Here is a 72,089-nt window from a genome sequence, read left to right as displayed (position 1 = left end):
GGGGGAGTTTACCAGGTAGATGGGTGCTCGTCTCTACCTGGTGGTGCCCTTTCCCGGATGCAATGAGCTTTTGATGATTGGTCGTACGTAAGTTGCTTCACCACTGATGCTCGTACTCTTGCAGCATTAAGGGAGCTCTCCCTAGTTACATAGGTTCTGGAGGCATTGGTGATGAGGGTCTTGTAGTCTGTAATGGTTCTGGGAACAGAACTGGGTTTCTGGAGCGTTGTTCTATAAGATGCTTGTCAATTCGGAGGGACAGCATGATGAGGCTTTAGAAGTCAGTGGGCATCTCCCAGGTAGATAGCTTATCTTTCAAGCAGCAACACTTCTGCATTTCAAATGCACTCTGCTGCAAGGGAATTCTACAGTGAAATCCAGCGCTGGCAAAGTACCCAATCTACTGCCCCACATTTACTTCCCGAATGGTCAAAAACCTGGTACGTCTCAGCACTGAGTTCCTCATATTTATTGCAAATGGTGGATTTGTTGTCCTAGTTCATGTCGGTCCAGTTCAGAGCTGACCCAGTCAATAGGGAGATGACAAAGGCAATCTTGGCTCAATCTGTAGAATACAGAGATAGCTTGAGCACTAAGTGTGCGATGCAGAGGGATAGGAAGTTGCAGCATCGTTTTGGGGATTTAGTATCCAGGACTCAGGGAGGAGTTTGACTGGCACATTGCAGCTGTATTGAGACGAGAGTTGGAAGAGAGTGGTGAGCAGACGGTCAGTGATTTCTTGCTGCTTCTGAATCGTTGCTCATGTCGGCAGACAACTTCCTTTAGGCAAGAATACTTTGCTGAGTCAATCAGTAGTTCACTTATCCTGTCAGAAAATGTAGAGGAGCCTCAAGACCCAAAAGCAGAGCACTGGAGACAATTCAACAATGAACAATTACTTTAATAATCAACTGCAAAATAAAAAAAGCCACCAGGGTCACAAAACAAGAGAGAACAGACATTAAACTCACAGGCAAAAGTTAACAGAAAGCTACAAGTGACTGAATGAGGCTGGCTGGTTTGGTGAGTGAACCAAGGGCTGCGAATGAGAGCTGGGTTTAAATAGGCTGCAGGTGATGAGTTAGAAATGAGTGGCAGGTGACTCCTATTAGCTGAATGGACTCTGGAAGGAGTCTGCTTGTGTTGGCATGAAACCTACTGTACTTAACTGATCTGCTATATTTTCTACATTGCAATATGAATTATACTTAGTGTAAATTGTTAGGAGAGGTTCTGAAGTGGGCGTGAATGTAGTTATAAATTACTGAGATATTAGTGATATTAGTATTTGACACTTGAGAGGCATTAGTTATGAGGTAAGTCTAAATGAAAATGCAATATCTTTTCAATGAAATGAAGGGGCAAAAAGAATTAGAGAAATCTTGATTCTAATTGAGATTATCTATAATGTTTTGCTAGGACGGTGGACATGGTAGCGTCGCTATGTGGTTAATGTAACGCTATTATAGCACCAGCTTTTACCAATTGGGGTTCAATTCCCACTGCTGCCTGTAAGGAGTTTCTATGGTCTCCTCATGACTGCAGGGGTTTCCTCCAGGTTCTCCAGTTTCCTGCTGGGGACATTCAGAAGACCAACAGTTAGGGTTAGTGAGTACTGGTCTGTGGGCATACTATGTTGGTGACAGATCATGGTGACACTTGTAGTCTGCTCAGCAAAATTGTGACTGATTTGATTTGATGCAGAAAATGAAACATTTTACAGTGTGTTTGATGTTGCAATATACATGTGACAAATAATCTGGTTTGCCAGTGACTTCCAGGAAAGACTAGATGGCAACCGAGAAAGGTTGGTGATGTTGGATAGACAACCGATCTCCAGGAAAGACTGGTATGGGCTCAAAAAGCTTGCAAACTTATGTGCAGCACCCGCAAGAGGGCACCATACAAGCTACGGATGAACTAAATGTGCAATACCCCCAGAGTCTCTGGAGAGGGGGGTAGGATGAGAGACTCAATAGGACAGACATAATGACAATGGCCAGAACTGGAAATACGATAAGAAGAAGACTCAAATAAACAACACTGATTGGGGAGGCATTCATTGCAAAGTGCCATTTTGGCAAATTCTGCAAAAACATTACAGGCCTCAAAATACACTAAATCACATCCAGCTGCGGAACGAAGGCAACTCAAGAGCAACACATGGACTCAACATCTGGTGAGATGATGGAGATCTGCAGCCAGGAAGCACCCCACAGAGCTGAAGACCTCTCTGCACCTGAACCACCCCAGTGCCAAAGGCGAGACCAAGTGAGTGCGCTCTCTGACACCCTAATGTATTTAAAGATGGGGCCAGTAACTGGTGACTTTGCGCGGGCTCTCCCGAGCAAACTGCCCTCTCCACTATCCTATACCCGAGAAACCCTTCTAAACCTCCAATCTAGCAAGATCAAGATCAACCTCGATAAGTATGCGTCAGCTGTCACGGACTTTATTTGGAAATGCACGGAGGACTGCGTGTCTCGCAAGACAATCCGGGTATTCCCCAACCGGAAACCTTGGATGAATTATGAGGTCAAGTCCCTTTTAAAGGCTAGAGCTATGGCCTTTAGGTCCGGGGATACCAGTCGCTACACGGAATCCAGGCGTGAACTCCAGAAAGCCATTAAGGGCGCCGAGGCAATATCGAGCCAAGTTGGAAGCCCAGCTTAACCAAAGGGATGCCAGTAGACTATGGCAGGGTCTAAATGAGATCACTGGCCGCAAAGAAAAGGCTGGGAATAACAATAACTGTGGCACTTCTCTTCCTGATGAACAACGTATTCTACGCAAGATTCGAACAGAAGAGGAGCATCCCGCTCCCTTCGGATGAACCGGACCTGGTGGCATCGAGATTCATCATCACTGAGGAGGATGTTAGAAGGGTCTTCCTGAAGCTAAGTCCAAGGAAGGTGACGGGCCCAGATGGCGTCCCAGGATGGGTTCTCCGGGCCGGTGCAAGCGAGCTAGCTGGAGTGTTTGCTGACATCTTCAGCTGCTCCTTGCTTCAGTGTAAGATCCCCTCGTGTTTTAAGAAGGCAACAGATAATCCCAGTGCTGAAGAAGAGTAAGGTGGCATGCCTGAATGACTGTCGACCTGTGGCTGTGACATCAATTGCTATAAAGTGCTTCGAGCGATTAGTTATGGCACACATCAACCACAGCCTACCAGTCAACCTCGACGCTTTGCAATTTGCCTACCGGAGCAACAGAACAACGGCAGATGTCATCTCTCTGGCCCTACGATCCTCCTTAGAACATCTGGAGAATAAAGACGCATACGTAACACTCCTTTTCATTGACTACAGCTCTGCCTTTAATACCATCATTCCAAACAAACTGATTCCTAAGCTCCGGAACCTGGGCCTTAGCACTCAGATCTGCAGCTGGATCTTCAACTTCCTCACAGACAGGATCCAGGCTGTAAAAATAAGGGACAAGCTCTTCTCTACAATCACTCTGAGCACCGGTGCCCCACAAGGCTGTGTACTCAGCCCCCTGCTGTACTCACTGTTCACCCATGATTGTGTAGCCAATTTTCCATCAAACTCAATATATAAGTTTGCTGATGACACAACAATTGTAGGCCATATCTCAGGTAATGACGAGTTTGAGTACAGAGAGGAAATTAAGAACCTAGTGGCATGGTGTGAAGACAATAACCTATCCCTCAACGTCAGCAAGATGAAGGAATTGGTTGTTGACTTCAGAAGGAGTAGCGGACCTCACGACCCAATTTACATTGGTGGTGCGCAAGTGGAACAGGTCAAAAGCTTTAAGTTCCTTGGGGTCAATATCACAAATGACCTGACTTGATCCAACCAAGCAGAGTTCACTGCCAAGAAGGCCCACCAGCGCCTTTACTTCCTGAGAAAACTAAAGAAATTTGGCCTGTCCCCTAAAACCCTCACTATTTTTTATAGATGCACCGTAGAAAGCATTCTTCTAGGGTACATCACAACCTGGTATGGAAGTTGTCCTGTCCAAGACCGAAAGAAGCTGCAGAAGATCGTGAACACGGCGCAGCACATCACAGAAACCAATCTTCCGTCTGTGGACTCACTTTACACCGCACACTGTCAGAGCAGTGCTGCCAGGATAATCAAGGACACAACCCACCCAGCTAACACACTTTTCGTCCCTCTTCCCTCCGGGAGAAGGCTCAGGAGCTTGAAGATTCATATGGCCAGATTTGGGAACAGCTTCTTTCCAACTGTGATAAGACTGCTGAACGGATCCTGACCTGGATCTGGGCCGTACCCTCCAAATATCCGGACCTGCCTCTCGGTTTTTTTGCACTACCTTATTTTCCATTTTTCTATTTTCTATTTATGATTTATAAATTAAATTTTTAATGTTTACTAATCTTTAATATTTTTAATATTTAATATTTGTAATCCAGGGAGTGGGAAGCGCAGAATCAAATATCGCTGTGATGATTGTACATTCTAGTATCAATTGTTTGGTGACAATAAAGTATAAAGTGAAGTAATCCAGTCATCAAGGGAAGCGTGGATCTGATGGCCTAGATCATCAGGCAATGTATCTCGGTAGCAGTTTGATGACAACCTGGATTGCATCTTGGAAGCTACACTGTCAGGACCTGTCTGCAGATAAATTGACTCCCTCACAACTTTGCTAAAGAGCGATTCGGCGCAATGGAGAAGAAGGTGGATCTTAAACCATCACAGCAACCAAACAGAAAGGAAAGGAAGATTCACCACCTGAGAAGCGAGATAAGGACCCTGAACAAACAACTCAAAAATAGTTCACCTGACGAAACAGAAGGTCTTAACGATCTAACCAGCAAACTGCGGGAACAGTTACATGAAGCTCAGGAAGGTGGAGCTGCTGCAAAAGTGAAGAGGGGAGAGAGGGAGAAGGAGAGTACAGTTTGTTAATAGTAATAGTAATAGACAATAGGTGCAGAAGTAGACCATTCGGCCCTTCGAGCCTGCACTGCCATTCTGAGATCATGGCTGATCATCTACTATCAATACCCGGTTCCTGCCTTGTCCCCATAACCCTTGATTCCCCTATCCATAAGATACCTATCTAGCTCCTTCTTGAAAGCATCCAGAGAATTGGCCTCCACTGCCTTCTGAGGCAGCGCGTTCCACACCTCCACAACTCTCTGGGAGAAGAAGTTCTTCCTCAACTCTGTCCTAACTGACCTACCCCTTATTCTTAAACCATGCCCTCTGGTACTGGACTCTCCCCGCATCTGCAACATATTTCCTGCCTCTATCTTGTCCAATCCCTTAATAATCTTATATGTCTCAATCAGATCCCCCCTCGATCTCCTTAATTCCAGCGTGTACAAGCCCAGTCTCTCTAACCTCTCTGCATAAGACAGTCCGGACATCCCAGGAATTAACCTAGTCAACCTACGCGGCACCTCCTCCACAGCCAGGATGTCCTTCCTTAACCCTGGAGACCAAAACTGCACACAATACTCCAGGTGTGGTCTCACCAGGGCCCTGTACAAATACAAAAGGATTTCCTTGCTTTTATACTCAATACCCTTTGTAATAAAGGCCAACATTCCATTAGCCTTCTTCACTGCCTGCTGCACTTGCTCATTCACCTTCAGAGACTGATGAACAAGTACTCCTAGATCTCTTTGTATTTCTCCCTTACCTAACTCCACACCGTTCAGATAATAATCTGCCTTCCTGTTCTTGCTCCCAAAGTGAATAACCTCACACTTATTCACATTAAATGCCATCTGCCAAGTTTCTGCCCACTCAGCCAGCCTATCCAAGTCACCTTGAACACACCTAACATCCTCATCACATGTCACACTGCCACCCAGCTTAGTATCATCAGCAAACTTGCGGATGTTATTCACAATGCCTTCCTCTAAATCATTGATGTAAATCGTAAACAGCTGTGGTCCCAATACCAAGCCCTGTGGCACCCCACTAGTCACCACCTGCCATTCCGAGAAACACCCATTCACTGCTACCGTTTGCTTTCTATCTGCCAATCAGTTTTCTATCCATGTCAATATCCTCCCCCCAATGCCGTGAGCTCTGATTTTACCCACCAATCTCCTATGTGGTACCTTATCAAATGCCTTCTGAAAGTCAAGGTACACCACATCCACTGGATCTCCCGCCTCTATCTTCCTGGTTACATCCTCGAAAAACTCCAATAGATTAGTCAAGCATGATTTGCCCTTGGTAAATCCATGCTGGCTCGGCCCAATCCTATCACTGCTATCAAGATATGTCGCTATTTCATCTTTAATAATGGACTCTAGTATCTTCCCGACTACTGATGTTAGGCTAACAGGGCGATAGTTCTCTGTTTTCTCCCTCCCTCCTTTCTTAAAAAGTGGGATAATATTAGCCATTCACCAATCCTCAGGAACTGATCCTGAATCTAAGGAACATTGGAAAATGATCACCAATGCATCCACAATTTCCAGAGCCACCTCCTTTAGTACCCCAGGATGCAGACCATCTGGACCTGGGGATTTGTTAGCCTTCAGTCCCATCAGTCTACTCATCACCGTTTCCTTCCTAATGTCAATCTGTTTCAGTTACTCTGTTACCCTATGTCCTTGGCTCATCCATACATCTGGGAGATTGCTTGTGTCTTCCGTAGTGAAGACAGATCCAAAGTACTTATTAAATTCGTCTGCCATTTCTCTGTTTCCCATAATAATTTCTCCCAATTCATTCTTCAAGGGCCCAACATTGTTCTTAACTATCTTCCTTCTCTTCACATACCTAAAAAAACTTTTACTATCCTCCTTTATATTCCTAGCTAGCTTGCGTTCATACCTCATTTTTTCTCCCAATATTGCCTTTTTAGTTAAGTTCTGTTGCTCCTTAAAAATTTCCCAATCATCCGTCTTCCCACTCACCTTAGCTCTGTTATACTTCTTTTTTAATGCTATGCTATCTCTGACTTCCTTTGTCAACCACTGTGGCCACTTTCCCCCCTTTGAATCCTTCCTTCTCTGGGGGATGAACTGATTTTGCACCTTGTGCATTATTCCCAAGAATACCTGCCATTGCTGTTCCACTGTCTTTTCTGCTAGGATATCCGACCAGTGAACTTTGGCCAGCTCCTCCTTCATGGCTCCATTGTCTCCTTTGTTCAACTGCAATACTGTCCCTTCTGATCTGCCCTTATCTCTCTCAACTTGCAGATAAAAACTTATTATATTATGGTCACTACCTCCTAATGGCTCCTTTACTTCAAGATCACTTATCAAGTCCTGTTCATTGCACAACACTAAATCCAGAATAGCCTTATCCCTGGTTGGCTCTCGTACAAGCTGCTCCAAAAATGCATCCCGTAGGCACTCTACAAACTACCTATCCTGGGGTCCAGTACCAACCTGATTTTCCCAGTTCACCTGTATGTTGAAATCCCCCATAACTACTGTGACGTTTCCTTTGCCACATGCCATTGTTAACTCCCTATTCAACTTGCACCCAATATCCATGCTACTGTTTGGGGGCCTGTAGATAACACCGATTAGGGTCTTTTTGCCCTTACTCTTCCTCAGTTCTATCCACACTGACTCTACTTCTCCTGATTCTATGTCCCCCCTTGCAAGGGACTGAATCTCATTCCTCACCAACAGGGCCACCCCACCCCCACTGCCCACCTTTCTGTCCCTTCAATAGCACGTATACCCTCGTACATTCAATTCCCAGGTCTGATCCCCCTGCAGCCATGTCTCCGTTATCCCAACAACATCATAGTTACCCATTCGCACCTGAGCTTCAAGCTCATCCGCCTTATTTCTGACACTTCGCGGATTCAGATATAGAATTTTTAACCCATTTCTCCTCTCTTTGTTTAAATCGCTGCCTGTTGTGCATAACCCAGCTCCCTAAACTCTCAACCGGGCTATACGCCCCTTGAATTTTGTTGTCCTTCTTAAATTTACTTACTCTTTCTGCACATTTAACTCCATGCTCCATCAGACCATCCCTCTGCACATGTATCCTCCTTATCACTCGTTCCGCCTCACCTTTCTCTACTTCACACTTAATATTCCAGAACCGTGTAGTCCCCACCTGTCCTTTATACTTCATCTCGCTAACCTCTCTCACATTCTGGATCCCTGCCCCCTGCAAATTTAGTTTAAAACCCCCCCCAAGCAGCACCAGCAAACTTTCCTGCAAGAATGTTAGTACCCCTCCAGTTCAGGTGTAAACCGTCCCCTTGGAACAGATCCCACCTTCCCTGGAACAAAGCCCAATTATCTAAAAACCTGAAGTCCTCCCTCCTGCACCATCCTCTCAGCCATGTATTGATCTGTATAATCCTTCTGTTCCTCGCCTCACTCGCACGTGGCACAGGTAGCAATCCTGAGATTGTTACCCTGGAGGTCCTGCCCTTCAGCTTCGCACCTAATTCCCTGAACTCACTACGCAGGACCCCCTCACTCTTCCTACCCACGTCGTTGGTCCCTACATGGACCACAACATCTGGATTCTTGCCCTCCCTCTCGAAAATAACCTGCACCCAATCTGAGATGTCCCGGACCCCGGCACTAGGGAGGCAACATACCATCCGAGACTCCCGATCTCCCCCACAAAATCTCCTATCTGCCCCCCTGACTATAGAATCCCGTATCACTACCGCTGTCCTCTCTTCCCTCCTCCCCTTCTGAGTCGAGGGTCCAACCTCAGTGCTAGAGACAGGACCACTGCAACTTGTTCCTGGTAGGTCATCCCCACCAACAGTATCCAAAACGGTATACTTATTGTTGATAGGAATGGCCACAGGGGTGCTCTGCTCTCTCTGCCTGCTCCCACTCGATCTCCTGACAGTCACCCAGTTGCCTACCTCCCGTCTTTTCGGTGTGACTACCTCCCGATAACTCTTATCTTTCTCTGTCTCTGCCTCCCTAATGATCCGTAGTTCATCCAGCTCCAGCTCCAATTCCCTAACTCGCTCTGATAGGAGCTGCAGCTGGATGCACCTTCTGCAGGTGTGGTCATCAGGGACAACTGCATTGACCCTGACCTCCCACATACTGCATACGGAGCACACCACTGCTCTAACTGTCTCCCCCATTACCTGATCCCAGATTAATCAGAATAAATGAAAAAGTACCTACCGACCTTACCTTTTTTCCTCAGCAAGCACGTACTCAGGCTCACTGATTACCTCTCACCGTAGATCCCCTTACGCCGAAGCCCACTGAGCCAAAGCCCAGCACTCTGCTCCCGCACACTCCGCTGCCGGCACCTGAAAGTGGGCCTCTTTTTAAACTCCGCGCTCGCCGCTGACATCACCCGTGCCCGCGCAGTTTTACCTTCCTCCTCAGGTAATGCCTAGGTAGTCCCGATCTTCCTCGGCCTACCTACAACGGCTGATCCTCCGATCCTCAGATAGAAGCATAGAAACTACAGCACAGAAACAGCCCTTTGGCCCTTCTTGGCTGTGCCGAACCATTTTCTGCCTAGTCCCACTGACCTGCACACGGACCATATCCCTCCATACACCTCCCATCCATGTATCTGTCCAATTTATTCTTAAATGTTAAAAAAGAACCCGCATTTACCACCTCATCTGGCAGCTCATTCCATACTCCCACCACTCTCTGTGTGAAGAAGCCCCCGCTAATGTTCCCTTTAAACGTTTCCCCCCTCACCCCTTAACCCATGTCCTCTGGTTTTTTTCTCCCCTTGCCTCAGTGGAAAAAGCCTGCTTGCATTCACTCTATCTATACCCATCATAATTTTATATACCTCTATCAAATCTCCCCTCATTCTTCTACGCTCCAGGGAATAAAGTCACAACCTATTCAACCTTTCTCTGTAACTGAGTTTCTCAAGTCCCGGCAACATCCTTGTAAACCTTCTCTGCACTCTTTCAACCTTACTTATATCCTTCCTGTCATTTGGTGACCAAAACTGAACATAATACTCCAGATTCGGCCTCACCAATGCCTTAAACAACCTCATTATAACATTCCAGCTCTTATACTCAATACTTTGATTAATAAAGGCCAATGTACCAAAAGCTCTCTTTACGACCCTATCTACCTGTGACGACACTTTTAGGGAACTTTGTATCTGTATTCCCAGATCCCTCTGTTCCACTGCACTCCTCAGTGCCTTACCATTAACCCTGTATGTTCTACCTTGGTTTGTCCTTCCAACGTGCAATACCTCACACTTGTCAGTATTAAACTCCATCTGCCATTTTTCATCCCATTTTTCCAGCTGGTCCAAGTCCCTGTGCAGGCTCTGAAAACCTTCCTCACTGTCTACTATACCTCCAACCTTTGTATCATCAGCAAATTTGCTGATCCAATTTACCACATTATCATCCAGATCATTGATATAGATGACAAATAACAATGGACCCAGCACTGATCCCTGTGGCACACCACTAGTCACAGGCCTCCACTCGGAGAAGCAATTCTCTACCACCACTCTCTGGCTTCTTCCATCGAGCCAATGCCTAATTCAATTTACCACCTCTGCATGTATACCTAGCAACTGAATTTTCCTAACTAACCCCCCCATGCGGGACCTTGTCAAAGGCCTTACTGAAGTCCATGTAGACAATATCCACTGCCTTCCCTTCATCCACTTTCTTGGTAACCTCCTCGGAAAATCTCCAACAGATTGGTCAAACATGACCTACCACGCACAAAGCCATGTTGACTCTCCCTAATAAGCCCCTGTCTATCCAAATGCTTGTAGATTCTGTCTCTTAGTACTCCCTCCAATAACTTACCTACTACTGACGTTAAACTCACCGGCCTATAATTTCCCGGATTACTTTTCGATCCTTTTTTAAACAACGGAACAACATGAGCCACTCTCCAATCCTCCAGCACTTCACCCGTAGACAGCGACATTTTAAATATTTCTGCCAGGGCCCCCGCAATTTCAACACTAGTCTCCTTCAAGGTCCGAGGGAACACTCTGTCAGGTCCCGGGGATTTATCCACTTTAATTTTCCTCAAGACAGCAAGCACCTCCTCCTTTTCAATCTGTACAGTTTCTTTGGTCTCACTACTTGATTCCCTCAATTCCATAGATTTCATGCCAGCTTCCTTAGTAAATACAGACACAAAAAACCTATTTAAGATCTCCCCCATTTCCTTTGGTTCGGCACAAAGCCGACCACTCTGATCTTCAAGAGGACCAATTTTATCCCTTACAATCCTTTTGCTCTTAATATACTTGTAAAAGCTCTTTGGATTATCCTTCACTTTGACTGCCAAGGCAACCTCATGTCTTCTTTTTGCCCTCCTGATTTCTTTCTTAAGTATTTTCTTGCACTTCTTATACTCCTCAAGCACCTGATTTACCCCCTGTTTCCTATACATTTCATACAACTCCCTCTTCTTCTTTATCAGAGTTGCAATATCCCTTGAGAACCAAGGTTCCTTATTCCTATTCAATTTGCCTTTAATCCTGACAGGAACATACAAACTCTGCACTCTCAAAATTTCCCCTTTGAAGGCTTCCCACCTACCAATCACATCTTTGCCAGAGAACAATCTGTCCCAATCCACGCTTTTTAGATCCTTTCTCATTTCTTCAAATTTGGCCTTCTTCCAGTTCAGAACCTCAACCCTAGGACCAGATCTATCCTTGTCCATGATCAAATTGAAACTAATGGTGTTATGATCACTGGAACCAAAGTGCTCCCCTACACAGACTTCTGTCACTTGCCCTAATTCGTTTCCTAACAGGAGATCCAATATTGCATCCCCTCTAGTTGGTCCCTCCATATACTGATTTAGAAAACTTTCCTGAACACATTTTACAAACTCTAAACCATCTAGACCCCTAACAGTATGGGAGTCCCAATCAATGTATGGAAAATTAAAATCCCCTACCACCAAAACTTTATGTTTCCTGCAGTTGCCTGCTATCTCACTGCAAATTTGCTCTTCCAAGTCTCGTTGACTATTGGGTGGCCTGTAATACAATCCCACTAATGTGGCCATACCTTTCCTGTTTCTCAATTAAAGAGGCTAGGCATGAGGAGGTTAGTTCACAACAGAGGGATGGGAACCAGTGCAGAGAGACTGAGGGGTGTAAAGTGAGCGTAGAAGCAAAAAGTACAAAGGAGAAAAGTAAAAGTGGCAGGCCGACAAATCCAGGGCAAGCATTAAAAAGGGCCACTTTTCAACATAATTGTACAAGGGCTAAGAGAGTTGTAAAAGAGCGCCTGAAGGCTTTATGTGTCAATGCAAGGAGCATTCGTAATAAGGTGGATGAATTGAAAGTGCAGATTGTTATTAATGATTATGATATAGTTGGGATCACAGAGACATGGCTCCAGGGTGACCAGGGATGGGAACTCAACGTTCAGGGATATTCAATATTCAGGAGGGATAGACATGAAGGAAGGGGAGGTGGGGTGGCGTTGCTGGTTAAAGAAGAGATTAACGCAATAGAAAGGAAGGACATAAGCCGGGAAGATGTGGAATCGATATGGGTAGAGCTGCGTAACACTAAGGGGCAGAAGACGCTGGTGGGAGTTGTGTACAGGCCACCTAACAGTAGTAGTGAGGTCGGAGATGGTATTAAACAGGAAATTAGAAATGTGTGCAATAAAGGAACAGCAGTTATAATGGGTGACTTCAATCTACATGTAGACTGGGTGAACCAAATTGGTAAAGGTGCTGAGGAAGAGGATTTCTTGGAATGTATGCGGGATGGTTTTTTGAACCAACATGTCAAGGAACCAACAAGAGAGAGCAGGCTATTCTGGACTGGGTTTTGAGCAATGAGGAAGGGTTAATTAGCGATCTTGACGTGAGAGGCCCCTTGGGTAAGAGTGACCATAATATGGTGGAATTCTTCATTAATATGGAGAGTGACATAGTTAATTCAGAAACAAAGGTTCTGAACTTAAAGAGGGGTAACATTGAAGGTATGAGACGTGAATTAGCTAAGATATACTGGCAAATGACACTGAAAGGATTGACAGTGGATATGCAATGGCAAGCATTTAAAGGTTGCATGGATGAACTACAACAATTGTTCATCCCAGTTTGGCAAAAGAATAAATCAAGGAAGGTCATGCACCCGTGGCTGACAAGAGAAATTAGGGATAGTATCAATTCCAAAGAAGTAGCATACAAATTAGCCAGAGAAAGTGGCTCACCTGAGGACTGGGAGAAATTCAGAGTTCAGCAGAGGAGGACAAAGGGCTTAATTAGGAAGGGGAAAAAAGATTATGAGAGAAAACTGGCGGGGAACATAAAAACGGACTGTAAAAGTTTTTATAGATATGTAAAAAGGAAAAGACTGGTAAAGACAAATGTAGGTCCCCTGCAGACAGAAACAGGTGAATTGATTATGGGGAGCAAGGACATGGCAGACCAATTGAATAATTACTTTGGTTCTGTCTTCACTAAGGAGGACATAAATAATCTTCCAGAAATAGTAAGGGACAGAGGGTCCAGTGAGATGGAGGAACTGAGTGAAATACATGTTAGTAGGGAAGTGGTGTTAGGTAAATTGAAGGGATTGAAGGCCGATAAATCCCCAGGGCCAGATGGTCTGCATCCTAGAGTGCTTAAGGAAGTAGCCCAAGAAATAGTGGATGCATTAGTGATAATTTTTCAAAACTCGTTAGATTCTGGACTAGTTCCTGAGGATTGGAGGGTGGCTAATGTAACCCCACTTTTTAAAAAAGGAGGGAGAGAGAAACCGGGGAATTATAGACCGGTTAGCCTAACGTCGGTGGTGGGGAAACTGCTGGAGTCAGTTATCAAGGATGTGATAACAGCACATTTGGAAAGCAGTGAAATGATCGGACAAAGTCAGCATGGATTTGTGAAAGGAAAATCATGTCTGACGAATCTCATAGAATTTTTTGAGGATGTAACTAGTAGAGTGGATAGGGGAGAAGCAGTGGATGTGGTATATTTGGATTTTCAAAAGGCTTTTGACAAGGTCCCACACAGGAGATTAGTGTGCAAACTTAAAGCACACGGTATTGGGGGTAAGATATTGGTGTGGGTGGAGAATTGGTTAGCAGACAGGAAGCAAAGAGTGGGAATAAACGGGACCTTTTCAGAATGGCAGGCGGTGACTAGTGGGGTACCGCAAGGCTCAGTGCTGGGACCCCAGTTGTTTACAATATATATTAATGACTTGCATGAGGGAATTAAATGCAGCATCTCCAAGTTTGCAGATGACACGAAGCTGGGTGGCAGTGTTAGCAGTGAGGTGGATGCTAAGAGGATGCAGGGTGACTTGGATAGGTTGGGTGAGTGGGCAAACTCATGGCAGATGCAATTTAATGTGGATAAATTTGAAGTTATCCACTTTGGTGGCAAAAATAGGAAAACAGATTATTATCTGAATGGTGGCCGATTAGGAAAAGGGGAGGTGCAACGAGACCTGGGTGTCATTATACACCAGTCATTGAAAGTGGGCATGCAGGTACAGCAGAAGGTGAAAAAGGCGAATGGTATGCTGGCATTTATAGCAAGAGGATTCGAGTACAGGAGCAGGGAGGTACTACTGCAGTTGTACAAGGCCTCGGTGAGACCACACCTGGAGTATTGTGTGCAGTTTTGGTCCCCTTATCTGAGGAAAGACATCTTTGCCATAGAGGGAGTACAAAGAAGGTTCACCAGATTGATTCCTGGGATGGCAGGACTTTCATATGAAGAAAGACTGGATGAACTAGGCTTGTACTCATTGGAATTTAGAAGATTGAGGGGGGATCTGATTGAAATGTATAAGATCCTAAAGGGATTGGACAGGCTAGATGCAGGAAGATTGTTCCCGATGTTGGGGAAGTCCAGAACGAGGGGTCACAGTTTGAGGATAGAGGGGAAGCCTTTTAGGACTGAGATTAGGAAAAACTTCTTCACACAGAGAGTGGTGAATCTGTGGAATTCTCTGCCACAGCAAACTGTTGAGGCCAGTTCATTGGCTATGTTTAAGAGGGAGTTAGATATGGCCCTTGTGGCTACAGGGGTCAGGGGGTATGGAGGGAAGGCTGGGGCGGGGTTCTGAGTTGGATGATCAGCCATGATCATAATAAATGGCGGTGCAGGCTCGAAGGGCCGAATGGCCTACTCCTGCACCTATTTTCTATGTTTCTATGTTTCTATGTTTCTCAGCTCCACCCATAAGGACTCAGTAGACAAGCCCTCTAATCTGTCCTGCCTGAGCACTGCTGTAATATTTTCCCTAACAAGCAATGCTACTCCCCCACCTTTCATTCCTCTGCCTCGATCACATCTGAAACATCGGAACCCTGGAATATTAAGCTGCCAGTCCTGCCCCTCCTGTAGCCAAGTTTCACTAATTGCTACAACATCATAATTCCACGTGTCAATCCATGCCCTCAACTCATCTGCCTTCCCCGCAATACTCCTAGCATTGAAATATATACACCTCAGAAGATTTTTACCACCACTCACAACCTTTCTATCAGCAGATTTGCTTAAACTTTCAATATCATTTATTTTCACCCCAGCCACACTGTCAGCTCTGGCACTCTGGTTCCCATTCCCCTGCAAATCTAGTTTAAAGCCCCCCCAATAGCACTAACAAACCTCCCTGAAAGGATATTGGTCCCCCTGTGGTTCAAATGTAACCCGTCTCTCTTGTACAGGTCCCACCTGCCCCAGAAGAGGTCCCAATGATCCTGAAATCTGAAACCCTGCCCCCTACACCAGTTCCTCAGCCACTTGTTCCTCCTCCAGAGCATCCTATTCCTACCCTCACTGGCACCTAGCACAGGTAGCAATCCTGAGATTACCACCCTTGAGGTCCTGCTTTTCAACTTCCTACCAAGCTCTCTATACTCACTGTCCAGGACCTCTTCACTCTTCCTTGCTATGTCATTGGTACCGATGTGCACCACGACATCTGGCTGGTCACCCTCCCACTTCAGAATGTCATGCAATCGATCAGAGACATCCTTGACCCTGGCACCTGGGAGGCAACAAACCATCCTGGATTCTCTGTCACGACCACAGAACCTTCTATCTGCACCTCTAACTATCGAGTCCCCTATCACTATTGCTCTCCTCTTCCCCCCCCCCCTCCCTTCTGCACTGCAGAGCCAGACTCAGTGCCAGAGATCCGGCTACCGCAGCTAGTCCCAGGTAAGTCATCCCCCCCAGCAGTATCCAATGCGGTATACTTGTTGTTGAGGGGAATGGCCACAGGGGAACCCTGCTCTGCCTGCCCTTTCCTCTTCCCTCGCCTGACAGTGACCCAATTTCCTGTCCTCTGCTCCTTTGGCGTAACTACCTCCCTGTAGCTGCGATCTATAATCTCCTCATTCTCCCGAATGATCCACAGGTCATCCAGCTCCTGCTCCAGTTCCCTAATGATCTCCAGTCGTCCGTCGACCTCGAGCACTCCTTGCTCCCGCACCGACGCATTCAGGTTCACCAGAGCTCTTCTCAGCCAGCAGAAATCTGGCACCCTAATGGGCTTAAAGTAGGAGGTGGAAGAACTTCTGTGGGAATCACACAGCGATTCCTGTAGGAATCAGGGACTAGAATTCAATCCAAAAGTCCCCCAAACAAGAATCCAAACAACTGAAGTGGCAGGAGGTCCAGGATATCATCAAAAGAGCAAAGTCATCTGCCACCCCAGGACCAAGTGGTATACCCTACAAGGTATATAAGAAATTTTCAAAACTCCTCTGGAGGTTGTGGAAGATAATGAGGAAGATTTGGACCAAAGGCTCTATCCCACCAAGCTGGAAAATGGTTGATGGATGCTTTGTTCCCAAGGAAGAAAATTCCTCCATAATCATCAAGTTTAGGACAATCTCCCTCCTTAGCAGGGAGTGCAAGATATTCTTCTTGGTGCTTGTGAGAAGGCTGACCTCTTACTTAATGGAGAACAGCTAAATCACTACATCCATTCAGAAAGGTGGCATCCCGGGTTTCCCTGGGTGCCTTGAACACATCTCAATAATCAGCCAATTGATCCGTGAGGCCAGACAGAAAAAAGGCGACCTAACAGTCATCTGGTTAGAACTAGCATTCGCCTACGGATCAGTTCCACACGTCCTCATCCAGGTTGGCCCAGACCATTACCATATCCTGCTAGTAACATGAGACATGATCACCAGCTACCTAGAAGGATTCAAGCCACACTTCACTTCAGACCACTTTACAACCGGGTGGCAAGTCCTCCAAAAAGGGATTCCAACCGGCTGTACCACCTTCCCCATCTTGTTTGTCATGCGTATGAACCTCCTCATATCTGCAGCAGCAGACGTCACCCAGGGTCCAGTGTTGGAGCTTGGAATCTAACAACTTGCAATATGGGGGTTCATGGAATACATCGCAGTGACCACTGTAACCCATGTCCAAGCAAGATGGGTATTGGAAACGCTGGGCAATGTAGCTACCTGGGCTAGAATGACCTCCAAAGCCAGGAAGTCCAGATGCACGGTGATCAAAAAGGGCAAGGTTACTAGCAAGTTCAGTCTTCAAGTACAGTGAGAAGTCATTCCATCCATAGAGGGCAACTCAGTTTACTCAGAAAGAAGTTTAATGCAGCGATAAGGGAGAGCGCCAACATCACTGACACTGTAAAGCAGACTGAAGAGTGGCAGAAGAAGATCAACGAAACCGGAACCCCTGGTAAACTTAAGACATGGTTGTACTAACATGGTCTTTTACCAAGGCTGCTGTGGCTTTTCATGGTGTACGGGTTCCCCGTGACTACTGTGGAAGGCCTTAAGAAGAAAGCTAACAAGTACCTGTGGAGGTGTCTGTGGATCTCCCCAAGTTTTTCTTCAGTGGGGCTCTACGTTAGATCAGGCCAGCTACAGCTCCTGTAGTGGAGGAGTTCAAGGTGGCAAAATGTAGAGTTGTGTTAACATTGAAGGGTTCCAATGACAAGCTACTAAATCAAGTAGGAATCACAACAAGATCGGGCCAAAAGTGGGCCACCTACTCAGCCGTAGACCAGGCAGTGAGCTCCCTGGAATTGAGAGACATCATCGGCAACCCGTGTCTGGGACAGCAAGGTCTCAGCTCAGCACATTTCCAAAGATGGGGGAGTGCAAGTGCAAGGGATAGGCGTGACATGGTCCTGGCAGAGGTACAGAACTGCGAGGAGAAAAGGCGGGCGGTGGAGTTGGGGTCACAGGGCACCGAGACAAAATGGGATCTTCCCAAGTACAAGATCACTTGGGCAGAGCTTTGGAGAATGGATCCCTTCAGCATCTCTTTCCTTCTGCAATCCCTGTATGAGACTCTCCCTACACCATCAAAGCTGCACACATGGGGGCTGAGAGAGGACTCTAACTGCAAGCTTTGTGGTCAGTGGGGTTCACTGGCACACATACTGTCAGGATACAAAACAGTTTTAACACAAGGACGGTATATGTGGCGCCACAACAAGGTCCTCTGTCCCTTGCTGACACACCGGAGAAGGAAAGGTATAAAATGAGACCGGCTGGCAGAGAGGCAAACAGGGCAGCCATTTTCATCAAGGAGAGAACCATGCCAGTCATGTCAAAGAGGCCTAAATCCAGTCCGCTGCAAACTGCCAAATCATGGAAGATGAGGGTCAATGTGGGGAGGAAGCTGCAGTTCCCAGAGGTGCTGCAAACCACACTTCAACGAGACATCGTACTATGGTCCACCGAAGACAAGAAAATCATCCTGGAGGAGCTCACAGTACCATGGGAGGAAGGCCCTGAAGTACTAATCCATAGTCCAGGAGTGCGGGGACGAAGGATGGCAGATGTGGCTATTCTATTCCCTGTGGATCTCGGCTATAGAGGGTTGTTGGTTTGCAAGGTTGCTGTCTGTTCTGGGCCTTGATGAGAAGAGCAAGAACCAAGCAGCTCACAGGATGGAGGAGGAAGCAGAAAGAGCTCTTGCTGGATATGAAGCAGGTGAGAGGAGTTGAGCTGGAAGTCTGGAGCAGATGGCCAGTGACATGGCCACCACTGCTGACCTGCTAACTGGCGAGTGTAGTGGTTAAGGGTTGAAACACTCTATGAAAGTTGGGCAGCTCCTGATGACATCTGCTCCTGGCCAAAGGCTACAGTTACCTCATCAGGTAACTGAAGACAGCACTCCAGTGTATGATGCAAGTAACCTTTAATCTTCATCTTTAGTTTTCCAAACTCCCTCTGCATCTGAATATTAGTGAAAGAGAGTGGAAAGTTGCACAGAAACATTGTTATAGAGGTAGAATGGAAATATGGTCTCTATGCTAGCAATTTTCAGATTACAAGCATGATAGACTTTTATGTCGAAGCTTTACTTATTACAGATTCTGCACAATTTATGGCCTGTTCGACTGGCTTCCTCTAATGGAAGGAAATAAAATGTAGCAAAATTGTGTAAAATAGGTCATTAATTTGATCACATAAACCAACCAGAAAGCATACGGAGCACTTTACACTATTATAACTTTGTATTGTTGTTAGAGAACTCAAACAGAATTCTATTTCCTTTTTCACATTATTCTACATAGCAGTGCTACACATAAATAGCATTTGTATTTTATATCTTTTCCTCAACAGGAGAATGTGCTTTTAAGTGATATGTCGTTACATTCTGCAGTAACATTAAAAAAAAACTTTAAAAATCTATCACTTTAATTGACATCAAATATGGGAAATCCGAAACAATGGAAATGATGAAAGTGATGGAGATCACTCACGCAAGTCAAACAGAATTTATGGAAACAGAAATGGAGTAAACAAAGAACGCTCATCTGGACAGTTCAATGCTGAAACAGCTTTGATCTAAAACATTAAATTGGCGCTTTCTCCACAAATGCTGCCCCAGCTTACTTTCCGATACAGTGCACCTTCAACTGGACTGACAAATTCTTACTTTACACAGTATTTCAATTTCAAGTTCAGGTTGATTGTCATTGAACCATACACATGTATACAGCTAATCAAAACAACATTCCTTTGGATCCAAGGTGTAAAACACATACATTTATCACATACACATAAAAAATAGTATTAAGACAATAATATTGGCAGATAATTTAAAAACTCCGTAGATGTACAAGTTGACTTAAAGTACATCTAGTTAAATAGACAGCAGTATAATGCTACAGGCACTGTCATAAATAATGTATTGCAGGCTCGTTTGTGTTTTCGTTTGTGGAATCTGTTACTTATGATCTTCCAGGGATGGACAAATTCAAAAAAGGAGAATGCAAGCAGGTTCATGTCTTCGTGAGGACTATTTCTGTTAGACTCACGCAGATCTGTTTCTCTGTATAATTCAGACCATTATCAACCCACATGAAACAGTTAACCAATTGATTCAGCTGCAGGGATGTTGCAAAGTAAACAATAATATAGTAATTTAGCATTGGATGAATGCCATATTTAGCATTTGCAAGGACCTCTGGTCTACACTGATATAAAAAAAATCCATAAAGCACTAACGTCATCCTCTATGAAAATAATGCTGAGTGTGCAATTTGGATTAAGAGAAAAGACAGAAATCTCAACAAGACAACTGACATGTCACGATTTCTGGCAAGGAGCTTTCTCAGTCTTGAGGGGAAACAGCTAATATTAATACCATACACTATAGCATATTTCCAGCTCATGCAGTAGCGATAATGGTCTAGCCCCTTATATATGATGCATGCAACCTAAAGGCAAACTGCGTTGCACTTTATCTAGGTAAGTAGAGACAACTCGCTATTTGAATGAACATATTAACAAATGGCAGACGAATACCTGCCTTCTTTCCAGAAAGTACAAATATATGATATGTAATATTCTTGGTAATCCAGGTTCTTGATTAGTAAGGGTGTCAAAGGTTATGGGGAGAAGGCTGGAGAAAGACTGAGAGGGATTAATAAACCAGACATGATCAAATAGCGGAGCAGACTTAATAGACCGAAGGGCCTAATTCTGCTCCCATGTCTTATGGTTTTACACAGAAATATGGGCAAAAGATGTTGATGCAATGTCTTTCAAGTGCCTCCCAAACCTCCCAAGAAGAATAAGGAGCAGCCATCACAGGAGCGTCACCAATTCCGAGTCTTACACCACGCAAGTTGTTTATTTATTAGACACAGCATGGAGTAGGCTCTTCAAGCCCTTCGAGCAACCCCTCTGATTTAATCCTAGCCTAATCATGGGACAGATTACAAAGATCAATTAATCTACCAACTGGTACTTCTTTGGACTGTGGGAAGAAACCGGAGCACCCCGAGGAAACCCACAGAGACCTACAAACTCCTGTAAGCCAGCAGCAGGAATTGAACCCAGGTCGCCTGTACTGTAAACCATTGTGCTAACCACTATGCTACTGTGCCTTCACTTGAGTCTTCAGACTGGAGCCCTCCATCCAGAAGCACTGTGGTGGAGCACCTTTCCACTTGGGCTTGACAGCCATAACAAGCAAGCTTTTGTAGCCACGACTCTCAAGCCCAAGTGGAACTGATAATAAATAGCAGCTTTGTTGGCAATGCCGACTTGCTTGAAAACATTTTGTAAGAAAATTGTCAGTAGAATAATCGATGTTGCAGGATTGGCAAAGTACTAGTCTGTTAATACCAAGTTCAGTAAAAGTAACACAAACTTCTTAAGAGGATATTTGGCCGTGGTTTAATAAACAAGATTGTGCTGTTCCAATTCTTCCTCTGAAAGATGGCGAAGGTCAGACAATAGCTGAAAGTCCAAAACCATACTCAAGTTTTGCTCTTCCATTAGGGGTACATATAGATGTACACAAAGGTACATTTGGGGTACATCCTCATCACAGAATATATGACAGGTCAGAAGGTAATGTCACTCAGCTCTTCATATTGCACCAGAAATTCATAAGCCCATAAAAGCATATGGAGAGGTTTCAGCACTTGCATACTTTGTAAATGCCAATCCCAACATATTCCCTAGTAGCAGATGAGATCAATCAATACTGATGGTCCTGTACACCTTCTGAAATTAACCCCTGCCAACCAATATCTTGCCCTTTATGTAGGGCTAGTGACCACTCCTGCAAAACCTGTGAAGCCTTGGCTGTAAAGGAAGCTGTGTAGACAAGAGAGTAGGAACCTACTTACCTGCAAACACACTTACTAAGTCAAGCAAAATCTAGACAAAGCCCTGAAGCCTCGGTGTTCAGAAGTTCCCTAATCCCCAACAAAAAAGTGCCTTGAGGATCAGTGCCCAAAAAAGCTTAATGGCTTCACATGGTTGACCAAAGTTAGTGAAAACAGTGATAGAAATCATACAGATAGTGATAGAAATAGATATAGTTACTAACTTACAACTATGAGGCTCCTATAACAGTGTGGATAACTTCACTCACCTCAACTCTGAAGTGATTCCACAACCTGCAGACTCATTTTCAAAGACTCTACAACTCATGTACTCAGTATTATATTTTTATTTGTACAATTATTGTATCAGTATACCACCCCCAGAGCGTCACATGATTGGGAGCAGTGCTGTTGATGTGTATGAATGAAATAAGAACAGTAGGAAGAGAATTGACTATGAAAGTAAAGAATGAAAAGTCATTGAATGGTTTGTTCTTGTAAATTTCTTTTATTAAAAATAACATTTATTTTGTTCAAAAATATTATCTTTTTTGCACATTGGTTGTTTGCCCGTCTTTCTTTGTATATAGTTTTTCATAAATTCTATTGTATTACTGTAGTTTCCTGTAAATATCTGCAAGAAAATGGATCTCAAGTTATTGAGTGCTGACATATATGTACTTTGATAACAAACATACTTTGACCTTTGGAAGGAATCCCATCTAGCAGCCGAAGCAGTACAGTCATACTCTGCATCAGGAGCTTAGAATACTTGCGTCATGATTATACTGCGATCAGAAGCTCCAGGGCGTTAATAACATGACAGTATCAATATTGTATCAATATTGAGGAAGTCCATTTTAAAAGATCCCAGGGATGGAAGGGTTCATTTATGAGCTCTGGGGCTGTACTCACTGGAATTTAGAAGAGTGAGGGGCAGGGGGAGAGGAGATCTCATGGAAACCTATTGAACATTGAAAGACCTAGATAGAGTGGTCATGGAGAGGATAATTCCCAAAGTGAGGGAATCAAGGAGCAGAAGGAACAGCCCCAAGATCCAAGGATGCCCCTTTAGAACAGAGATGAGGAGGAATTTCTTTAGCCAGAGGGTGGCCAGTCTGTCGAATTCATTGCCACAGATGGCTCTGGGGGCCAAGACATTGTATTTATTTAAAGCAGATGTTGATAGGATCATGATTTCTTCCCCCGCCCCCACATACTTCCCTCTGATTACTTTAAAATGATTCCCCCTCATAAGCCATTTCCACTCTGGGAAAAAGTTTCTAGGTATCCGCTTGATCAATGCCTCTTATTATATATGTTCCTGACACCTACCTATGTTAGTGACACTTCTCACGCCCTGAAAATTTTTGATGATTTTAGGTTCCCTGGCCCTCACCGCTTTATTTTCACCATGGATGTCCAGTCCCTATATATTTCCATCCCCCATCAGGAAGGTCTCAAAGCTCTCCGCTTCTTTTTGGATTCCAGACATAACCAGTTCCCCTCTACTACCACTCTGCTCCATCTAGCGGAATTAGTCCTTACTCTTAATAATTTCTCCTTTGGCTCCTCCCACTTCCTCCAAACTAAAGGTGTAGCCATGGGCACTCATATGGGTCCCAGCTATGCCTGCCTTTTGTTGGCTTTGTGGAACAATCTATGTTCCAAACCTATTCTGGTATCTGTCCCCCACTTTTCCTTTGCTACATCAACGACTGCATTGGCGCTGCTTCCTGCATGCATGCTGAGCTCGTTGACTTCATTAACTTTGCCTCCAGCTTTCACCCTGCCCTCAAGTTTACCTGGTCCATTTCTGACACCTCCCTCCTCTTTCTAGATCTTTCTGTCTCTATCTCTGGAGACAGCTTATCTACTGATGTCTGTTATAAGCCTACTGACTCTCACAGCTATCTGGACTATTCCTCTTCTCACCCTGTCTCTTGCAAAAATGCCATCCCCTTCTCGCAATTCCTGTCTCCGCTGCATCTGCTCTCAGGATGAGGCTTTTCATTCCAGGACGAAGGAGATGTCCTCCTTTTTTAAAGAAAGGGGCTTCCCTTCCTCCACCATCAACTCTGCTCTCGAACGCATCATCCCCATTTCACACACATCTGCTCTCACTCCATCCTCCTGCCACCCTACTAGGAATAGAGTTCCCCTTGTCCTCACCTACCACCCCACCAGCCTCCGGGTCCAACATATAATTCTCCGTAACTTCCACCACCTCCAACGGGATCCCACAACTAAGCACATCTTTCCCTCCCCCCCACCCCCGGCTTTCTGCAGGGATCGCTCCCTACATGACTCCCTTGTCCATTCATAACCCCCATCCCTCCCCACTGATCTCCCTCCTGGCACTTATCCTTGTAAGTGGAACAAGTGCTGCACATGCCCTTACACTTCCTCCCTCACTATCATTTAGTCCTTCCAGGTGAGGTGACACTTCACCTGTGTGTTGGCTGGGGTGTCCGGTGCTCCCGATGCGGCCTTCTATATATTGGCGAGTTTCGACGCAGACTGGGAGATCATTTCGCTGAACACCTATGCTCTGTCCGCCAGAGAAAGCAGGATCTCCCAGTGGCCACACATTTTAATTCCATGTCCCATTCCCATTCTGACGTGTCTATCCACAGCCTCCTCTACTGTAAAGATGAAGCCACACTCAGGTTGGAGGAACAACACCTTATATTCCGTCTGGGTGGCCTCCAACCTCATGGCATGAACATTGACTTCTCTAACTTCCGCTAATGTCCCACCTCCCCCTCGTACCCCATCCGTTGTTTATTTATTTATATACACATATACACACATTCTTTTTCTCTCTCTCCCTTTTCTCCCTCTGTCCCTCTCACTATACCCCTTGCCCATCCTTTGGGCTTCCTCCCTTCCCCTTTTTCTTTCTCCCTGGGCCTCCTGTCCCATGATCCTCTCATATCCCTTTTGCCAATCACCTGTCCAGCTCTTGGCTCCATCCCTCCCCCTCCTGTCTTCTCCTATCATTTCAGATCTCCCCCTCCCCCTCTCAATTTCAGATCTCTTACTAGCTCTTCTTTCAGTTAGTCCTGACAAAGGGTCTCGGCCCGAAACATCGACTGTACCTCTTCCTAGAGATGCTACCTGGCCTGCTGCGTTCATCAGCAACTTTTATGTGTGTTGCTTTAACTACAACGTCTGTGTCTTTGCTATCGCCTTGCTCACGCCTGTGCTCGGTAGCGGGTGCGCTTTTTTTTGCCGGGGTGGGGGAGGTATCGTTGCTCGCTGCCGCTTACGCGCGGGAGGGTGGAGCTGGGGGGGACTTTGGGGTTCTCACATTTAACTGTCGTTCATTCTTTGGAGCACTTCTCTGTTTTTGTGGATATTTTGCGAAGAAAAAGCATTTCAGGATGTATATTGTATACATTTCTCTGACATTACATTGGACCTTTGAACCTTTGAGTCAATGTCTGTTGCTAAAAATTCATTCAGGCATGGGCTACTGTGGCAAGTAACGAGTTCAGTTCATGGTTAAGACAAATATCCTGGAGATCGCCATTGAATGAAGACTCATTTGGAACTACCACATTAATATTGTGATTAACAGAGCAGGTCAGAACCTGGATAGCTCTCGTGACGTACCTGAGCCTGACGGCCATCTACAGGGCACAAGTCTAGAGTGTGTTGGAATATTCCAGTTGCCTGAATAAGGGCATATACAATGGTCAAGGGGTTCAACACCACCCTGACCAAAGCAGTCCAGTGATTGGTATCCCATTCATCTCATTTGTCACTCCAAATGCTCTTTCCTTCTACCAATGGCGGACTGTAGGTGCAGTGTGTACCATCACCAAAATCTACTGCAGTTACTGATGTTGGCTACTCTGATGGCACATCTCAAGGACATGATCTTTATCAGCAAGAACAAGGGCACCAGAAGTCTAGCAACGCTGGCAGCTGATAGGTGAAACCAGGTGAGGGGAAAGTGGATGGGTGGTGAAGTGGGAATGAAGTGAGAAGCTTGGATGTGATAGGTGGACAAGGTAGAGCTGAAGAAGGAATCTGACAGGATTACAGCATGTACTCCTTCCCCTCCATTCACCCTCTGACCCTGGCTTCTACCCCTTTCCAATGTAACCCTGACAAAGGGTCTCATCCCAAAATGTCGATTGTTTATTTCCCTCTATAGATTCTGCCTGATCTGCTGAGTTCCTCCATATGTTTGTGAGTGTAAACCCTGGAAGATCTTACCTGACAACTTTGTTGTAATATTTTCCACGTAAGGACTACCAAGCTTCGAGAGGAACATCGGGTATGTATAAGATTCCCATTCAAGGGAGGACTCAACAATCAAGACTGGAGGTAACATGTGGGATAATGACTGAAGAGAGTTATGAATGGCCATGTGGGGAAATATTTATCCATTGGGGTGGATTAAAATTTACACTTCCATGTCCCCAGTCCTTACACCTCTCTCACAACCGCTGGCAGTTCTCCATGAGCTGTTGAACAACTGCAATCAGTTTGCACCAAAAAGTCATCATTCTTTGGATGAAGAAATAACAAAGCATTATGCCTAATTAGGTCTCTTCTGATCTCTCTAAATGATGTGCACAGTCTGTAAGGATATCGCTCATTCCAAGTATACTGTTCATTAGCACAAGTATTGCACCTTTCACCTTTAACCTATGACTTCTAGTTGTAGTCTCAGTGGAAATGGACTGCTTGCATTTACCTTCCCTATACCACTCAATTTTGTATACTTCTATCAAATCTGCCCTTTTTCTCCTATGCTCCAGTGTCAGAAAACGCAGAGGCTTGACCCTAGAGTAGAGCAGTGGAGACAATTTAGCAGCAAATGATATTTTATTAATAAATGGCAAAATGACAAGCTACGAGGGGCCTCAAAATAAGAGTGAACTGATAGTTAATTGGGAGGATTGTAGTAACAGATTGAGGCTCGCTGGTTGGATGAGTGAACAAGGATTGTGGATGAGAACTGTATATAAATAGGCTGCAGATAATGATGATGAGTTGGAAATGAGTGGCAGACGACTCCTATTAGCTGGCTGGAGACTGGAAGGTGCCTGCCAGGGCAGGCCTGAGAGGACCCCTCCTGCCTGACGGCTAGGACAATCTGGATGAGTCTGGGGAAATTCCTCGATGAGCGATGAATCCAAGGTGAAACTGGACATCACCCAAGACCTCTCCTCCGGGCCATGACCTTCCCAGACGACCAGGTACTGCACACCCCGTCCGCAATGATATGAATTCATCAACCAGTGAACCGTGTATATTGGGAAACCTCCCTCCATCCTAGGTCGGGAGGTACAGTCTCTGGTGGGTTGAGTGGTCCATGGACAATGGGCTGGAGGCAAGACATGGTGAAGGTAGGTGTGATCCTGAGGGATGGTGGCAACAGGGGACCCTAAGTGAATGAGGTGATGTGGTGGGTGACCTTGAAGGGATCAATGAACCGGGGCAAGAGCTGGTGGGTGTTGTTGCTCTGGGACAGATGTCGTGTCCCCAGGCTGGAATAGTCTGGTGGGCACCGATGGCGGTTAGCCTGGCAGTGGCAGGAAAGCTTAACTGCTTGAACGGCTCTCCATAACCTCTTCCAAGCATTTTGGCAAAGGCAAACTGGGGCCCTGGCAGATGGGATCTCCACCGTTGGCTCCTCGGTGGGAACAATGGTGGTTGGTAACTATGGAGCATTTCAAATGGTGACATATCTTTGGCAGAGGAGTGGTGTACATTGTGGGACAGTTCAGCCCAGGGCAGAGACATCTTCCATGTGGAAGGGTTAGAGGCGGCAAAGCGTCGCAGAAACTCCCCCACTTGCAGACTGGCTTTTCCTGATTGACTGTTGGTCTGCGGATTATAGCCAGAGGACAAACTCACTGAGGTGAGGAGGAGGGAGCAGGAGGCTCAACAGAAGTGAAAGATGGATCGTGGGCCCTAGTCTGACACAATATCATGGGGGGAGTCTTGGAGGCAAACAGCATCTCGAAGTACCAGGTCCACCATCTCAATGGGTGATGGAAGTTTAGGGATGGCAATGAATTGGGCCGCCTTAGAGAACCGGTCCAGCACTATCATGATCACCATGGCCCCATTGAATGTGGCAAATCCATGGTGATGTGAGACTGGGGGCATCGGGGGACCAGTAGAGGCTGCAAGAACCTAGAGGGTCACTGGTTGGAAGAATTGGACTGGGCACATTGAGGGCAGGCAGCGACAAGCTGACATGTATCTGTGGTTATGGTGGACCAACAGAAACAGCATCCAGAGTTAGTCATGTGCCTAGATGGCTGAAGAAGGGGTAGGAGTGGGCTGACTGGCAAAGGGGTAGGAGTGGGCTGACTGGCGAAGGGGTAGGAGTGGGCTGGCTGAAGAAGGGGTAGGAGTGGGCTGGCTGGCGAAGGGGTAGCGGTGGGCTGACTGGCGAAGGGGTAGGAGTGGGCTGGCTGGAGAAGGGGTAGGAGTGGGATGGCTGGCGAAGGGGTAGGAGTGGGCTGGCTGGCGAAGGGGTAGGAGTGGGCTGGCTGAAGAAGGGGTAGGAGTGGGCTGGCTGAAGAAGGGGTAGGAGTGGGCTGGCTGGCGAAGGGGTAGGAGTGGGCTGGCTGGCGAAGGGGTAGCGGTGGGCTGACTGGCGAAGGGGTAGGAGTGGGCTGGCTGGAGAAGGGGTAGGAGTGGGATGGCTGGCGAAGGGGTAGGAGTGGGCTGGCTGGCGAAGGGGTAGGAGTGGGCTGGCTGAAGAAGGGGTAGGAGTGGGCTGGCTGAAGAAGGGGTAGGAGTGGGCTGGCTGAAGAAGGGGTAGGAGTGGGATGGCTGGCGAAGGGGTAGGAGTGGGCTGGCTGGCGAAGGGTTAGGAGTGGGCTGGCTGGCATGCCTCAGAGTGCACTGCAACGTGGAGTCATCGGGTGTGTCAGCCAGAGCAGGCTCACGCTGAAGGGCCGGGTGGATCTGGTTCTCAAGGTCCCTGACAATCTGGGAGAATCTGCGAGGATAGAGTGATGAGCTAAGGGTCGATCTTCATTTCAGCTGGATTGAACTTTTGTGACAGGGCATCTCTGCCTTAGTATTGTTGGAGCTGGGTCAACAGGAGATGGCGAAGTTGAATTGCAAGAAGAAGAGGGCCCTGTGACCCTGCCTTGGATTGACTTGCGTTGGTGGGTCTGTTGTATCAATATGAAGTTCTGGTGATCAGTCCAGACCAGGAAGGGCTCGATGTCTTCATTCCTCCAAGACCCATTTATGAACAAGTAGCTCCTGGTCTCAGTAGAGTGCTATGCAGCGTTGAACTTGGGCAAGAACTGTAAGATTTTGTCTTCCCATCCAGTGGGAGAGGATGGTCCCACTGCCCATGTCAGATGTGTCAAACTTTACCACAAAAACTCCGGAGGGGTTCAGATGCTATTGAATGGGAATGGTGGGCGAGCATCTTGAGCTCCTTGAAAATGTAGTACGCTGTGGAAGACCTGATAACTTGTGAGGTAGGTGATTTGGAGAGGGAGGTGAGAGGAGCACTGATTTGGCTGTAGTTCCTGATGAAATGGTGCTAGAAGATTGGAAAGCCCAAAAAGTGCTGTAGCTGTTTGAGGGAGCATGGTCGGGGCCATTGAATCACTGCGCACAATTTCACTGGGTCCATAGTTGCACCCTGGGGTAGAAGAGTATAACCCAGAAAGGAAATGACTGGGGTGTGGAACTGGCATTTTTCTAACTTTCAGAATAGCGGATTTTTCTTGAGGAGATGCTGAAGAACTGAACGGATGCAACAGGTGTGGTCTTGGGAGTCCTTGAAAAAGAGGAGGATGTCACCAAGATAGATGAACACATACCTGTGTAGTATGTCTTGGAGGACCTCATTAATAAAGGCTTGGAAAATGGCTGGTCCATTGGAAAATCTAAAAGGCATCACCAGTGTTCATAGAGGCCAGTGGGTGTTATGAACGCTATGTCTTCCACACTTCTCCCTGGTGGATGCAGATCAGAGGTGGAGTGTTAAAAATGAGCTAACCATCAAGTGAAGTGGTTAGCGGTTCTTAATGGTGATCTTGTTGAGTCCATAGTAGTTGATGCAGAGATGAAGACCCCCGTCTTTCTGTTTGACAAAGTCATTCATGGTTTGGGTCTCAGGAGGGAAGAGGGAGAATAGATAACCTAGGGGAGGGATTCTGCCTGGGGTTAGTTGATCCTACAGCCGTGTGGTCTGTGAGGCTGCAGGGTGCTGGCTTCCATTTTACTGAAGGCGATGGCCAAATCGTGGTATTCCTGTGGATGCTTGGAGAGATCAAAGGTTCACTGTATCTCTCTGGTTTTACGGGGTGAAGTCAGCTAAGGTTTCAGACAGGTGGGCCGGCAGGCGGGTGCCCAACTCAGCAGTCACCAGACGACCAGGTGAAGTGAGGGTCATGAGTGGAGAGCCAGATTAACCCATGATCGATGGAGGGTTGGGTGAATCAATCAGGAGGAATTGGATGGACTCACGGTGCTGTCCAATGCTGATGTACACAGGCGTTGTGTGAGAACTCTGACCATCCCAGACCCCAAGGAATGTCTGTCAATGGCTGTGATGCAGAAGGGGTGAGAGAAGGTTCAGGTGGAATTCGATGCTCCACACACAGCGTCCGGACCAGAAAGTTGCCTGTTGCACTGAAATCCACCAGAGCCTCCTCTGCGCATCGAACTGTCAGAGTGTGTAGGAGGACAGAGACTGTGAGTTGGGCTATGGTGCTGGAATGAGAGGCCAGGGGGAGCTTACCACTTAGAAGGCCCCTCGTCTCTACTTGGTGGTGCCATTTTCCAGACCGCAGTGCACAATTAATGCACGAATGATTGGTCACTCTGCAGTAAATGCACAAGCTGTTTCTCCACCAATGCTCATGCTCTTGGTGGGGGGGGGGGGGTTGGTAGTTAAGTGAGCTCTGCCTACCTGCATGAGTCCTGGAGTGTTGATGAAGGTCTTGCAGCCTGAAATGTCTCTGGCAATGCAACTGGGGTTCTGGCTGATTATCTGCAGGGTCGTTCCATAATACGCTTCTGAATTCAGAGGGCCAGAGTGATAATGCTTTCGAGTTCGGTGGGCATCTATCAAGTGGGCAGCTCATCTTTCAGCACACTGAGAAGCCGTGATGAAAATGGGACAGCAGCACTTCTGGATTCCAGCCAGACTCAACCAAAAGGGTCCTGAACTTCACGGTAAAATCGAGCACTGAGCATCGGATGTGTTCCTTCCAATTCCCGGATGGTCAAAAATTCACCACATCTCTGCAGTGAATTCCTCATATTTATTGCAGTTGGTGGTCTTATTGACTCAGTTAGCAGTGGCCCAGGTCAGAACTTGCCCAGTCAGGAGAGAAATAACAAAGGCAATTTTGGCTTGTTTGTAGGATACGGAGATGGCTTAAGCTCAACGTGTAAGACACACTGAAACAAGAAGTTACAGCATCGGGCTGGGGATCCGGTGAACTGGGCACCATAATCCAGGGCTCCGAGTGAGGAAGTTGACTGGCGTAGGTTGCAGAGATGACATAGCAGTAAACAATATTTTACTATTGAACTGCAAAATAACAAGGCACCACCAATAAAGGAGAGAACAGATGCTTAATGTGATAGAGCAACAAGGTAATTAAAGGCTAGGAGCAACTTGCTGAGGCTTGCTGGTTCGATGTGGGAACAAAGATGGTGGGTGAGAGCTGGGTAGAAATAGGCTGCAGATGATGAGTTAGACATGAGTGGCAGGTGACTCCTGTTAACTGGGTGGAGACAGTGAGGTGCCAGCTTGTGCATGCCTAACCTAGTCAAGGAGATTGTCCATTCTCTAAATTGGACTTTCCAAGCCTGCCTGTGTCTACCATCTACACCTGCTCACTTTGGCTGTGTGAGAAATGTAAAGGCTCATAGAATGGAAATGATCTTCTTTTGAGGCCTCGTTAAAGTTCAAGTATCATGGGTAACACACAGTAGTCATGAGCCCTGTGGCGTTACAGGGTTTGTGGTCTCCCCAGAGGAGAAGTCATTATTATATTGCTGTAGCTCCTAATTTTCCATCATGCTAGTTCCTCCAGGGTCTCCTCATCTGCAGATGTTGGATACTTAGAAGTTCACTGATAACATCATTAAATTATTTATGGCACTAAATGGAATCACATTCCACCTGGTCACACCTACAGCAACCTTCAACCATTTATTCTTGGTGTCACTGACAGGCTTTCTTCCTTCATCTACAGGGAATGTTAAATCTCCACGGGTCTTTAAAAACAACATGAGAAGTGACTGAACCTTAGGCACTGAGGAATAGCCGAATCTTGGAATATCTGGACTCTATTTTCTGCCTTTGTTGTGTTGTGCATCTAGATGCAGAATCCACTAAATATTATGTCTGTAATACACCTTTAAATACCTATTAAATACTCCCAATGGCAAGCACCTCAAAAAGCCTCTGACAACCAAGTCCAGCTCCTGGCTTTCACGTGTGGCTTAGCTATTAACCCTGGCAGAACCATTTCTGCTGAGAGGAGAAGGGGGAAAAGTGAGTTAGTGGCACCTTAAAACCAGTCACTTCTGGCAGATGGAGCTTGTCAGCTGTGGTTGGCAGCGCACCTCGGAGAAGGAAAACTCTGATATCACACTTCCATTGCCTTGCGGCTATACCCAGTCACAGGGACGGGGTAAAGCCTGAGGGGTAGGTAGTGCTGAGGAAGCAATGCGATTGCAGCAGGATTTCGACAACTTGGAAGAATGGCCAAAAAAGTGGCAGCTGGAATACAGTGTTGGTAATGCATTTTAGTAAAAGAAACAATAATGTGGACTATTATCTAAACAGGGAGAAGGTTCAAACATCAGAGATGCAGAGGAACTTGGGAGTCCTTGTACAAAACTCCTAGAAGGTTATTTTACAGGTTGAATCTGTGGTAAAGAAGGCAAATGCAATGTTGGCATTTATTTCAAGGAGAATACAATAAAAAAGCAAGGAAATAATGCAAACAACAGGAATTCTGCAGATGCTGGAAATTCAAGCAACACACATCAAAGTTGCTGGTGAACACAGCAGGCCAGGCAGCATCTGTAGGAAGAGGTGCAGTCGACGTTTCAGTCCGAGACCCTTCGTCAGGTTAGTCCTGCTGCGTTCACCAGCAACTTTGATGTGTGTTGAAGGAAATAATGCTGAGCCTTTATAAGACACTTGTCAAGCCACACTTATTGTCAACAGTTTTGGGCCACATATCTCAGAAAGGATGTATTGTCATTGGAGAGAGTCCAGAGGAGGTTCACGAAGGTGATTCCAGGAATTAAGGTGTTAACGTATGAAGAGTGTTTGGCAGCTTTAGATGTTTCCCTTCTGGAATTTAGAAGAATGCGGGGGATCTCATTGAAACCTACCGAATGTTGAAAGGAAGAGATATGGTCAATGTGTAGAGGATGTTTCCTATGGTGGGGGTATCCAGAACTAGAGGGCACAGCCTCAGAATTGAGGGGTGATCCTTTAGAACAGTGGTAAGGAGGAATTTTTTTAGCCAGAGTATAGTAAATCTGTGGAATGCTTTGCCACAGACTACAGTGGAGGCCAAGTCTATGGGTATATTAAAGACAGAAGTTGATAGTTTCCTGACTGGCTGGGACATCAAAGGATATAGTGAGACGGCAGGTGTATGGGCTTGAGTGGGGTCCAGGATCAGCCTTGATGGAATGGCGGAGCAGACTCGATGGGCTGAATGGCCTAATTCTTCTCCTGTGTCTTATGGTCTTGTGGTCTTATGCTGAGTTCCTATATCATATTGTCTGTGTTACTCTGGATTTCCAGCATCTGCACAATCTTTTGTGTGTAGAATATCTCTTTATATTTAAGAATATCCATTCAAATATTGAAATCTAGAATTTACCTGAGTACCACATTTGCATTTAAATGGTCATGTTCATCTAACTGTCCACTGTTTCTCAATGTTAAGAAAGAACTAAGTCAATAAATTTTAAATGATTTAAAACTTCCATTTTTGTAAAACATACAGGAATTTTGTAAAAACTTGGCATGAGTCTATGAACACCTGATTGAGTGCAATTAGCTGTAAATCTAAGACATTTAATGCCTCTATTAATGCCAAACCTCTATCATTTCCAATTCATTCCTCTGATATAATAATCATTTTTAGTCAGATTACAGATTTTTGCTCAAAGACGCCTGTCATCCTGGCCACAGTTTTCTCCTTTTCCATAATGGGTCATTCAGGGTGCATCAAGTTAGACTGTAAAACCAGGACACGGGAGCGGAACTAAGCCATTCAAAGCACTGTGTCTGCTCCTCCATTCCATCAGAGCTGATTATTAACCCTCTCACCCTCTTTCTCTTGCCTCCTCCCCGTTACCCTTGATACTATCCGCTCCATTGCTGCTGCTAAACAAGAAATTGTCACGCCACCTGTCAGCGATACTAAACCTGACTCTGATTCTCTGCACACCACTAACGTCCCCATCATTCACAATCCTAGGGTGCACTCAGAATCAGGTTTCTTTCCATTATCTCCTATGATGTGAAATGTGCTGTTTTGTAGCAGCAGTGTAGAGAATAAGTTACATAAATAAATAAATAGGTAGAGCCAAAGGAAAGGAAATAATGGGATTGTTTTCATGAGTTCATGGACCATTCCGAAATTTGTCAGCGGAGAGGAAGAAGCTGTTTCTGAATCATTGAGTATGTGTCTTCAGGCACCTGTACTTCCTCCCCCGATGGCAGTAACAAGAAGATGGCATGTCCAGGATGGTGAAGGTCCATAGTGATGGATGGAGCCGCCTTGAGTCACCGACTCTTGAAGATGTTCTCGATGGTGGGGTAGATTGTACCGAAGGACCCTCTGCAGACACTTGCAATCAGTTAGATTGCTCTCCACTGTACATATGCAAAATTTATAAGAGCTTTTGGCGACATCCCAATTCTTGCCAAAGCCCTAGTGAAAAAGATTCACTAGCGTGCCGCCTTCGAGGTTACACCAATGTGTTGGACCCAGGATGGATCCTCCAAAACGTTGACACTAGGAACTGGGATTTTCTCAATATTTCCACCACTGAGCATTCAGATGAGACTTGGTGACTTCCCCTTCCTGAAGTCCGCAATCAATTTCTTGGTCTTGCTGACACTGAGTGTGGGGTGGGTCCTCAGGTGACTGTAGAGGCCGATCCGGGATCCACATATCCAGGATGTTAGGGTGTATTCCCTCACCTATGCATGACTTTGTTTAACATGGAGAGGCTGCTGTACAGGCAGCCACCCCAAAGTCCTTGATAGATTGGCGTCAGAGTCAAGTGGCGTGGAATGCAAAACAACTGCAGACCCTTTACTGCTGCAGCCTTCCTCTGCCTTCACCGTTGTTCACTGTCGTTGTGATGAATCATCACCTTCCACCAGCTCTACTGTTGAGGTCTTGGTTGGATCACTCTGTCTGGAACCTCTCCCTTGACCTTACCACCATGGGTGACCCTACAGGAGCTAAACTCCAGATCGTAACGCCCTTGGGATCCCAGGAACTCAGAAACCTCTCCACCATGACAAAGTAATAATCCTTGAAGAAGACTCAACCAGGACTCCTGTACATGCAGTACACTGACAAGGAATAAACAATAGCATTTCATTTCACCTGAGTGACTACTTCAATCATTCTGATCTTCTTCGAACTCCGATACTGAAAGCAATTGCAATACCATTGCAAACCTTTAAAAAAAATGTTATCAGTTTTCAGATTTCAAGGAATTCTGATCACCCGTGATTGAAATTTCATTGAGTTAGCTGCATAATATGTGTTTTTTTCTAGAATTTAGTTAGTGGCTGAGTACTAATGAGGATAAAAGTCTGGCCCTGTAGCTCAGAAGGGTAGGGCAAGGAAGAGGAGGGCAGTTGTGATAGGGGACTCGATAGTAAGGGGGTCAGATAGGCGATTCTGTGGACGCAGTCCAGAGACCCGGATGGTAGTTTGCCTCCCTGGTGCCAGGGTCCGGGATATTTCTGATCGTGTCCAAGATATCCTGAAGTGGGAGGGTGAGGAGCCAGAGGTCGTGGTACATATAGGTACCAATGACATAGGTAGGAAAAGGGATGAGGTCCTGAAAGGAGAATATAGGGAGCTAGGAAGGGAGTTGAGAAAAAGGACCGCAAAGGTAGTAATCTCGGGATTACTGCCTGTGCCACGCGACAGTGAGAGTAGGAATGCGATGAGGTGGAGGATAAATGTGTGGCTGAGGGATTGGAGCAGGGGGCAGGGATTCAAGTTTTTGGATCATTGGGACCTCTTTTGGCGCAGGCGTGACCTGTACAAAAAGGACGGGTTACACTTGAATCCTAGGGGGACCAATATCCTGGCAGGGAGATTAGCGGGGGCTACTGAGGTGACTTTAAACTAGAATGGTTGGGGGGTGGGAATCAAATTAAAGAGGCTAGGCGTGAGGAGGTTAGTTCACAACAGAGGGATGGGAACCAGTGCAGAGAGACAGAAGGGTGTAAAGTGAGGGTAGAAGCAAAAAGTACAAAGGAGAAAAGTAAAAGTGGCAGGCCGACAAATCCAGGGCAAGCATTAAAAAGGGCCACTTTTCAACATAATTGTACAAGGGCTGAGAGAGTTGTAAAAGAGCACCTGAAGGCTTTATGTGTCAATGCAAAGAGCATTCGTAATAAGGTGGATGAATTGAAAGTGCAGATTGTTATTAATGATTATGATATAGTTGGGATCACAGAGACATGGCTCCAGGGTGACCAGGGATGGGAGCTCAACGTTCAGGGATATTCAATATTCAGGAGGGATAGACATGAAGGAAGGGGAGGTGGGGTGGCGTTGCTGGTTAAAGAAGAGATTAACGCAATAGAAAGGAAGGACATAAGCCAGGAAGATGTGGAATCGATATGGGTAGAGCTGCGTAACACTAAGGGGCAGAAGACGCTGGTGGGAGTTGTGTACAGGCCACCTAACAGTAGTAGTGAGGTCAGAGATGGTATTAAACAGGAAATTAGAAATGTGTGCAATAAAGGAACAGCAGTTATAATGGGTGACTTCAATCTACATGTAGACTGGGTGAACCAAATTGGTAAAGGTGCTGAGGAAGAGGATTTCTTGGAATGTATGGGGGATGGTTTTTTGAACCAACATGTCGAGGAACCAACCAGAGAGCAGGCTATTCTGGACTGGGTTTTGAGCAATGAGGAAGGGTTAATTAGCGATCTTGTCGTGAGAGGCCCCTTGGGTAAGAGTGACCATAATATGGTGGAATTCTTCATTAAGATGGAGAGTGACATAGTTAATTCAGAAACAAAGGTTCTGAACTTAAAGAGGGGTAACTTTGAAGGTATGAGACGTGAATTAGCTAAGATAGACTGGCAAGTGACACTTAAAGGATTGACGGTGGTTATGCAATGGCAAGCATTTAAAGGTTGCATGGATGAACTACAACAATTGTTCATCCCAGTTTGGCAAAAGAATAAATCAAGGAAGGTAGTGCACCCGTGGCTGACAAGAGAAATTAGGGATAGTATCAATTCCAAAGAAGAAGCATACAAATTAGCCAGAGAAAGTGGCTCACCTGAGGACTGGGAGAAATTCAGAGTTCAGCAGAGGAGGACAAAGGGCTTAATTAGGAAGGGGAAAAAAGATTATGAGAGAACACTGGCAGGGAACATAAAAACAGACTGTAAAAGCTTTTATAGATATGTAAAAAGGAAAAGACTGGTAAAGACAAATGTAGGTCCCCTGCAGACAGAAACAGGTGAATTGATTATGGGGAGCAAGGACATGGCAGACCAATTGAATAATTACTTTGGTTCTGTCTTCACTAAGGAGGACATAAATAATCTTCCAGAAATAGTAAGGGACAGAGGGTCCAGTGAGATGGAGGAACTGAGCGAAATACATGTTAGTAGGGAAGTGGTGTTAGGTAAATTGAAGGGATTGAAGGCAGATAAATCCCCAGGGCCAGATGGTCTGCATCCTAGAGTGCTTAAGGAAGTAGCCCAAGAAATAGTGGATGCATTAGTGACAATTTTTCAAAACTCGTTAGATTCTGGACTAGTTCCTGAGGATTGGAGGGTGGCTAATGTAACCCTACTTTTTAAAAAAGGAGGGAGAGAGAAACCGGGGAATTATAGACCGGTTAGCCTAACATCGGTGGTGGGGAAACTGCTGGAGTCAGTTATCAAAGATGTGATAACAGCACATTTGGAAAGCGATGAAATCATCGGACAAAGTCAGCATGGATTTGTGAAAGGAAAATCATGTCTGACGAATATCATAGAATTTTTTGAGGATGTAACTAGTAGAGTGAATAGGGGAGAACCAGTGGATGTGGTATATTTGGATTTTCAAAAGGCTTTTGACAAGGTCCCACACAGGAGATTAGTGTGCAAACTTAAAGCACACGGTATTGGGGGTAAGGTATTGGTGTGGGTGGAGAATTGGTTAGCAGACAGGAAGCAAAGAGTGGGAATAAACGGGACCTTTTCAGAATGGCAGGCGGTGACTAGTGGGGTACCGCAAGGCTCAGTGCTGGGACCCCAGTTGTTTACAATATATATTAATGACTTGGATGAGGGAATTAAATACAGCATCTCCAAGTTTGCGGATGACACGAAGCTGGGTGGCAGTGTTAGCAGTGAGGAGGATGCTAGAGGATGCAGGGTGACTTGGATAGGTTGGGTGAGTGGGCAAATTCATGGCAGATGCAATTTAATGTGGATAAATGTGAAGTTATCCACTTTGGTGGCAAAAATAGGAAAACAGATTATTATCTGAATGGTGGCCAGTTAGGAAAAGGGGAGGTGCAACGAGACCTGGGCGTCATTATACACCAGTCATTGAAAGTGGGCATGCAGGTACAGCAGGCGGTGAAAAAGACGAATGGTATGCTGGCATTTATAGCAAGAGGATTCGAGTACAGGAGCAGGGAGGTACTACTGCAGTTGTACAAGGCCTTGGTGAGACCACACCTGGAGTATTGTGTGCAGTTTTGGTCCCCTAATCTGAGGAAAGACATCTTTGCCATTGAGGGAGTACAAAGAAGGTTCACCAGATTGATTCCTGGGATGGCAGGACTTTCATATGAAGAAAGACTGGATGAACTGGGCTTGTACTTGGGGATCTGATTGAAACGTATAAGATCCTCAAGGGATTGGACAGGCTAGATGCAGGAAGATTGTTCCCGATGTTGGGGAAGTCCAGAACGAGGGTCCACCGTTTGAGGATAGAGGGGAAGCCTTTTAGGACCGAGATTAGGAAAAACTTCTTCACACAGAGAGTGGTGAATCTGTGGAATTCTCTGCCACAGCAAACTGTTGAGGCCGGTTCGTTGGCTATATTTAAGAGGGAGTTAGATATGGCCCTTGTGGCTACGGGGCTCAGGGGGTATGGAGGGAAGGCTGGGGTGGGGTTCTGAGTTGGATGATCAGCCATGATCATAATAAATGGCGGTGCAGGCTTGAAGGGCCGAATGGCCAACTCCTGCACTTATTTTCTATGTTTCTATGTTTCTAAAAGAGTTAATTCTTATATAGGGACATTTTATATAAACCAATACTCAACCAGGTTACTGGTCCACCCTGTACATGAAGGGATAGCCATGCACTTCCCTCAGCCCAATCCCATAATGTTCACAGAGAGGATGGTAACATGGTGGTAGGAAGCCCAGATTATTGATCTGGAGCAATATTTGGAATACAAACAATAGGCAATGAAAATACAAGTTACAAGTTACTAAAATTACTATTAGATTACTAAAATTATTTTCATAGAAGTTCACATTGTTCAGAGAAGGAACTCAGCCATTATTTCCCATTCTGGCCAATGGTTCACATTTAATCCAGCAACCTATTTGATTCTAACTGAGAAAAATGTTCAAGGGTCAAAGCAAAGTACGGATACAGTAGGTCACGATATATTAACCCTGAGATTCATTTTCTTTGAGGCATTCACAGTAGAACAAAGAAATACAATAAAATCGATAGAAAACTACACGCAAAGACAGACAAACAAATGAGATGTAGAAGATAAACTATGCAAATACAAAAAAAGATAATAAATAAATTAATTATGTTGAGGACATGAATTGTAGGGTCCTCAAAAGTGAGCCCATAGGTTGTGGAATCTGTTCATAGGTTGGACTCAATTTAGGAGTGGAAGAATTCAATTTTTATGTCAATTAAGGTTTGATGCTTATTTTCCCCTTTTTTTGTTTACGGGTTATGGCAAGGGCATCCATTACCTATTCCTAATTGCCATCAGAACTAATAGTTTATTAATTCATTCGAAGGGAACTTTAAGACTCAAACATATGATTGGAACAGGAATAGGATTTTCAGAATAACAGAGGTCGCCATTGAACTAATTAACCAGTACTATTGAAACCAGTGTCAACAAGCCATAGCATATTTGCTTCCTCCGCAGCTGTGTGTGTATCAGGTTACTGCAGCCTCATTTGCACATTGACAGAACTATCAGCACGAACCAAAGGGGAGAAAAACAAATGACCTTTAATGTTTATTCAGTAACTGAAAGACCAGCGTACTGCATAGGAGCATAAATAGACAAGAAATAAGCAGCATTTCATTTTGCCTGAATGATCACTTTAATCATTTTGATAATCTTCCAACTCTGTCACTGGAAACATAGAAACATAGAAACATAGAAAATAGGTGCAGGAGTAGGCCATTCGGCCCTTCAAGCCTGCACCGCCATTCAGTATGATCATGGCTGATCATCCAACTCAGAACCCTGTACCTGCCTTCTCTCTATACCCCCTGATCCCTTTAGCCTCAAGGGCCATATCTAACTCCCTCTTAAATATAGCCAATGAACTGGCCTCAACTGTTTCCTGTGGCAGAGAATTCCACAGATTCACCACTCTCTGTGTGAAGAAATTTTTCTTCATCTCGGTCCTAAAAGGCTTCCCCTTTATCCTCAAACTGTGACCCCTCGTTCTGGACCTCCCCAACATCGGGAACAATCTTCCTGCATCTAGCCTGTCCAATCCCTTCAGAATTTTATACGTTTCAATCAGATCCCCCCTCAATCTTCTAAATTTCAGAGAGTATAAGCCTAATCAATCCAGTCTTTCATCATATGAAAGTCCTGCCATCCCAGGAATCAACCTGGTGAACATTCTTTGTACTCCCTCTATGGCAAGAATGTCTTTCCTCAGATTAGGGGACCAAAACTGCACACAATACTCCAGGTGTGGTCTCACCAAGGCCTTGTACAACTGCAGTAGTACCTCCCTGCTCCTGTACTTAAATCCTCTTGCTATGAATGCCAGCATACCATTCGCCTTTTTCACCGCCTGCTGTACCTGCATGCCCATTTTCAATGACTGGTGTACAATGACACCCAGGTCTCGTTGCACCTCCCCTTTTCCTAACTGGCCACCATTCAGATAATAATCTGTTTTCCTGTTCTTGCCACCAAAGTGGATAACTTCACATTTATCCACATTAAATTGCATCTGCCGTGAATTTGCCCACTCACCTAACCTATCCAAGTCACCCTGCATCCTCTTAGCATCCTCCTCACAGCTAACACTGCCGCCCAGCTTTGTGTCATCCGCAGACTTGGAGATGCTGCATTTAATTCCCTCGTCTAAGTCATTAATACATATTGTAAACAACTGGGGTCCCAGCACTGAGCCTTGCGGTACCCCACTAGTCACTGTCTGCCATTCTGAAAAGGTTCCGTTTATTCCTACTCTTTGCTTCCTGTCTGCCAACCAATTTTCTATCCACATCAATACCATACCCATACAACTGCAATGTTGTTGCAAATCTTTACAAAATATTATCAGTTTTCAGTTCTCAAGGAAATTTTACGATCTGTGATTGACAATTTCACTTGAGTTATCTGCATACTATGTGCTGTAAGTTTGTAAGGTTTAATTAGTGGTAGAGTATCCTGAGAATAAAATATTAATGTCATATAGGAATATTTTCATAATGACGACGCTGATTATTTTTATCAGATTGGGTCACAAACTCAAGGGCTTCTGAACATGAATCTTAAAATCTTGAGTATTTGGAAGAAATTTACTAACAAAAGTAATCCACTCTGATTTAATCAGGAAAAGGACTATGACAATCTTTGATCAACAGTTCTCCCAGGAAGGTAACTACTGGCATGGATGCTAAGTGGCACTGACTCTAAATCGAGTATGTTATCCGTGGACTATGGCCAGAGCACTTGAATGGGGTCAGATGTGAATGGGAGCTGATACATGAGCTCCACAGCATAGAAACAGGCCCTATAGCCCATTCATCCCTGCCAATGAAAGTACCTGTTTAAGCAAATCCCATTGGCCTGAAATTGACCCATGTACTTGTCTGAAAGTATTTTAAATGTTGTAATTGTATTTGCCTATACCACCTTTTCTGGCAGGTAATTCCACATACCCACCATCCACTCCATAAAAGTTCGCCCTCCAGATTCCTTCTAAATTTTCCCCCTCCAACCTTACATCAATGCCCCCTAGATTTACACATCCCTACCCCAGGAAATTACCCCTGGTAATTTTATAAATCTCTATAGGGTCACCGCTGTCTAAAAGCTCTTTATAACTCAATCCCTCCAGTCTAATCTAATGCTAAAGTGCCAGCCATTCTACCTATCAAGAGGGTTCTCCTAGATTCTGACTGTAGTTTACTTATCACCAAAGGCAGACGTTAAGCAAGTATTCAATGTATTGAGTGCCGCGGTAAGCAAGCAAGAAACAGCTTTTCATATCATTGCCGATTACTTCAATCTGGCTTGTTTGAAGAATTGTTGCCCAATTATCAAACATATCACCTACAGCACCAGGGGTCCCAACACATTCAACCAGTTACACTACCCTCAAAAATACCTACCATTCCATCTCTAGACTTCATTTCCGGAAATCTGATCATCTGGCTGTCCTCCTCCGATCTGCATACAGGCAGTGGCTAAAGAGCAAGGCAACAGAGGTAAGGACAAGAAAGAGGTGGTCACGGGGGCTGAAAAGTAGCTGTGGCATTGCTCAAGTCAGTGGGCAGGGCCATGTTCAGGGACTCATCAGAGGACCTCAATAAACATGCCATGGCTGTCACGGACTTTATAAAGACACTCGTGGGCCAGTGTGTACCCACAACATCAATCAGAGTCTTCCCCTTTTGGAAGCCCTGGATGAACCAAGAGGTCCGCATTCTGCTGAGGGCTAGAACAGTGACATTCAAGTTTGGTGACCGAGGAAAGTACAAGAGGTCCCGGTATGGCCTCCAGAAAGCCTTCTCACATCCGAAGTGGCAACTCCAGATCAAACATGAAACACAGAAGGATACCGGACAGCTATGGCAGGGTTTGAATGCTATCACCTCCTACAAAAAAAACCGGGAGATAGAAATAAAAGTAAGGTTTTGCTCCCAGATGAGATCATTGCCTTTTATGCTCGCTTTGACCGGCAAAACACAGAAGCACCTTCACAAACTCCTGCAACTCCCGACAACTCTGTGATTTCAGTCTCTGAGGCTGACGTGAGAGCATCTTCATCAGGAGTGACATGGGGCAACAACGTCATACTCCGTAAGGCCAAGGAATTGATTGTGTATTTCAGGAAGGGGTAGTCGAAGGAACATACGCTAGTCCTCATCAGGTGATTGGCAGTGAAAAGGGTTAGCAATTTCAAGTTCTTGGGTGTCAACATCTCTGAAAATCTATCCAACACACTGATAAAATTGCAAACAAGACACAACTTCATTGGAGTTTGAGGAGATTTGGTATGACACCAATGACCCAAGCAAATTTCTACAGCCGTATCATAGAAAACATTCTAACTGGTTGTATCACTGTTTGGTATAGAAGGGCCACTGCACTGGATTGAAAAAAACTGGAGAAAGTTGCAAACTCAGCCAGCTCCATTATAGGCACTGGCCTTCCCAGCATCAATAACATCTTCAAAAGGTGATGCCTCAAAAAGGTGGCATCCATCATTAAGGTCCACATCACCCAGGACATGCCCTCTTCTCATTACTATCATCAGAGAGGAGGTACAGAGCCTGAAAACACACATTAGTATCAGCTTCTTTCCCTCCGCCATCAGATTTCAGAATGGACAAAGAACCCATGGACACTACCTCACTATTATTTTTTCTCTTTTTGCGCTACTTGTTTAATATATATTATTATAGTCTATTTTATTCCGTATTGTACTGTACTGCTGCCACAAAACAGCAAATTTCATGATGTATGCTTCTGATATTAGACCTGATTCTGATCCCGAGGGTGAACCCATGAAAGTATCTGGCCCAGACAGTGTACCTGGCTGATTACTAAAGACTTTTGCTAAGCAACTGGCTGGAGTGCTTACTGATATCTTTAAGCTCTCATTTCAGCAATCTGAGATGCTCACCTACTTCACACAGGCTTCAGTCATACCAGTGCCCAAGAAGAACGTGGTAACCTGCCTCACTGACTATCATCAGCAGCACTTGCATCCACTGTGATGAAGTGATTTGAGAGGTTGGCCTTGGCCATGAAGCACATCAACTCAGGCCTACAGAGCAACTTGGATCCATTCCAATTTGCCCATTGTCACAAAAGTTCCACAGCAGTTGCTATTTCACTGGCTCTCTACTCAGCTCTGGAACATCTGGAGAGTGAAGACACATAGACAAAAATGCTTTTCATTGACTGCAGCTCAACATTTAACACTATCACGCCCTCAAAACTAATCAGTAAGCTCCAAGACCTAGGCCTCGGTACCTCCTTGTGTAAATGGAGCTTCGATTTCCTCACTTGCAAACCACAATTAGTTCGGATTGGAAACAACTTCTCCTCCACAATCACCATCAGCACAGGTGCACCCAAGTCTGTGTGCTCAGACCCCTGCTCTACTTGTTTTACACTAATGACTGTACAGTTCCAATGCCATATTCAGGTTTGCTGACGACACCACTGTCATTAGTCAAATCAAAGGTGGTGATGCATCAGCAAATAGGAGGGCGATTGAAAATTTAGTAAAGGGTGTCACAACAATAACTCTCACTCAACTTCAGTAAAACCCAAGAGCTGATTATTGACGGCAGGAGGAAGAAATTTGAGGTGCATGAGCCAGTGCTCTTTAGAGCATTGGAGGTGGAAAGGGTCGGTAACTTTAAATTCCTGGGCATTATCATATCAGAGAATCTGTCCTGGGACTAACACATAAATGCCATTACAAAGAAAGCTCAGCAGTGCCTCTGCTTTCTTTGAAGTTTGTGCAGATTCAGTACGTCATCTAAAACTCTGACACAGCTCAATAGATGCACCGTGGAAAGTATCCTGACTGGTTGCTTCACAGTCTGGTATGGAAACATCAATTACAGGAAAAGCACTCTGCAGCATTGAGCACATTTATAAAGAGCCCTGCCACAAGAAAGCAGCATTCATCATCAAAGACTCCCACCATCAGGACTGCTGAAGGGTCTTGGACTGAAACGTCAACTGCACTCTTTTCCATAGATGCTGCCTGGCCTGCTGAGTTCCTCCAGCATTTTGTGTGTGTTGCTTGGATTTCCTGCATCTGCAGGTTTTCTCTTGTTTGTGATTGGATTACTACACCTCATGTTCTCAGTTTTATTTATTTATGCATTTATTATTACTATTATTATTATTATTATTATTATTGTATCTTTATTTTTTCTCAGCTCAAGCTGGTAAAACCTGAGGTATGAGCATAGCCAAGCACACTCATTTCTCAATTGTTTGGAACTTTTGGACTATTCTGGTGATGTTTAGTATTGTGGCTTTCTGGAGATTTACATAAATATTGCTGGGTAAATCTGATTGTTTAATGCTATTATTTAGCGACTTTGGGATGATACCAGTGGATATTACTACTGGAACAAAATTACCCACTTCATGTTCCATAGTCTTTTAATTCTTTTCATAGTCTTTCGATTTCCTCTTTTAATTCAGAATATTTTTGGTATTTTTCACTTTTTGATTTCTGCATGTTATGTGTGTTTAGAATGCTAAATCTATTAATTAAGTTGTCCTTAGTTGTTTATCCTGTAATGTTATATCTATTCAGTTATTATGGATTTTCCTATCACTAATAATGATCGGTCATCAATATAATTAGGACTCTGACTGTTCTCTTTAGGTTTATTTTAGCCAATAACCTGATTGAAGTATGAAGCTACGTTAGCCAAATAACCCACCAGCACCTCATTGAGATGAAGAAGGAAACCAGAATATATTGTGGAAGCCCTCATGGTTACAAAAGATTGTGCAAGTTTTTCTCAGCCAGCACCTGAGCTCAGGATCGAACCCAGGACTCTAGAGATGTGAGCTCCAGTGCCAACTACTGCATCGCTGTGTTTTTGAGAAAATGATAGTGAGTTGCTTACTTGAGGCTCTTGGTGAAGATACTCCACAGTAGTGCTGGGATGCCCATTCCAGAACTTCAACTCGACAACACTGAGAAATCAGTGATTATATGCAGCTTGGGGGGAATCTGCAAATGGTAGTATTCCCATGTGTTTGAAGCCCTTGTCTGTCTGGGGGGGCAGTGGTAGAGGCCACATGTTGATAGGAGCAGTCAGAGTAGCCTTGGTGTCAACCTGTAAGTGGTAAATGTTGCAGCCATGTTGGAAGGAACATGGTAGCAGCCTTGATCCTGGAATGTGGAAAGCATCTTTTTTAAAGTGTTATTTGAACAGCACTCAATTAGCAAATGGAGGATATTCCTGATTTGTGCCTTCTTGGCATTAATAAGCAATTATAAAACCTCAGACTCTGTTGGTCGTTGACACAATTCACTGTAACATACACAGAGGAACTCAGTGGGTCAGCATCTTCTGTGGAAAGGGATACACAGTCAGCATTTCTGGCCGAGACCCTTCTTCAGGACTGGAAAGGAAGGTGGAAAAGCCGGAATAAGAAGGTGGGAGAGGGGAAGGAGTAGGAGCTAGAAGGTGATAGGTGAAGCCAGGTGGGGAACGGGGGTGAAGTGAGAAGCTGGGAGGTGATACATGAACAAGGTGGAGGGCTGCAGGAGAAGGAATCTGATAGGAGAGGAGAGTGGATCATGGGAGAAATGGAAGGAGGAGGGGCACTGGGAGGAGGGGTGTTGATAGGCAGGTGAGAGGAAAAGAAGAGGCAAGAGGGAAGCCATAATGGAGAACTGAAGAAGAGGAATGGAGGAGGAGGAAAATGACCAGAAGTTGGAGAAATCGATGCTATAAGGTTGAAGGGTACCCATTCAGAATATGAAGCGTTTCTCCTCCAACTGGAAAATGGCCTCATCTTGGCAGTAGAGGAGGCCATTAGCCAACATACCATAATGGGTATGGAGGTTGGAATTCAGACGGCTGGCCGCCAGGAAATCCTACTTTTTGTGGATGAAGTGAAGGTCTCAACAAAGTGGGCTCCCAATCTACATCATGTCTCACCAATGTCGAGGAGGCTGCATTGGGAGCACTGGATAAAGTAGACAACCCCAACAGATCTGCAAGTGAAATGTTCTCTCACCTGGAAGAATTGTTTGGGGCCCTGAATGGAGGTGAGGGAGGAGGTGAATAGGCCGGTGTAGTACTTTTACTGCTTGCAGAGATAAGTTCAGGAAGGAGATCAGTGCGGAGGGATGAATGGACAAGGGAATCCTGGAGGCAGCGTTCCCTTTGGAAAGTGGAGAGTGAGGGGCAGGTAAAAAAATTGTGTTTAGAGGTAGAGTCCTGTTGAAGCTAGCAGAAGTTGTCAGGAATGACGGGCTGGAGTGTAGAGGCTCTAAAGTTAGCAGGTGAAGACACAAGGAACTCTGTCCCTGTTAAGGTGACAGGAAGAGGAGCAACTGTCCTGAAAATGGAGGTGATGCAGGTGAGGGCAGCATCAATGGTGGTGACGTGTCCTGACTTGTGTGTGTTTAGGTCTTCTAATGAGTTTAAGCAGACAGTAAGTTACCCACGACACCCTTACCCTGCCTCCAACTTGCTCTGGGACTGCGGTATTTATGTGGTTTGTCCGGTGAATTTTCAGGTCTACGGTGAACCCCCAGGATTTTAATGGTGCAGGACTCATCCACAGTGATGTCAGTGAATTTCAAAGATACTCAGAGGGACTAACATCTTTGTGAACACAAAATAGGATGCAGGCCATCCTTTTATGAAGTAAATTTTCATAGCTGCTGATTAGAAAACATACTAAAAGGCTCAGTGAAGAGTCTTCATTTGCCTCTCTTACTGCTTTTTGAGAACCGCCTGCTTTTAGTTGACTCTACTAAAATGATCTACTACGGGGTGATGGAAGTGAGCTCTATACTTTTCCCCAAGGCTGCACCTTGACTGTAAGAGAGCAGGATTAACTCTCTATTTATGCAAATTGCATTCCATTTTGAAGTGGAATCATGTTCACATTATTGATGGGTGAGTGTTCCTGCATCTTGGGAAAGTTCATCTCAGCTCAAGAACCTTGCCCAAGGACCTATTGTTTGTTCTTAATTAAATGTTTTAAAAAATCATCTTTCTGCCTCCCTCCGCCCTCCCCCCTCCCCTGCAAGCTCTTCCAGTCTCTGGAGCCAACAGTGAGAAATGGAAAATGGTAATTTGTGCATGACTATTTTTTGGCTCTTAGCATGCAATTTTTTGGGTTCTCTTTCTGCAGTATTTATTTAATTTAATTGTACATATATATTTAATGGATTCCCACTAATGGCAACATATCAAAGATGATACATTTTGACCCAGTTAAGCGGCTATTCCAGTGAGCTGAAGTTTCGTGGAAATCTTTAAAATAGTTTAAAAAGACTAACTACTGTTTAACTGAGTAACAAATTATGTACTTAAATGAACTACTGAACAAATTAGAACACTACCAATACTATTACACTACAATAAAACTGTGGATTAGTTCTTTATCGATGGAGGAATTCATCCATTTTGCACTGCCATGTTCCTTTGATTGTCTGTAAATGAACAAAGTCAGCACAGATACCTAGAACAGATAATGGACTACATTTATACAACACTATCAACAACAGCATCCTCTCAGTCGAGATGATTGTCGATATCTTCAAATTCTTCATAGTTTCTAATTTGTTGAAGAAGTGGAATCATTTTATTTTCACTTTCAGCCGTTAGTGGCATCTCCAAGCCTTAACGCTTGAAACTGCAGAAAGCAAAACAATTCTGAATTGTCTTACTGCTTATTTCTTGTCAACTATCGGTAGAGAGCATTCTAAAAGGCTGCATCACTGTCTGGTATGGGGTGGGGGGAGGGTGGTGGCTACTGCACAGGACCGAACAAAGCTGCAGAGATTTGTAAATTTAATCGACTCCATCTTGGGTACTAGCCTACAAAGGACATCTTCAAGGAACGGTATCTCAGAAAGGCAGTGTCCATTATTAAGGACCTCCAGCACCCAGGACATGCCTTTTTCTCACTGTTACCATCAGGTAAGAGGTACAGAAGCTTGAAGGCACACACTCAGCGATTCAGGAACAGATTCTTCCCCTCTGCCATCCGATTCCTAAATGGACATTGAACCCATGAACACTGCCTCACTTCTAATATATATTATTTCTGTTTTTACACAATTTTTAATCTATTCAATATATATACTGTAATATACTGTACTTTTTTTCTTCTATATTATGTATGTATTGAACTGCCGCTGCTAAGTTAACAAATTTCACTTCACATTCTGGTGATAATAATCCTGATTCTGATTCTGAATCTGACAAAAATCACTGCCTTTTTGAACACAAGCACACACAAATGATGTTAGTTAACAATTGTTAGCTCTAAGCATAGTGGACAACACTACCCCCTCTGCCTTCCTGCCTGTCCTTTCAATATAATGCGTATCCCTGGGCTTTGAGCTTCCAGCTATTATCTTCTTCCAGCCATGATTCAGTGATGCCTACAACATACATTCTGATCTGCAACTGTGCTACAAGTTCATCTACCTTATTCTGTATACTGTGCACATTCGATTATAATCTTTCATGCATTGCACTGTACTGCTGCTTCAAAACAACTTCCATGCCGTAGGTGAGTGATAATAAAGCTGATTCTGATTCTGAATGATAACAAAATCTAAGCTTGGCCTCAGAGGAAAGGAAGCAGTTTAAATAATAACTTACTTCAGGCATGCTTTGGAAACACAGATGCCATATTCTTTCTTCAATGCAACTATTAATATATTTCTTTACTAAAGGAAATGCCAATGAGTTCTGCATTAGGGCCCCACTGCTTTTTTCTACTTTTCAGCAATGTGTACATGCAATGAATTCAAAGATCTTGAGGCACTGTTTCTTATCTTTGACTATGCTTACACAATAATAGACAGCTGGCTTCACATTGAAGATCTCTTTCAATCGGAGGACATAATCTTACATAGGCAGCTGAAATGATCAAAAATGATTTTAAAAATAGACAACCAAAATGTACAGCATTGTTTATGTAGGTGCTGGATAGTTAAGCTTAGAAGAAAATATAAGAGAACAAGCTCGTATTTTAAAGTCAATGGAATTAGGGTTTCACACATGAAGTAAAATAGGCTTGCACCCCGATACTTAATGTTCAGCAGATGTAAATAATGACAATTTTCTACATCCTCATCAGTATGAAAATTAAATGTGTTACTGGCTGTATTTTACTGAGTGTGGGTGACATGGTCTTAAAAACTTGAATTAATGGAAAAAAAAGAACAGGCTGGAAATTCTGCAGGGCACCTACTCAGTGGGAACCTCCGAAAAGGAGTTTAGAACCTCATGCTCTCCCTGTCCCTGAGATTCACCTCAGTGGAGTTGGAATGAGTGGTGAACGACACAGAGAACTTACCACACATGGAGAGAGGCTGAAAACCAAGAGTTAACCCAGGCCCAGCTGGAGAATTTCAAGAATTGCATGAGGCAATTCCCAGCCAAACCAAAAACACGTGTAGCAAAAAAAAAGAATTAATTCACCTTGCCAGACACTTCTCAGGTCAGTACCAGGGTATTGACCATGGGTGTTAAAAATCAAAATTAAGCATGATTCAAAAGCATATTGGAACACAGCAGCTGAAAGCAATTTAACTCTCCACAGGCCCATCAACAGGTATTGAAATGATAATATTTTATTAATGTATATATTCTGTAAGACTTGCAGGTATTCTACCAATGAGAATGTAAATGTATATCATTTGAAAATATTTTGTTAAATGTACTCTTCCAAAGCAATCCTGATTGAGGGAGTCAGAATGAAAAGGGAATGAACAGTAAACAGTACTGAGTCATCACCATTAATAAGACGAGCTGTTCTTTTGGTCATGGTGGGACTTTATCACATCACAGCATATTTTTCTTTAAGAACAGGAATGGCTTTGCTCAGGCCTGTGAGAACAGGACATGCCAATAAAAAATATCAATTCTCACAGTGAGCATCCCACCTTGAATCGGAAGACTGCTAATGGAATTATCTTTAAAAGGCAGCTGGGAAGTTCAACATAAACACTCACATATGAAAGTAAAATGTTATTACTCTTTGTAAGTGGAACATAGAACATAGTACAACCCCTTCTGTTACAATGTTACATCTACATTTTAATCTACTCTAATACCAATCTAACCCTTCCCTCCTACCCTTTGTCCTTCCCTCTTTTTCTATCATCCACAGGCATATCTAACAGTTTCTTAAATGTCCCTAAAATGCAGTGCCTGTAACAGTATCCCCCCCCCCAGAAGTTTTCATGTTTTATTGTTTTACAACATTGAATCATGGATTTAATTTGGTTTTTTTTCGACACTGATCAACAGAAAAAGGCTCTTTCGTGTCAAAGTGAAAACAGATCTCTACAAAGTGATCTAAATGAATCACAAATATAAAATACAAAATAATTGATTGCATAGGTGTTCACCCCTTAACATGACACACCAAATCATCACTAGTGCAGCCAATTGGTTACAAAAGTTACATAATTAGTTAAACGGAGATCACTTTGTGCAGTCAAGGTGTTTCAATTGTTTGTAGTAAAAATACACCTGTATCTGGAAGGTCCACATGCTGGTGAGGCAGTATCCTGGAAAAAACTACACCGTGAAGAAAAAGGAACACTTCAAGCAAATCTGGGAAAAGGTTACTAAAAAGCACGTCAGAAAATGGATACAAGAAGATTTCCAAGTCACTGACTATCCCTTGGAGTATAGTTGTCAATCATTGAGAAATGGAGAGAATATGGCACAGCTGTAAATCTGCCTAGAGCAGGCTGTCCTCAAAAACTGAGTGACCGTGCAAGAAGGGGACTAGTGAGGAAGGCCACCAAGAGGCCTATGACAACTCTGGAGAAGTTACAAGCTTCAGTGGCTGAGATGGGAGAGGCTGTGCAAACAACTGTGGCCTGGGTGAGTGCTTCACTGGTTGCTACTTTACAGGAGAGTGGAAAAGAGAAAGCCACTGTTGGGAAAAAAAGCTCAAATGAAGACTCAGCTAGAGTTTATCAGAAGGCAAGTGGGAGACTCTGAGGTCAGCTGGAAGAAGGCGCTATGGTCTGATGAAACCAAAATTGAGCTTTCTGACATCAGACTATATGTTATGTTTGGCATAAGCCAAACACTGCACATTATCAAAAAAGTAGAGAATTCCACAGATACACCACACCCTGGGAAAAGTAATTTCTTTTCATCTCTATCCTAAATCTACTCCCCTAAATCTTGAGACTATGTCCCCTAGTTCTAATTTCACTTGCCAATAGAAATGACTTTCCTGCCTCTAAACTAACACTTCCATAATTTTAAATGTTTCTATATGATCAATTCCTCTGAATTTCAGTTAGTATAGTCCCAGATGAGTCAACCTCTCCCCATATTCCAACCACCTCAATCTCCGGAGTTGATCTGGTGAACCTCCTCCGCTCTGCCTCAAGTAAGGAGAACGGAAATGCATACAATGCTGCAGGTGAGGCCTCACTAATGCCCTGAACAGTTGCAGCATAACTTCCCTGATATTAAATTCAATCACTAGCACTGAAGGTCAACATTCTATTTGCCTTCATGACAGCTTGTTGCACCTGCAAACCAACCTTCTACATTTCAAGCACAATCACCCCAAGTCCCTCTGCACAGCTTCCATCTTTCCTTCCAAAGTGGATGACCCTTCATTTACCAATGTTGCATTCGATCTGCCAGACCATTAACCTATCTAAATCTCTCTGCCCAATTTACTTTTCAATTTCCTTTAGTGTCCCCAGCAAACTTAAATATACTACACTCAATCCCCTCTTCCAAATCATTAATGAATATTGTAAACAATTGTGGGCCAAGCACCAACCCCTGCAGCATACTATTTACAACTGACCACCAACAAAAGAAACACCCATTTATCCCAACTTTCTGCCTTCCGTTGGTTAACCAGTCCTAACACGTTATCCCCAACTCCATGTATCTTTACCTTCTGGAAATCCAAGTAGACAACATTTATCTGTTCCTACCTATCTACTTCTGTCATTATATCCCCAAAGAACTCCACTAAGTTTGTCAGACTGATCTTACTCTTCATGAATCCATGCTGATTCTGCCTGATGGAACCACTTCTATCCAGAAGACTGGCTATTTCTTTCTTAATGATTGCTTCATGCATTTTCCTGAAGACAGATGGTACTTTAACTGGCCAATAGTTACCTGCCTTTTGCCTACATCCTTGTCTAAACAGTAGCATGACATTTGCCATCTTCCAATTCACTGCAACCTGTCCAGTGAATCTTGGTAAATTATCACAAATGTATCTACTATAACTACCCTGGAATGCACCCATCAGGACCAGGGAGCTTCTCTACTTTTAGGCTCACTAGTTTGCTCATCAGTGACAATAATTGTATCAAAGTCTTCACCTCGCATCACATCCATAACATCTCTCTTTTGCATATTAGACTTGTCCTCCACCGTGAAAACTGATGCAGAATAGTCGTTCAAGGCCTCACCTATTTCTCATCTTACAAGGGACCTATCTTCATTTTAGCCACGCTTTTCTGCTTTATATAATTATAAAACCTTTAAACATTTATTTTTATATTTTGTGCTAGTTTACTTTCATAATTTATATTCCCTTTCCTCATTACTTGCTTGTGGTTCTTTGTTCCCTTTTAAAGTTTTCCAAATTTTCCAGTTTCCCACTACTCTAGGTGACTTCATATGCATGAACTTTTAGTTTGATGCCTTCTTTTATTTCCTTAGTTATCCAAAGCTTCTGTCCCCACCCTTACTGTCCTTGCTTTGAACTGGAATGTACTTGTTGTTAAACACTGTGAAAACTTTCTTTGAAAGTCTACCAGTGTCACTCAACTGAACGACCATATTGGGTCCACCAGCATCTGTAGAGGCAAAAGGATGATCCTGTTTTACATCATGAGCAGGGACATGATAGACAGATGGATCTAAGTGGGGGAGGAGAGATGGAACTGGGAAACAGCGATTACTGGCTGATAGGTAGAAAGATAAGGATCGAGATAAAAAAGGTAGATGGAGCCAGGCTGGGGAGAGTGAAAGATGGAGGTAGAGACAGAAGCCAGAAGGTGATAAGTATAAACAAAAGGCTAAAAATCCTGGAAACTGATATGGAAGGGATGAGGGCAGATGAAACTAGCCAGGGGAAGGTAATAAATCTGTGTGATGGGGTGGTGGTGGGAATAAACTTATCTAACTGTCTGCTGGTGGGATGGGGATAAATCTTTGTGACGGATTGGTGGTGGGATGGGGATAAATCTTTGTGACGGATTGGTGGTGGGAAGGGGATAATTCTTTGTGATGGACTGGTGGTGGGAAGGGGATAATTCTTTGTGACAGACTGGTGGTGGGAAAGTCAGAAGGCAGATTGTGAAGAAAGGACCACGGGGAGAGTGGATTACCTGGATTTTGAAGATTCAATGTTCATATCTTTGGATTGTAAACTACCCATGTGGAGTATGAAATGCTGTTCTTTTGATTGTGATAGCCATCACCCTGGCAGTGGAAGAGGCCAAGGACTGAAAGGTTGGTGTTGGTGTGCGAATGGGAATGGAAATTGAAAGGGGAGATCAAGATGGACATCACAAACATAGCGTAAGTGAGGGTTACACAAAAGGGTCACCTAGTCTGCGTTTGAGGCCTTGTCGATGTGGAGAAGCCATAATGAGAGCACCAAGTTCAGCAGAGACGGTTGGAGAAGGTGCAGGTGAATCTTAGTTTGACCTGGAAGGGTTATTTTGGTCCCTAGATGGTGGTGATGGAGGAGGGACAAGAGTTATGTCTCCTATAGGTGTAACATTGGGTAAATTAGCTGAGTCTGCCCCTTTACATTCAGACAAAACTCAGTAACTACCAGGAGATATATCTATTAGAATTATAGCCATGGTTTCTCGTCCTTGGGTAACCATTCGCTAGCTACTGATGCCTGACGTGCTGGTCATACCCAGCATTTGCTGTTTCAGATTTCACAGATCTGTGAGTTTTTGTTCCAATTGGTATGAAGCTGAGTGACTTCATGTGAGCTGCACCGGGCCCCTTTCTTTATACAACTGGAGTCCCACCATAATGGTGAGATCATCTACAGAGTAAAAGGTCAGAGGCACTGGCATCCAACTTCCAACTTGCCCCAGGCTCCCATGTTCAACGTGCATATGTGGACATCTGTCCACTAAAAGCCAGTGATTCGCTAAATAATAACAAGCTGCCAGTAAGTATAATTTGGCTGTTAATTCTACAGATCTCAAAGTGTATGGAAAATCTCAGAGTAGATGCCTGCCTTCTGATGTGTGTGTGCTTGGTATATTACATACCATTCAATCGGAATCAGGTTTAATATCACTAACATTTGTAGTGAAATTTGTTGTTTTGTAGCAGCAGTACAATGCAATATATATGAAAATAATATAAATTACATTAAGAAATATATATAAAAATAATTTAAGTAAGTAAAGCAAAAAGAGGGCAAAATTAATGAGCTAGTGTTCATGGGTTGGATCATTGTCCATTCGGAAATCTGATGATACAGGGGAAATAGCTGTTCCTAAAACATTGAGTGTGTGTCTTCAGGCTCCTGTTCCTCCTCTCTGATGGTAGCAATAAGGAAAGAGTATGCCCTGAATGATGGGGGTCCTTAATGATGGGTGACACCTTTTTGAGGCATCACCCACTGAAGATGTCCTCGATGCGATGTCCTCAATGCTTGGGATGCATTGAATTCTGCTTCTGGAATTTGCATTGAAGCCATTCAAAGAGTACAAGTGCATATATTTTCTAACCCAACAATGATTAAGGCACAAATGACAGTCAATCGGACTATAATGTACAAACGATGTGTGTACTTCCAGGGTCACGTTATCCCTGACCTCCTCTAAGAACTTCAGAAGCAATGCAGTGCGGAAAGAGGCGTGAAAGCACAGCAGTAATGTTTATAGCATGGCTATGTCTCAAATCTTGACTTGGCAGAATTTATCAATTAGACTGTTAAAAAACTAAACGAGGAGCAAGACTGCAAATAAAGTTTGGTAACATTGCTGGTGGAGCAACGTGAATAGTCGAAGTCAAATTTGAGTTTAGGATCATCTGTATGCACAGGTGCAATGGAGAAACTTCCCTGAAGTAGCATCGCGGGCACAGTGCATCATTCACGAGTAAGACATAAACGTAAGTTTTACAAGAATGAACGCAATTGGAACAAATAAGACCAAGTCCATTTGGGTGGATAGTAATCTAAGTGGTCTTAGTGTTGCTAAGCTGTAGTGGTTAGAGTTTTGCTGGTTGGTTGCCTGAGGAGGAATGTGGCAGCGGTTCACCAGATTAATTCCTGAAAGGAGAAGCCTGGTGTAATATGGAGAGAGAAGTACGACACAAACCTATAATCTATGGAGAGTGGATGTGATTTCAATGCAAGTTATACAATTCTCACAGGACATTACGGGGAAGATACTGAGAGGCTGTTTCTCCTGATTGGGGAATGTAAATCTGGGCATCAGTTTCACTTTTGCTAAACAAACAATACTTTATTTATGTATTATTTATTTATTTAGAGATACAGTGTGGAACAGGCCACTGAGCCACACCACTCAGCAACCTACCAATTTAACCCTAGCCTAAACACAGAACAATTTATAATGACCAATTAACCTACTGACCAGTACGTATTTGGAATGTGAGAGGAAACCAGAGCACCCGGTGAAAACCAACGCATTCATAGGGAGGTTGTACAAACTCCTTGGAGACGCCACTGGAATTGAATTCTGAACTCCTTCACCCCAAGCTATACTAGCACCATACCGCTACACTACCATGGCTCCACTACGTTTATAACATGCTTCTGAAAACCATCTTCATTTACTTCAGCTTGCATAGTTTGCCATTTATTCAAGGATACCATCAACTTCTCCTTGGAAAAAGTACCACATCTAGAAAGTGCCACATGTTGGATTGATCTCAGAGTAGGTCACAAGGTCAGCAGAATGTAGTGGAATGAAGGGCCTGTACTGTGCTGTAATGTTCTGTCCCTATTGATTTGGCCTGGAGATTCCTTATCTGCAATCATTGGATTATGGACATTTTGCTTCCAGAATGTTTTCAACATTAGTTGCTGGAGGAAATCTCTGCCTGCAGGTTCAATCCTGAACTTGCTAAAATTTGGACAGACATCCCTTTTATTTATTAAAAAAAGGAAATGTATGAGATTTCAGATGCTGGAATCCGAAGCAACCAACAATTTGCTGGAGGAACTTGGCAGGATAAACAGAATCAGTGCGGGGGGCAAACAAATTGTTAATGTTCTTACTCTGAAGAATTTCTCACATAACTCCTCTCATTTCCTACAAATCAAAGGCATGATCATGGGCACCCGTGGCTATGCAGGTCTTACAATTTTTTTAAATTAAAAAATACTCTTTTAAAACATTCTAAAAAGAATTGTAAGTTGACAATTTCTTTTCCTCCCACAGATGCTGCTTGACCTGTTGAGTTCTCCGAGGATATTGTTTATGGCTTAGTGGAGGATATTTGAGCTGAGCATAGAGGAAAAGGAGGTTGGAATGAATCAAAGTACAGAGTCACAACGAGCAAAACTTCTCCCCACGTTAAAGTTGATGCAAATAATCCTCCAACAAACATAAAGCCATAATAGGAACAGCTAAATACAGTATAATTTCTCCCTCTGCTGGTCATCAGGATGAATGCAGTTTGATTCTTTCTCATATTGTCACCATTCTGTCATGTGTGGGAGATGGTGGATGTTGCAGACTTCACACGTGTAGATAAAGCAGTTTGGGATCTGCAGTGGTTTCTCGCACCTGTCCTCATCTGCACCCAAATCTGTGCAGGCAAGTTTAAAATAGTCAGGGCTTATCAAGCAGCACACTCTAGAACTCTTAAAAGTTTATTATAATTTAAATAAATTATAACAGAAGAAAATTAACATTATAGGAAGATGACAAATAAAATAACACATTATATGAAAGTTGGAAGATATTAAACAGAATTAGAATAAGGTTTATTATCACTGACATAAAGTATGTGACAAAAATTGTTCTGTGGTAGCAGTGCAAGACAGAATATATTAATATAAGTTACAACAATAAATAATAGCGCAAAAAGGAATAGCAAGGTAGTGTTTATCGGTTCAAGGACCATTCCAAAATCTAATGCCAGAGGGAAAGAAGGTGTTCCTAGAACACTACGTGTGGGTCTTCAGGCTCTTGTCTCTTCTCCCAGATGATAGTCATAGGAAAAGAGCATGTCCTGGGTGGTGAGGGTCCTTAATGATAGATGCTGCCTTCTTGACGATGTGCTTGATAGTAGGGAGGCTTGTGTCCATGGAGCTGGCTGAGTATAATGTAAAATACTCTAAATATTATACATTAATACAGATTCTGTACTATGCTTTACCCTTAATGCATATTTCTGTCTCTGACTCTAACCACAGCTCACTCCAATAAATCCTAATTATTGCAGGTGATCCACATTCCTTGCAAGATATCCTTTTAAATTTTAACTGTTGTTCACCTTTAACTTAAAATGATTCATAATATAACTTACTTCATCAATCGTTTATTGTGTAGAGGGCTCAGTCCCATTTGCAGCTGTTAGAAAATTGTTTAAATTGTCCCAATCCTTACTGGAGATCCCAGTCATGGCCAGTTGGGGTTCAGAATGAGAATCAGGATCACTATGTTAAACAATGTAAACTTTGTTGTTGTGTGGCGGCAGCAGCAGTGTTATCACTTGAGTCGAGTATGATGTTTTCCTAAGTGGCTGTCTATTGGTGGAGCTTCACGTGGTTGTAGATGCTGATCAGGGACAATACTGCCCTCTTTGTCACTTCCTGAGCACTATGGGAGGTCATCTGGGACGTTCGGTTCAAAGTCCAAAGATTAAAGTTCAAAGTAAATTTATTAATAATTTACACATATGTCACCATATACAACCCTAAGATTTATTTTCTTGCAGGCATACTCAATAAATCCAGTAATCATAATAGAATCAATGAAATACTACACCAACAGGGTGGACAACCAATCTGTAAAACAAACTGTGTAAAAACATAAGAAAGAATGAAAAGAAAGAATGATAATAAATAAATAAGCAATAAATATCAAGAACTTGAGATGAAGTGTCCTTGAAAGTGAGTCCATAGGTTGTGGGAACAGTTCAGTGATGGGGTGAATGAAGTTATCCCTTCTAATTCAAGCGCCTGATGGTTGAGGGGTAATAACTGTTCTTGAACCTGCTGGTTGTGAGTCCTGCGGCTCCTTTATCTTCTTCCTAATGGCAGCAGCAAGAGAACATGTCCTGGGTGATGGGGGTCCCTGATGATGGATGCTGCTTTCCTGCGACAATGCTCCAGGCAGATTTGCTCATTAGTGGGTTGGGCTTCACCAATGATGGACTGGACAGTATTCACTACTTTTTGTAAGATTTTCCATTAAAGGGCATCGGTGCTCCATACCAGGCTGTAATTCAGCCAGTCAATATACTCGCCACTACAGAGAAAGATAGCCAAGTAATTATATTTTCTGAAATGCAGTCTGGGCATGGAATGGTAGGCCTTCCTTACCTTCCTGTAGCAGTAGTCTAGCGTGTTGGGACCTCTGGTGCTACAGGTTATATGCTGATGGTGACTGGCTAGGGATTTCTTCAAACAAGCCTGATTCAAATAACTAACTATGACATGAAATGCATCTGGGTGGACTGTTTCTTGTTTTTTGGCAGCATCATGCAGTATTTCAAGCGCTTGTTTATAGTTGGTCACTGGTGATATGTAAACTGTGGTCAAGATCACGGAGGAGAACTCTCTTGGTAATTAGAATAGTTGACATTTGATCAAGGTCAGGGGAGCACAAGTACGACAAAACCACCACATGAGAGCACCACAGAGCTTATCATGCCTTTTCCAAATCAGCAGCTCAATCCATCCTGTGTATCAAGAAGCCTTTGGGTCTGATCACCAGACCCGGTGTACTCTGTGAAAGCCACGTCTCAGTAAAACACAGAACACAACAATTCGTCATTTCCCTATGAATCCTTACCCTTAGGAAAAAGCAGTTAACGTTTCAGGTTGAGATACTTCATCAGAATATCTTAGCTCAAAATGTCAACTGTTTATTCCTCTCAATAGGTGCTGCCTGACCTGCTGAGTTCCTCAAGTATTTTATGTTTGTGTTGCTCTGGATTTCCAGCATCTGAAGAGGTATTTGTACCAAGATATAACAGATGTCCTGAGACAAAGTAAGACACTTAGATCAAATTACAATGGGAAAAATGCAAAATTTATTTTCTCTAAGTGTAGATTGGAGTATTGTTACCAGCCTAATAATTTTTCTGTTGCAACAGAAATTGAGAAGACACTGACTTGCAATAATGAAGTTCAGGCAACAAGAGCAGGTATACAGTAGAGTTGAATATGGGGGTTCTTGCACAACTAAAGGACCTAATTATCACACCTCACACTGTTATTCATCCACTGATGCTGTTCACTTACGTCACTACCTGTTACTGCTCCTAACTCACACTCTAAGTCCAGTTGTAACCCAAGTACAAATTTTTCTTGTAAGATCATTGATAAAAGGAAACTGGATGAAGCATTTACAGCAGGGAATTTAAATAATTGATAACAATCCAGCACAAAGACTGCAATCCCTAAATGTTATATTTTCAATTAAATTTACATCCTGTGAGATATGTTTAAGCCTCAACAGCCCCACCTGCAGGAATAGCTGGTACTGAATCTCTTTGAGCTTCAGCTAAATATTTATCATGCAGTATTTTACAAACTAATAACTTTGTCAAGCAGCTTCCGTCCATCACAATAGGCAAGCTTTCCCAGTGGCTACCCATTTTAATTCTACACTCCTTTCCCATTTTGACATATCAGTCCTTTACGACCACAATGAGGCTACTCCCAGGTTGGAGGAGCATCGCCTCATATTCCATCTGGGTAGCCTTCTCCAACCTGATGGCATGAACACTGAGTTCTCTAACTTCCTGTAATTACCCTCCCCTCCCTCTTCTCTCCTTTTCAATTCCCTATTCTGTCTCCCATCTTACACCTTCTCCTCTCTTCTCACCTGCTCATAACCTGCTTCTGATGCCCCTCCTTCCTTTTTTTTCTAGATTCTTTTATTAGAATCACTCTTCTTCAGCCCTTTACCCCTTCCACCTATCACCTCCCAGCTTCTCACTTTATCCCCCTTTCCTCACCCACACACCACCTTCCTCACCAGGTTTTACCTATCACTTTCTAACTTGTTCTCCTTCCCCTCCCCCATTTCTTATTCTGGCTTACATCCTCTTCCTTTCCAGTCCTCAGCCCACATAGTTGACTATTTGTGCCTGACCTGCTGTGTGTGTTGTAGACAAAGAACATGTTGTACATTTTTATGAGGAAAGAAATGTTCATTTTGCAATTGAGAACAAAGTTGATCTATACCTTTACTTCATGTCAATCTATAACATTCCTAACTGAATATTCAGATTATACACTCAGTGGCTATTTTATTAGGTGCATCTGTACACCTGCTTGTTAATGTAAATATCTAATCACCCAATCATATGGTAACAACTGTTTGCATGGTCAAGAGGTTTAGTTGTTGATTAGACCAAATATCAGAAAGGGGGAAGAAATGTGATCTAAGTGACTTTGTGGAATAATTGTTGGTGGCAGAAGGGGTGGTTTGTGTATCTCAGAAAATGCTGTTCTCCTGGGATTTTCATGCTCCACAGTCTCTAGAGTTTGCAGAGAAGGGTAGAAAAAGCAAGAAGCATCCAATCAGTGGTAGTTCTGTGGGAAAAAAATGCCTTGTTAATGAGTGAGGTCGGGGAGAATGGCCAGACTGGTTCAAGCTGACAGGAAGGTAATAGTAATTCAAATAAACATGCGTTACAATAGCGGTGTGCAGAAGAACATCTCTGAAAGTATAACGCGTCGAACCTTGAAGTAGATGAGCTACAGCACTAGAACATTACAAACTCAGATGCCACTTTATAAGGTTCAGGAGACAACTCTTAAAGTGGCCACTGAGTGTATATTATTAATTGAGTTAGCATCTACTGGAGGCTGTGGGAACGAGTTCTACACCCTTTTCACGTTGTGTACAAAAAACTGTTCAAGAGTTACAATTATTGCAGCCTGAGCTGGAAAGACCAGATGATGGAAATATGGTTGCTTGGTGCAGTTTTTCTCTCCACCCAGACACAAGTGAAGTTTTCCAAGCGTAAAGTGTGGGGGAGAAAAAGGCCATTATAGGTCACGCTAAAAATTCCACCTGGTGAAAGTCAGGACAGCGCAGTAGTGTAACAGTTAGCATAAAACTATTACAGCACAAGCAACCTGGGTTCGAATCCTGCTGCTGCCTGTAAGGAGTTTGTTCATTCTAGATGTACAGGTCAGTAGATTAATTGGTCACATGGGTGTAACTGTGCAGGGTGGGCTCGTTAGGCCAGATGGGTCTGTTTCCAAACTATCTCTAAGTAACAATAAATAAATAAGTCTGTGTGGAAGACGTGTTTCACCTTCAGAGGAGATATTGGGCTGGATCCTGCTCACCTCTGGGCGTAACACTGCAGGAAATCGTTGGCGAAAACCTCCTTGCAAATCGGCTCATGTGCCATCCACACCAGCACGTTAAAATGGGGATGTCAGACACAAGACATGGACTTGAGAAGCAATAGGTGGTTGAGAAGCAGTGAGACATTTGCAGAAGATCATAACTGATTTAAATGGGGAAAGTAGAAGAAGCCAGGAGATACCAATTTAAGATGTTGTGCAAAAATTCAAGATAGAAAGAGAAAGCTTCTTCACAGAGTAGTTAAGGACCAGGATATATTGCTGGAAACAGACTCGATCAGGCTCTCAGAGGATTTGGACAATGTCAATCATCTATCTCCCAGTGCAGCAGAGGCTTCCTCAACTGAGTTTGCTTGCGAGACATCAGAATTTCTACTACAGTACTCATACTGGCTAGTCATTGAGACATTGTGTGTGTGGCCGAGATATTCTGTGCACCACAGTTCCTGAGGAGACATTGGATTGCATAGCAGGAGAGAGAGTTTAAAAGAAGCAAGCAGGGACAGTTAACACATTCTGCCTGCCACAGATCCCAGGGAGATTGTGCATAATTAGGCAATGAGCAAAGGTCACTACAAATAAGTTAGGTTTAAGTGGAGCAGCCGTTGTGTGACTAGCCTCTGAATTCAGGCTTTAGCTCAGAGAGGCTTTGGCGAGGAGTGGCAAAGGCCGTAGTTAAATTTTCCTTTTAATTTTTCTTTCTTATTGCACAGTTAGAGCAGTGGCGATGCAGGGCAGGATAGTGGAATGATCCTCTCGCAGGATGCGGGAAGGCAGGGAGACCTCCAGTGTCCCTGACGACTACTCCTGCAAGAAGTGCACCCAGCTGCATCTTCTCTCCTTCTAAGGAACTGGAGCTGGAACTGGATGAACTCCAGATCCTTACAGAAGGCTGAGGGATTAATCAACAGGGAGGGAGGTAAACCCAAAATACTGGAATTCCTTGAGGAAATAACAACTAGGATAGACAAAGGAGAGTCAGTGGATGTTGCTTACTTGGATTTTCAAAAGGCCTTTGACAAGATGCCACTCATTAGGCTGTTTGCCCAGGTAAAAGCAGATGGTATGACAGGAAAGATACTAGCGTTGATAGAAGATTGGCTGACTGGCAGGGGGTATAGAGTGGGAATAAAGGGGACCTTTTCTGGTTGGCTGCCTGTGAATAGTGGTGTTCCGTAGGGGTCAGTGTTAGGACCACTTCTTTTCATGTTATATGTCAATGATTTCATGATAAAATTGATTGCTTTGTAGCCAAGTTTGTGGATCATGTGAGGATAGGTGGAGGGGCAGGTCGTGTTGGGGAAACAGAGAGCCTACAGAAGGACTCAGACAGATTAGAAGAATGGGCAAATAAGATGGAATACAGTGCAGGGAAGTGTATGGTCATGCTCTTTGGTAGAAGGAATAAAGGCGTAGCCTATTTTCTAAACGGGGAGAAAATGCAAAAATGAGAGTTGCAAAAAGACTTGGGAGCCCTCCTGCAGGATTTCCTGAAGGTTAACTTGCAGCTTGAGTCGGTGGTAAGGAAGGCAAATGTGACGTTAGCATTTAATTTCAGAGGACTAGTATGCAAAAGCAAAGATGTAATGCTGAGACTTTATAACACATTGGTCAGACAGTATTGTGAGCAGTTTTGGGCCCCTTATCTAAGAAAACACGCTGGCATTGGAGAGGGTCCAGAGGAGGTTCATGAGAATTATTCCAGAAATGAAAGGGTTAATATATGAGGAGCATTTGATGGCTCTGGGCCTGTACCCACTGGAGTTCAGATGAATGAAGTTGGGATCACATTGAAACCTATCAAATGTTGAAAGGCTTGATAGAGTAGATGTGGAGAGGATGTTTCCTATTGTGATCGAGTCTAGGACCAGAGGGCACAACCTCAGAATAGACAGACGTCCACTTAGAACAGAGATGATGAGGAATTTCTTTAGCCAGAGGGTGATGAATTTGCTGAACTCATTTCCACAGACTTCTGTGGAGGCCAAGTCATTTAAAGCTGAGGTAGACAGGTCCTTGATTAGTCAGGGTGTCAAAGGTTATGTGGAGAAGGCAGGAGAATGGGTTGAGAGGGAGAATAAATCAGTATGATGGAATGCCAGAACAAACTCGATGGGCTGAATGGCCTAATTCTGATCCTTTGTTTGAATACGGACACTTTAGCCTGACCTGTTCATCCAATGAAGATGTCCATCTATGCTACACCCATTTGCCTGCCTTTCCATGTACGTGTCCAACTCCATTTCAAATGTTGTTATTATACTTGTCTCAAACACACAGCTTGCTCCACACTCGGCCTAACCAAGTTACTACCCAGATCCCTTGTAGTTTCTCACTTCTTACCTTAAACATATACCCTCAAGTTTTTGATTCCCTTTCCCTGCGCAACAAGCCTGGAATAGTCTTTATCTATACCCTTCATGGTTCCATACACCTCTATAAGGTTATATCTCAGTTTCCCATGCTCCAAGAAATAAAATCCTAGCTTGCTCAAACTCTCCCTATAACTCAGGCCATGAGTCTTGGCAATATCTTACAAATCTTCTTTGTACTCATTCCATCTTGGTGCCTTTCTACAACAGGGTAACCAAAATTACACACAATACTCCAATTACAGACTCACAAATGTTTTAACATAGAAACATAGAAAATAGGTGCAGGAGTAGGCCATTCGGCCCTTCGAGCCTGCACCGCCATTTATTATGATCATGGCTGATCATCCAACTCAGAACCCCGCCCCAGCCTTCCCTCCATACCCCCTGACCCCCGTAGCCACAAGGGCCATATCTAACTCCCTCTTAAATATAGCCAATGAACTGGCCTCAACTGTTTCCTGTGGCAGAGAATTCCACAGATTCACCACTCTCTGTGTGAAGAAGTTTTTCCTAATCTCGGTCCTAAAAGGCTTCCCCTCTATCCTCAAACTGTGGCCCCTCGTTCTGGACTTCCCCAACATCGCGAACAATCTTCCTGCATCCAGCCTGTCCAATCCCTTTAGGATTTTATACGTTTCAATCAGATCCCCCCTCAATCTTCTAAATTCCAACGAGTACAAGCCCAGTTCATCCAGTCTTTCTTCATATGAAAGTCCTGCCATCCTGTTTTGTACAGTACAACTGCAACATTATGTCCCAACCCTAAGTAGCTAAGTAGTTATGGCACCCAACAGTGATTCCTTTGCTTGCATCTTCGGAAACAGTTCTAGTTCCACCTTTAATACCTCTACTTTTCCCTTTCAGGGTTCTTTTGAAGACCCTGACCTGGAGTTACTCGCCGACTACGGTACTTTGCGGGAATGGGAACCGCTCTCGGGGTTTCACAATCGGCCGCTATTCGGCATGCCAAAGGCTCGGCCTAAGATCTCGGCACGGATTCAGAAGCCTGGGATCTCGAGTAACTGGAGACGGGCGAATCAAGGGTCGGTGTCGCCACAGGAGACCCATGTGTCGTTGGGGGGGTCGGAACATCTGCTGTGTGCCTGGGGACCCAGGATCCTTGCGACCTCCAGGCACAGAGCTCGAAAAAAGCGATGTAACAGACTTTTAACATCGTAAACCAGTGAGTTGGTTGTTATCTCTCCCGCTCATTAGAAAATGGAGTCACCTCTTTCTCCGTTATTAGGAGAGAGAGAGCCTGCGGTATGTCGAATTATCGGGTGAACAATGTAGTCTTTGCTATTGCTTTGCTCACGTTTGAGTGCTAGTAGCGGGTGCGCATTATTTTTGCTCATTGCTCGCTGCTGCTTATGCACGGGAGGGAGGGGAGCTTGGGGGGGGGTACTTTGGGGTTCTGACATTTAACTGTCGTTCATCCTTTGGGGCACTCCTCTGTTTTTGTGGACGGTTGCAAAGAAAAAGCATTTCAGTATGTATATTGTATACATTTCTCTGACATTTAATTGTACTCATTGGCCTGGCTGCTAGTATGCCAGATGCCTTCTTCACTGTCTCCTCTACCTGTGATGCTACTTTTAGGAAACTATTGTGCTCCTAGTTGTTGTCCTATTTAATATTTGAGTAATATTGTAGCTATATTGTTTGATTAAGCATTCTTTGTTGTATATATAATTCATTATGGGTTATGGGTTATATGTAAAAGTACATGAATGGCATACACCATAAGTGTGCACCTTCCTAAAGTAAAAATGAAGCCTACACACGTTATCCCCAGCTCTGTGTTTTTCTTTCAATTAGTTTTATGTTTTGGAGTTACAAAACATAACACTACTGTAGGTCCCTCTTTTGTACATCACCTCGAGGACATCTCAGTTTACTGTGAAAATCCTACCATCGTTTGAATTCCCAGGATATAACACCTCATACTTATCTCGATTGGATGCCATTTGCCTTTCCTCAGCCCACTAACTCAGCTCATCAGGATCCTGCTGTAATTTCTGATAACATTCCTCACTGTCTCAGACACCAACTATTTAGTCTTATTTGCATACTTACTGATTATGATTTGTACATTTTTATCCACATCATTTATATAAATAGTGAACAACAATGGGCCCATCACTGATCCCTATGGAACACCTTGGGTCATCATCCAATAAAAAAATGTACATTAAATAAAATCTGCAAACCCGCATTAAGAATATAAGATGCAGGAGCAAGAGTCAGTCTACTGGCTCCAGAAGCCTGCACTACCATTCACTAAAATCCAGTCTTGGTCTTGACGCTGCCTTCCTGCTCTTTCTCATACTTCTCAGTTGCCTTGTGGGTTAAGTGTCTTTAATGTATTCCTGGGCAGATTAGTTCCATTTTCAAGTACAATTGGCTGAAAGACGATGGAAATAATGTGGAGTGGAACCAGCAGCAATTGCTGTATAGATATGGACAGTGCATCAGTCACACTGGAATAGTTATTGTAGTTCAACCACGACTGAAAATGTTCTGGTATAAATCTCAATTTTCATTTATTCCAAAAAGCCTTCTGCTTCGTAGGACGAAGGTGCTACAAACTTTACAATTCAAGTATGTATTTATTTGCTTTTGATATTCTTATCCCTAACCCCTTGTTTCCATTTCTTCATGGGAAGTCCACCGTTCCTCCACTCCTTGGTTGAATCATCGCCAGAGCTCACAGTGACAGAGTCTGCCATCCTCTGCTCCTGGGTTGAGCCAGTGCCAGTGATCACCATGACAGAAAGTCTCTGCCATTCCTCCACACTTATGTCCGTTCCTGTGAGTGGACATTGTGAGAGAACGGCCTTTTCTAGATCTGATCAGTTTAACACAGGTCTGCAGATTTTGTTTCATGTGTAGGTGTTCACCACACACATATATTTGGACTATGGAAGGTACCTAAGGTGGATCAGGCAGCAGAATCAGAGTAAGAATCAGATTTATTATTGCTAACATACTGTATATTGTGAAATTTATTGTGAAATCATCACCTGTCTGTCTTGCATTCTCACCATTCCATCGACTGTTTTCTTAAAAGAAAACAGTCTATTTTTGTAAGATTTCCAAAAACCTGCACGTAGGACAGATGAGAACTAGCAGATTCAGCCTAGGAGCGGAGGAACTAGGTTGTAGGTTTGCAGATGACTGAACTAGCAAATTCGTAAGAGTTTTATTTTATAGATCAGATGACTATAATTTCATTAATCTGGTGGTAAATATAAAAACTGAGAGCCCAGAACAAAGCTGCCCTGTCTTAAATTTCTACCATAATGACAGAATGGTTACATTGCAGCAAAGGCCATTGAGTATGTCTGACTCTATTATACTGCAGTATGAGAACAAGGACTCTTAGGCTGGGTAATAGCTTCCTCCCCCAGGCTGTGAGACTTCAGAACACCCTGCTACCACCCAGTACTCATTATTTATGACAGTGCCAGTAGCATTACAATAGACAATAGACAATAGGTGTGGGAATAGGCCATTTGGCCCTTCGAGCCAGCACCACCATTCACTGTGATCATGGCTGATCATCCACTATCAGTATCCAGTTCCTGCCTTGTCCCCATAACCTTTGATTCCACTATCTTTAAGAGCTCTATCCATCTCTTTTTTGAAAGCATCCGGAGACTTGGCCTCCACAGCCTTCTGGGGCAGAGCATTTCACATATCCACCACTCTCTGGGTGAAAAAGTTTTTCCTCAGCTCCGTTCTAAATGGCCTACTCCTAATTCTTAAACTGTGGCCTCTGGTTCTGGACTCACCCATCAGCAGGAACATGCTTCCTGCCTGCAGCGTGTCCAATCCCTTAATAATCTTATATGTTTCAATAAGATCCCCTCTCAGTCTTCTAAATTCCAGATCATACAAGCCCAGTTGCTCCAATCTTTCGACATACGACAGTCCCGCCATCCCGGGAATTAACCTTGTGAAGCTACGCTGCACTCCCTCAATAGCAAGAATGTCCTTCCTCAAATTTGGAGACCAAAACTGCACACAGTACTCCAGGTGTGTTCTCACCAGGGCCCTGTACAGCTGCAGAAGGACCTCTTTGCTCCTATACTCAATTCCCCTTGTTATGAAGGCCAGCATGCCATTAGCTTTCTTCATTGCCTGCTGTACTTGCATGCTTGCTTTCAGTGACTGATGTACAAGAACACCTAGATCTCATTGTGCTTCCCCTTTTCCTAACTTGACTTCATTTAGATAATAATCTGCCTTCCCGTTCTTACCACCAAAGTGGATAACCTCACCTTTATCCACATTAAACTGCATCTGCCATGCATCTGCCCACTCACCCACTCTCATAACATCCTCCTCACATTTGTATATATACACTGCTGTATATTTAACCATATGATGTATATGCACATGGCCTCCAACCTGATGGCATAAACATTGATTTCTCGAACTTCTGGTAATGCACGCCATCCTTCTCCATTCCCCATTCCCATTTCCCTCTCTCACTTTATCTCCTTACCTGCCCATCACTTCCCTCTGGTGCTCCTTCCCTTTCTTCCCTTCCTTCTGTCCTCTCCTATTAGATTCCCCCTTCTTCAGCCCTTTATCTCTTTCATCAATCGACTTCTTAGCACTTTACTTCGCCTCCTCCCCATCTCCTGGTTTCATCTATCACCTACCACCTTGTGCTTCTTCCTTCCCTTCCCCACCTTCTTACGCTGACTGCTTATCTCTTTTTTTCTAGTCTTGATGAAGGGTCTCGGCCTGAACGTTGACTCTTTACTTTTTTCCATGGATCCTGCCTGGCCTGCTGAGTTCCTCCAGCATTTTGTGTGTGTTGCTTGGATTTCCAGGCTCTGCAGATTTTCTCTTGTTTGAGGTCAAACCTGTGCTCGACGTGTCCTGGGACGAAGTCTAAGGCTGAAAGACTGAGAGACTGGAGGCCAACAGGGAGACATATCCTGGGTTGGAGGCTGTGTGTGTGTGTGTGTGTGTGTGTGTGTGTGTGTATGTATGTGTGTGTGTATGTATGTGTGTGTGTGTGTGTGTGTGTGTGTGTGTGTGTGTGTGTGAGGATCTAATTTTTGATGTTGGCCTGTTTTATATAGTTACTGTTGCTTATGTTGTACTTCTGAACATTGTGGGCATGCTATGTAAGCGCCAGAAACTTACTGGCTACCCCCAGCACATCCTTGGATATGTTGGTTGTTAACCCAAACAGTGCAATCCACTGTGTGTTTTGATGTACATGTGATAAATAATTCTGAATCTGAAACTAAACTATCTCCCAGGTTATTAATCTTTCTAGCAATGGGAACAGTTTCTGGATTCATTTTCTGCAAAGCCCTAAACTCAAAAGAGGATTTTAAGCCCTCTCCAATACAAGATCAATTGGAAATGACACTGAATCCACCTACTCATAAAGCACTAGCTTACTTCCCTCTCTAGTTTCTGTAGTAAGGTTTAGCTGTCAATACCCACTGTTTGAGAGGCGTGTTCCCCTTCTATAGCGAGGAGGAGATGCATCTAACTAACAAAATAGTTTAAGCACAGTTTATTTCAGTTTTAATTATACACGTTTAAATTTTCTGAATTAAAAAAGATTTACAAACTACAAAGGATTTCCAAACATAGGTCCGATTTGTATGAACTAAAAGAACGTACAGTACAAACGAATTGCAGATGAACAAGTCATCCGTTGCAGAAACCGAAGTCTGAGGAATGAATTCTATCCCCATCTTTCTCTAACTCTCCTTGTTATTTCTAACAATCGCCAATGCTTCCCAATATTTATACTGTCTGATACTCAATGACATCATCTGCTTATGAAGTTTTCAAGATACCTTTGCTGGGACAAAGTAATTTACACAGATTGTCTAAAAGCGTCTGAAGACCATGATACAAATTACTTAGCTGTAGTTCTCACAACACGCTGGAGGAACTCAGCAGGTCGGGCAGCATCCGTGGAAAAGATCAGCTAGGAAGGGTTCCAGCCCGAAACGTCGACTGATCTTTTCCACGGATGCTGCCCAGCCTGCTGAGTTCCTCCAGCGTGTTGTGAGTGTTACTTTGATCCCAGCATCTGCGGATTATTTTGTGTTTACAACTTAGCTGTAGTTGCCCGGGTTAATGTAGACCAATTAACATAGCCCCATTGTCTTGTGTTGGGCAGACAGGAAGTCTCATGGTTGCTTCCTTTTGCAAATCACATCTCTTAACAGACAGTCCAGATGTCCTTTCAACTTCAGACAGATTTCTGCTTGCATTTTACATTAAGAACTGAGGACTGGTTCTTGTTTACAACAAGAAACTGAACAAGGTATATTTGTTAGAGGTTAACTTTGTCACAAACAATTCTGACTCTTTGGAAAGATTGTGCTGCTGTAGTAGAAAGCTGAGGTTAGCAATAAGCTTCTTGGGCTGAGGAAAGTGACTATCCATTGCACTCTCAGTCTCATTGCATACTTACTAAGGTCTTGAGAATATGGAAAAGCTCATGCTTTGTCAACTAGATCCGAGACCTACCGCATTCTTTCCATCCACTATTAGTCCCTTAGGTCTTGCCTTTTTTGTTGGACCTGCTTTCTTGCATGTGAGTTATTACAGTGACTCTAATCCAGGGACATATCTTTGTTAATAATTTATTAGTTCTTTGACCCTCTGTTTATTCCCATTAAACACTTTCTGGTAATGAAATAAAGATCTCCTCATATATAGTAGCTCTGGTTCTATGATCCCAGAAATGAAAGGGTTAACAT

Source organism: Mobula hypostoma, chromosome 1, assembly GCF_963921235.1.
Source record: "Mobula hypostoma chromosome 1, sMobHyp1.1, whole genome shotgun sequence".
NCBI lineage: Eukaryota > Metazoa > Chordata > Chondrichthyes > Myliobatiformes > Myliobatidae > Mobula > Mobula hypostoma.
Note: the sequence above shows the minus strand (reverse complement) of the source record.